Source organism: Coenobita brevimanus, chromosome 56, assembly GCF_032717465.1.
Source record: "Coenobita brevimanus isolate Jiangsu-jjx chromosome 56, ASM3271746v2, whole genome shotgun sequence".
NCBI classification, from domain to species: Eukaryota; Metazoa; Arthropoda; class Malacostraca; order Decapoda; family Coenobitidae; genus Coenobita; species Coenobita brevimanus.
Window position 1 is genome coordinate 11243682 of NC_137009.1, and position 72089 is coordinate 11315770.

The following is a 72089-nucleotide window of genomic DNA, read 5'->3' on the forward strand; positions in this document are numbered from 1 at the left end:
GTCACTCACAATCCCATTCACTCATATGCAGATGACTCAACACTACATAGTTCATTCACACTCAGACATCCATTCACAAAGTCTAATATCTCTACCTCTCAACTCAGTACAGCCATCTCCATAAATCAAGATCTATCTACAATCAGTGAATGGGGACAAAACAACCTTGTCTCTTTTAATGCTAGTAAAATTAAATATATACAGTTTACTAATAGACAGATATTGCCAGATTCGTACATTACTCGTACCTTCAGTGCTACTAATATTCCCATCTCCAAAAGTATTGAAATTCTTGGTCTCTCACTTAACAGTGCCCTCAGTTGGACCTCTCATGTCAGATCACTTGCAAAAACCGCCTCAAAGAAACTTGGATTATTGTACAGAGTCCGTAACTTCTTCGCCGATGAGCAGTTAGCTATAATTTATAAGAGTCATGTGTGCTCTCAGCTTGAATATTGCTCACCCTTGTGGAATGGTTGTGGAGAGGTTGCATTAAGACAACTAGACAAAATTCAGAATAAAGCTGTTAGAATCATTAACAACCGTGCCATTACATATAAACTACCTCCCCTGCAAGTAAGAAGGAATGTTGCCTCCCTTGCATTATTTTACAGATATTTTTTTGGCAAATGTTCGGACGAAGTTGCGTCCATGGTGCCACCTCTCCATGCCTTCCCTCGTGCTACACGGGCATCTGGTAGCGCTCATGACTGGAATGTCACTCAACCATATTGCAGAACTTCTGCCTATCAGAATTCTTTCATTCCCCGAACTGCATCTCTCTGGAACTCGCTTCCCCAGAGTTGTTTTCCTCCAAATTTCAACCCACAACTGTTCAAGTCTTACTGTTACAGATATTTTATGAACAGAGGACACCAGTAATCTGGTGTATGGATTATTTTTTTTTACCCATTTGTTTTTCCTTCCTCCGTTCTGTTATTTATAATATATATATATATATATATATATATATATATATATATATATATATATATATATATATATGTATACATTTGAACCTGTGCTGGACGGTACAGAGAGTTGTGGTTCCCAGGCTGCTGCTTCTGCCCAATAGAGTGGGACCCAAACCTGAGAGTAGCACCCCAGGCAGTTGCCCTATCAGTGGGTATATAATGGCGAGGCAGTAACAGTGTCAAGGTGCACTTGGAGGGTGTCCCTGTACCTGTCTTGGTAGGGTGCCCCAAGGCCACTACCACAGCCACTGGTAAGGCTGGTGGGCTAGGGGTCGCAGATCCATTGCCTGGACCTAGGACTGTGTTGTGGATGAGGCCTGTGGCATGTCTCTCCCGCTTTATTATTACCGACTATGACACAGTACGAGAATGAGTTTCAATGCAACCCTAAGGACATTAAATCACCCATGAGGATGAGCGTGGTTTCATGGAATGTAGGAAGTTTAAGGGGCAGAGCAGGGGAAGCGGTTGAGGCATTCAGTAGGAGGTGGGTTGATGTGGGATGTTTGTAGGAATTCCGGTGCAGGGGTGGATCAGCTGGAAAGATTGCTGGGAAGATTTGCTATTATAATCTGTTTTGGCGGGGGGGGGGAGGAGGCAGATGGATATGGGGGTGTGGGTGTGTTCGTTGCAGAGAAATGGTTGGAATATGTTATGAATGTTTGACAGTAAGCGATAGGATATTAGTAGTGAGAATTTTGTTTGGTGGAATGATGTATGCAATTATATCGGCATATGCTCACAAGCAGGCTTGGACAAAGTAGAGAAGGATAGATCTGGGGATGACTTGATATGTGTAGTAGGTGGTATGGGGGATGATGAGATAGTGGTTCTCGGAGGGAACTTAAATGGTCATGTAGGTGAAGCAGCTCAAGGATATGAGGGAGTACATGGGGGATCTGCATATGGTACAAGAAATGTGGAAGGGGAAAGGACACTCGAGTTTGGGGAGGCAATGAACATGATTGTGTGAAACACGCATTTTAGGAAAAGAGAGAATAGTATGATAACAAACGAGTCTGGAGGTAATAGTAGTCAGATTATTTCCTGGTCAGGAGGGTTTATAGGTTAGTGAGGGATGCTAAAGTTATAAGAAGCGAGGATTGTGCGTAGCAGCACAAATTATTGACATATAACATGGTACGTAAAGAGCGAGTGATGAAAAGGAGGACTTATGTACCTAGGAGGAAAATATGGAAGCTGGAAAACCAAGCAGTAAGAGATGCTTTCTATAGCAAGATGAAGAGAGTGGTGGCTGAACAGGAAGCTGTTGACAGAGGCGTTAATGAACAGTACAGAGCCCTCAAGGACAACCTCTTGAGAGTTACTGATGCAGTAATCTGTTGGATAAGATGCCCACCAAGACATAAAGTAATTTGGTGGTGGGATGTGGGTGTAGAAGATACAGTTACGGAGAAAAGAAGGCTTTTCCAGGAATGGAAGAATGGTGGTAACAAAAAGGAATACTTGGCTGCCAAGCATTGGGCTAGAAAAGAGGTATACAAGGCAAAGTCTGAGTCACAGATATTGTTACTTGATAACCTAAATCGTGTGGAAAGGAAGAATATGATACTTAAGGTGGCAGAGCAGGTGAAGAGGGAGAATTGGGATATTATAGGTAAGTAATGTGTGAAGTATGATGACGGAAAGCAGTTGTGAACAATGTAGATTTTACAGACACATGGAGAGAGCATTATAGCAAGTTGTTAAAAGAGGAGTTTGACTGGGACAGGGAAGGTTTGGTGCCAGCAGATCCAGTGTTTCGCCCTTGGTCTTTGATTGATGCTGCTACTGTGCCTGAGGCAATAGGCAGGATGCAGGTGGAGAAGGCAGTGGGTGTCCTTGGGTTGACTGCTGAAATGTTGAAGGCCTCTTGAGATATACGAGTCATGTTAGTCACTGACCTGATAAATATGATTATTATGAGTGTGTTGTCCCAGATGATTGGCTGAAGAGTGTAATTGTAAATGTGTACAAGGGGAAGAGTGATGCCCTGGAAAGAGGAAATTATAGAGATATAAAGCTTTTAGATCAGATAATGAAGGTAATGGAGAGAGTTCTAGAAGGTATGATTAGAACAAAAGTGAATATTGATAATATGCAGTTTGGGTTTGTCAAGCAGGGGGACTACTGATGCCATATTCATTGTTCGACAGCCTCAGGAAAAATAAGTAGGAAAGAAAAGGGAACTGTACTTTGTTTTTGTTGATTTGGGGAAGGCCTTAGACAGACTCCCTAGAGAGGTGGTGAAGTGGGCTATGAGAAAGCTTGGGATCGAGGGGTGGCTGGTTAGGATGGTTATGGCCATGTATGTAGGGGCTCGCACCCAGGCAAGAGTGAATGGAGATTTGAGTGATGAGTTTTCCGTGAATGTTGCTGTGCATAGGGGTCAGTTTTGAGTCTCTTGTTTTTTATCATGGTAAATGAAGCCCTCCCATGTGATTTCAGAAATGGACTCCTGTGGGTGATGTTGTAGCTGATGATTTGATGTTCATGGCAGAGAATGAAAGGGAGGGAAAGGAAAGATATAGGAAGTGGAGAGATGGTATGGGGCACAAGGGCTTACGAGTAAATGAAGATAAAAAAAGTGATGATATCTAGGGTTGGTGGTGGTACGGTCAAAGAAGAGGGAGAGTGGTCATGTGCAATCTATTACAAGGGCATGGGAAGTAATTCCACTTGTGCAGTGTTTGTGATAAGTGGGTGCATAACAGATGTATTGGTGTTTTGAAGTAGACTACTAGATAATGCTAATTTTATGTTTGCAGTGAGTCAGGGAGAGCAGGTGGAGATTGTCAGGCATGAACGGATTGAACTTGCTGGTGAGTCTCTTGAGTGTGTGGAAGAGTTTTGTTATTTGGGAGACATGTTATGTGCTGGAGGTGGGGCTGGAGCTAGCTCTGTGGCTAGGGTGAGGAGTGGTTGGAAGAAATTCAGGGAGCTGTTGCCTCTTCTGACATTGAGAGGGGTATTCCTATGTGTTGAGGGATCTTTGTATGCAGCATGTGTTAGGAGTGTAATGCTGTATAGAAGTGAGATCTGGGCAGTAAAAGAAGAGGATATTCGCAGGCTCAAGCATACAGAAATGACAGTGATTAGGTGAATGTGCAGTGCATCCCTGAGTGCAAGGCCTGGGGGCGCTAGGTTTATGATGGAAGAGTTGAGAAGTCGAATGGAACTTGAGTGTATTGGTGTTGCGATGAGGAGGGGTAGACTAAGGTGGTTTGGGCATAGGGAGAAGATGGGGGATGATAACTGGGTGCAGAAAATGAGATATTTGCGTGACAGCTGCTATTTGAACTGTAACCAGTTTTATAATATTTTCAACGTTTTTTTTTTTTTTTTTGGGGGGGGTGCATTGTTTCTTATTCACAGTACAATTGCACTTAGCATATCCCTGACCACAGAACCTAGACGAATGGTGCACAGCCTGACGAAGTCCTATTTCTTTGTCTGTACACACATCACAAAGGCAGTACAGCTGCTGGGTACAAATATCAAACTGACATCTATAGCGTCCCTTAGGTATTCTTGATTTCACTGCTATTCAATATATGTCGTTTTCATCACGGTCTATTATAACACCTATAATATTATAGGGATCAACTTTGCCTCAGTCAACCAGTGAAATGGACACTCTAATATTATCTCCGGGATTACCAGGGGCATGATCTATACGACTATGTTTCACGATGCGTTCAGTCTGGGTAAACTGACCAGCAGCTGCTCCTGCCCACTGAATTGCTAAGCTTCTTGTAGCAATTGAAGTTTTTATGGAGGATTCTGATCACAGAACATAAGAACATAAGAAGAGAGGATAACTTCAGTAGGCAGGTTGGCCCATGTTAGGCAGCTCCTAGAAGAGTAACTGAACTACTAGAATGAGATAAGGATAGCAAAGAAGAAGGCTCTCTCTCGCCCTCCAAACCCTCCAGCCGAAGCCGGCAGGAAAAAGTCAGAAAGAACACCATGCAGTAAACTGGCGTGGACATTTTATAGGAGAGTGTGAGAGGAGAATAGAGACTATCGTAGTGTAACCTGAAAAGGAAAAATTATGAATTAGTATTGGTTATAAGATTTTTTTTTTCTATACCCACCCCTTATTTGTCATATGCTTATCTAGCCTATGCTTGAAACTTTCAATGGAAGAGGCAGCAACTACTTTATTAAGTAGCTTATTCCATTCGTCTACTACTCTATTACCAAACTAATTTCTACCTATTTCCTTATTGACACGGAATTTTTCTAGTTTGAAACCATTACTTCTAGTTCTATCCTGTATGCTCACATTAAGTATCTTGCTGATATCTCCCTTATTTATACCCTTCATCCACTTAAACACCTCAGTTAAGTCTCCCCTTACGCTGCATCTCTCTAGCGAATGCAGACTTAGTCTTTTCAGTCTGTCTTCATATGACAGGTTCCGAACGTCATGTATCATTTTTGTCATTCTAGTAGGGACGCCAAAATTGTACTGTGTAGTCTAAATGCGGCCTTACTAATGCTAGATATAGTTGCTGTATTACTTTTGATGACCTATTGCTCACGCTTCTCAAAATAAATCCTAAAACCCTATTTGCTTTATTTCTCGCATTAATACACTGTTGCCTTGGTTTAAGGTCATTACTAACCATAACTCCTAGATCCCTCTCGCATTCCGATTTGCTAATTGCTTTGTTATCTAAGCCGTATTTAGTGTCTCCAATGGTCTTGCCTACGTTAAGTACTTTACATTTTTCAACGTTAAATTCCATTTGCCAAGTTTTAGACCATTTGGACAATGTATCGAGGTCTTTTTGTAAGTTATGGCAATAGTCAGTCAAGTTAATGCTATGCCTTATTTTTGTATTGTCGGCAAATTTGCTGATGCTGCTAGTGACTCCTAAGTCTAGATCATTTGTATATATAATAAATAATAAGGGACCGAGTACTGAACCCTGTGGTACACCGCTAGTTACTAATCCCCAATCCGACTTAGTTCCATTTATTAATACTCTCTGCTTTCGTCCTTTCAGCCAGGATTCTATCCATTTTAAGATATCACCGCCTATACCGAGTGCTCGAACCTTTCTAACTAACCTTTTGTGTGGAACCCTATTAAAAGCTTTACTGAAGTCCAGATAAATAACATCGTAAGCTTTATCGCTATCTACTGTCTCAGACCTCCGAGTAGAATGACAACAAGTTTGTGAGGCAGGATCATCCTTGCCTGAATCCGTGCTGACTTTTATTTATAAGATTAAATCTTTGTAAGTGTTCCCTGATCTAATTTGCCAAAATTGACTCTAATATTTTTCCTACTATTGACGTTAGATTTATCGGACGATAATTCAACGCAGCTGATTTATCACCCTTTTTAAAGATGGGCACTACATTTGCGGTCTTCCACGTCTCTGGAACTTCTCTTGAAATTAAAGAGTCATTAAATAATGTTAAAAGTGGCTGATATAATTCTTCTTTGATTTCTTTTATAATTCTTGCATATATACCGTCCGGACCTGGCAATTTTTGAGGTTTTAACTTAATAATTTCTTTCAATACGTCCTCCTCACTAATGGCTATTTTACTAAGAATATTTTCCGTATTCTCAACTTAAATATTTGCTGCTTGAGGGACCAGGTCTAGATTTTCCTTGGTGAATACTGATATGATATAATTATTTAGGATGGAGCACATTTCCTTATCTTCACTGGTAATATCACCTAATTCTGTTCTGAGTGGTCCTATCCTATCGTTTTCATACGGTACATTTAATAAAAACCCTTGGGGTTTTCTTTCGATTCACTAGCAATCTTAATTTTATAACTTCTCATTGCTTTTCGTATTTCCCGCTTTACCTATCTATTTAAAATTGCGTACCAATTACATAAGTGTTCCTCTCCACGTTTTGTTTTTCTGTATATTCCTTTCCTTTGTCCTATGAGAGATTTTAATCTGTTGTTTAACCATCTTGATTCTGAATTATTCGTTCTAAACGGTTTTGAAGGGATTTATCTATCTTGGCCTCTGTATATTATATTTACTAACTCGTTATATTTCTCACTGGTCGAACGTCTGCTTGGCACTGAACCTGTGTTAATCCTCGTCACCTGGACTACCCTCCTAACTATGACCTCACCCTCAACAGACACCTGGCGCACATTCCCACGTGTTTCCTGCCCCTCACCTATGACCTGGGGTTCCCCACTGACCTGGCACTCCCTAAAACAGCCATTCTCCCTACAGAATACCGTTCTTAAATAAGTTCTTAAGCCATCGAAAGCTCCTAGACAAAAATTAAGAATGAAGGAGGTATTTTCAGTGGAAGAGAGGCAGTCCAGAGAAAGGGATGGGGGATTGAGTTATCCCCGTACCCAGAAGATTGGGTCTATGAATGTGCGTGGATGTAGTACAATTGAGGCTAAAAGGGAGGAGATTGGGAGAATGTTTGTGAGAAGAAAGTTGGATGTGTTAGCTCTGAGTGAAACGAAGATGCAAGGGAAGGGTGAGTCTATGTTTGGAAGTGTGACTGGAAGATTGTCTGGTGTTGATAGAGGAAGGGCAAGAGAAGGTGTGGCCTTGTTATTGAGTCCGGAAGTACAGCAGTGTGTGATTGAATGGAAGGAGGTGTCATCGAGACTGATGTGGGTGAAAGCGAAATTTGAACAGTTGTGGTTGTTTGTGAGTGCATATGGGCCTGGTAGTGAAAGGGATGAAGAAGAGAGAGAGTCTTTCTGGATGATGTTGATGAGTGTCTGCAGAGTTTTGGAGCGAATATGAATGTGGTAATGATGGGAGATCTGAAAGCTAGAGTGGGAAATGTAGCAGTTGAAGGCGTAGTTGGTATGCATGGTGTGCCTGGAAGAAATGAAAATGGGGAACGAATGATAGGGATGTGTGTTGAGCGAGAGATGGTGATTGGAAATACGCTGTTTGTGAAGAAAGATAATTATAAGTATACATGGGTGAGACAGGAGGGTGGCAGGGTTGTTGATAGAGCTTTGATGGACTATGTGGTTGTGTCTAGGAATGTAATAGGAAGATTGTTGGATGTGAGAGTTCTGAGAGGGGAGTCTGGAGGAATGTCTGACCACTACCTGGTGGAGGGAAAGTCAAGAGTAGGTATGAGATGGGTGACAGCTAGGTGGGTTAGGTGTGGCAGGGAGGTTTTGAAAGTGAGTGAGTTGGATAAAACAGAGAAAATGATAGAGTATCAGGAGAAATTAAAAGATGAGTGGAACGCAATGAAAGATCAGGAAAATGGCAGTGTGGAGGAGGAATGGCAGTTTTTTTTTTTTTTTTTTTATGTGTCCGACTCTGGGCATAGGCTTCACAGCCTGCTATCAAGGCCCAGCAGTCCTCCTACATACCATACACCTCTACATGTCACCACTTCGGCGCTAACACCCACCGTCCATATTGAATACATGCTAGGGCTGTCTCATACAGGACTGGTGTGTTGGTATTAGCGGGGGTATTTTTACGACATGTCGGCGGGTCTTTGTTTAAGAGTGCTGTGGTGGGGCATGCAGAAGAGGTGTGTGGTGTGAGACGTTTGGGTGGTGGTGTAAGAAAAGGAAGTGAATGGTGGTGCGAGGAAGTAAGTATGGCAGTGGCAGAGATGAGAATTGCATTTGAAGTGTGGCTGCAGAGGAAGGATGAGGTGTCATATGAGAGGTATAAGGAAAAGAGGAATAGGGTGAGAAGAGCTGTGCGTGATGCTAAAGTGGCAGCAGATGAGAGGGGGGGTAGGCGGCTGACATAGAATTTTCAACAGAATAAGACGTTTTGGAAGGAGGTGAAAAGGGTGCGAAAGGGAGAGTCGGGGAAGGAAGAGCGAATAAAAGCAGAGGATGGAAGGATGGTAATTGAGATTGATTCAGTAAGGAAGAGATGGGCAGAGTATTTTGAAAGACTGTTAAATGTAGAGGAGGAAAGGGTGGCTGAAATTGTGGCAGATGGAAGGGTGCAAGGAATAAATGTGTTGGGAGAGTTGAATGATTCTTTGATCACGAAGGAGGAAGTGGAGAAGGCAGTAAAGGAGATGAAAACAGGGAAAGCTGCAGGTATGGATGGGTGTACTGTTGAATGCCTGAAAGGTGGTGGAGTGACTATTGTTGACTGGTTAGTAAGATTGTTGAATGTGTGCTTTGTGAAAGGTATGGTGCCAATTGACTGGGCAAGTGCTTGTGTGGTCCCATTATATAAAGGCAAGGGTGAAAAGTATGAATGTACTAGCTTTAGGGGTATAAGTCTGTTGAGTGTTGTAGGTAAGGTGTATGGTAGAGTGTTAATTATGAGAGTTAGAGAGAGTACAGAGGGAGTAATTGGTGATGAGTAGTGTGGCTTTAGGAGAGGGAGGGGATGCGTGGATCAGGTGTTTGCTGTGAGACAAGTGTGTGAAAAGTATTTAGCGAAAGGCAAGGATGTGTTTTGGGCATTCATGGATTTAGACAAAGCGTATGACAGAATTGATAGGGAGGCTTTGTGGACTGTTTTAAGATTGTATGGACTTGATGGTAGGTTACTAAAATGGGTGAAAAGTTTTTATCTAAATAGTAGAGCGTGTGTAAGAGTGGGAAATGCTGTGAGTGATTGGTTTCCCGTGAGAGTGGGGCTGCGACAGGGATGTGTGATGTCGCCTTGGTTGTTTGATATTTATATGGATGGTGTTGTAAGAGAGGTGAATGCAAGTGTTTTAGGTGGAGGTCTGAGTCTGGTGAATGTCGGTGGCGGAGAGTGGAATCTTAAGCAGCTGCTGTTTGCAGATGATATTGCACTGGTGGCTGATTCAGAGGAGAGACTGAGACAGTTGGTAGAGGAGTTTGGAAGGGTGTGTGAAAGGAGGAAATTGAAAGTAAATGAGAATAAGAGTAAAGTGATGAAGTGTACAAGGTTGGTAGATGGTAGGGGGATGAATATAGTTTTGAATGGTGAGTTGCTTGAGGAGGTGGAGTGTTTTAAATATTTAGGGTCGCATGTTGCTATGGATGGAAGAATAGATGCAGAAGTGAAGTTTAGAATAAATGAAGTAGGAAAGGTGCTGGGAGGAATGAAAAAAGTGTTTAGATGTCGTTCGCTTAGAATGGATGTAAAAAGAAGGCTGTATGAGGGTGTTGTGGTACTGACTGCGTTATATGAGGCTGAAACATGGAATATGGGTGTAGCAGAGAGGAAAAGTTTGAATATAATGGAGATGAGGTGTCTGAGGAGTACGCGTATGGATCGAGTGCGAAATAATGAAGTGCAAAGGAGAACTGGAGTTGTTCGGGACATGGCTGGTAGAGTTGACCAGAGGGTGTTGCGATGATTTGGGCATATGGAGAGAATGGATAATGAGCGATTGGTGAAAAAGATAACTAGATCTAATGTGAGAGGTGTAAGGCTGAGAGGGAGACCATGAATAGGGTAGATGGACAGTGTGAAGAGAGCACTGGATGCGAGAGGGATGTCTGTTGAGCAAGGAAGAGTGGCTGTGTGTGACAGAAATAAATGGAGAGAAATTGTGAATTAATAAATGATGACGCAACCCTGAGGGGATATTTTCCCGCGTTTGGTCTGATCAGCTAGTCAGGTCAGGTGCGAGTAAGGGGATGGGTCTATTATGATGTGGCAGGGGTAAACCAGCTCTGCTGTCGGGCCCTGCTGCGGATGTCACTGATTGCACTGCGCAGTTGACCCATGTGTGGTGTGGTGCGGTGAGGATCTCTCCCTTCTCCCCTTTGGGACTAAGATGCGAATGACTGTGTTTGAATGGATGAGTAAATGGGGAGTGTGTCGTCCTGTCTCGGCTACCTCCCTTTTCTTGGGGGAAACAGTCTAGGTATATAGATAGAATATAGATAGATAGATTTCTTCATGATCGCTATTACCAAGTCATCCACCAACCTCTATATCACTAATGACATTTTCTTTATTAGCTAAAACCAGATCTAGTACATTATTACTTCTGGTGGGCTCCCTGATATACTGATAAAGGAAATTATCCTGTACTACCTCTAGAAATTCCTCTGACTCTGCATCCCCTGTCTGATTTCTCCAATCAGTCCTTGGCAGATTAAGGTCCCCTAAAATTACTACTAAGCTGGACTGTCATGCTTTCCTAATTTCCTCCCAAAGGTAGTTACTATCTGCCCTACTTAATTTTTGAGATCCGTAAATTGCTCCTAAGAATAATTTCTCCCTGTTATTACTAATTTCAACCCAGACACTTTCTATGTCCCTATTTACTTTAATGTCTGCTTTATTGTAACAGTTTAACGAATCCTTTACATAAATAGCTACCCCGCCCCCCTTTCTTCCCAGACGGTTTGACACAAAAATATCATAGCCCTTTATCTGATATTCTGCTAAAAATTCTTGAGGTTTTGTATTCATCCAAGTTTCACTAATAATGGCAATGTTTATTTTCTTTGTACAAATTAAAGCCTTCAGTTCATCCATTTTTTTACGTAAACTGCGGCTGTTTGTGTAGTACATTTTCAGATTATTACGAGTAGTTATGCCTCTACCTTGGGATTTACTGTTTTTTATTTCATTACTAACTGGGAAACTCTTTACTAATATAACAATTGTTTGTACTATCACTTATTGCCCTTCTATCATCGTTTGTTCTGTCCTCTATCATCGTCTGTTCAATTTGAGGTGCCTGAGTGGATGTATCTACACTAATGGTTAACATTTTGTTCTTACTTTTGCAAGTCCTGATGCATCTATCCAAACATGGTAATAATGATTTCTGAGTGCAGTTGTTGTAACTTCCTGTACGTCTACTTCTCAACCTCGAAAATAACCCTCTAACTCCCTGTCTATCATTCCAGCTAAAACAGTAACTCACTGCCTGCTAAGATGAGTCCCATCCCAACTATACAAGGCACTTCGTCCATAAAACCGGTCCCAGCTGTCTATGAAAGGTATTGCATTATATTTGCAATACCTTTCAAGGCGGCAATTAAAACCTATTGCTCTGCTCAACCACTCCCTCCCAACTCGCCACCTGGGTAAAACACCGAGCACTACAGGGGTTCCTCTCCTCTCCCTAACCTTCTCTAACATCACCTTATACTTCTGCCACAGTACCTCACTCTTACGGCTATTATTATCATTGCCTCCTACACTGAGGCACACAGTGGGTTTGTCACCACTATCCTTCACGATATTTGAAATTTTCTCTATCACATTAGCCACCCTGGCCCCTGGAAGACACACATGTTTAGCGAGTGGAGTATACATGGCTTTGTTAAGATATTTCAACTGGGAGTCTCCAACAACGGCAAAATTTTTCTTACCTTTCTTGTTCTGATTTTACTTACCTGTACGGGAAGTTCTCTCACCGTCCTTCTCCTCTACTTCCCTCTCTGCCTTCCCTTCACTTTTGTCCCTTAGTGCGTCGAAGGCATTAGTGGTCTTAACTTCCGTTTGCTTCATAAGAGTGAACTGCGTTGCACCCTTGTGAACAAGTGTCCAACCTTCAGCCTTTTTCTCTTTCTCCTCCAACATCTCCTCCAACAATTCCCTCACTTGTGACTTCTCCTGCCTGAGAATTTGTACCTCCCGCTTCAGTTGGAGAAGTTCCTCCTTTAATTCAAGGTAGTCCTTTTCTATACCTGCAGTGGGGACACGACTCTCTGCCGAGGAAGCCATCAAGCACAAATTCACACAAGGTAGCACAGCACTATCTTGGGTCACTACGTGTCACTACAACACACTAGACAGGCAGGGTGAATCATTTGGATGGGCTGTCACATAATCTGGTAACTGGAGGCGTCGACTCACCCACACAAGAATCATGATGATCAGAATTCGAGGACGTAATATTTTGAGCTGAGTCCGAGGATGAAGCATCTGGGTAGGCAGAGCCTCGGATGAATCAACTGCGAGTAGATGAGCAGAATCCGAGAGTGAAGCATCTGGATAAGCATAGCCCTCGGGTGAATCACCTAGATGAGCAGAGTCTGAGGATGAAGCATCTGAATAAGCACAGCCCTCGGGTGAATCACCTAGATGAGCGGAGTCTGAGGATGAAGCATCTGGATAAGTAGAGTCCTTGGGTGAATCACCTAGATGAGCAGAGTCTGAGGATGAAGCACCTGCATAAGCAGAGCCCTCGGGTGAATCACCTAGATGAGCAGAGTCTGAGGATGAAGCATCTGAATAAGCACAGCCCTCGGGTGAATCACCTAGATGAGCAGAGTCCGAGGATGAAGCGTCTGGACAGGCAGATCCATCGGGTGAATCACCTGGATAAAGGGAGTCTGAGGGTGAAACACCTGGATAAAGGGAGTCTGAGGGTGAAACACCTGGATAGGCAGAGCCCTCGGGTGAATCACCTGGGTGAATAGAGTCCGAGGGTGAAGCATCTGAATAGGCAGAACCCTCAGGTGAATCAGCTAGATGAGCAGAGTCCGACGGTGAAGTGTAAGCTCCAAGTAAATCTGTTCAGTAACCATTCTTTCCTGAACTTTATTTGGGAGTGCAGTTGAATGCAGCCCTTCTCTGGCCTGAACACCAAAAAGTGCTTGTCAGTGCTTTGTGTGGGGATTGTTTCATCGCAGAATGATGACTGTTGTTCTCTTGAAACTGCACAAACTGAGAGCTCTGAGCCAGTCATTCAGTCATTCTCACCTGACCATGAAATTAGCATATCCTTTATATCACTATTCAGGTCTTAATATGATCCGTGACTTTGTGAATGCTTTTGTTTAGCATGAACCATTAACAAGTCTGGCCAAGAATGTTTGAATTCAGTAATGACTGGTGCTGTAAATCACATCTATTTTCAATGAAGAATTTGTGGTGTTTCAGCAAATTTGACCATCAATTGGAATGTTACATCAGCGGCCTTTTTGTTGATAAGGGACGAAATAGGTAATACTTTGGAAGAAGATCTTTGTACACCATTATCCACTTTTATTTTCCTTTGGCATAGAACTGCAAACAAACAATCAACTTGAGCTCTTGTAGCAAAGGCCTTTGACATTCAAGACACACACATTTGAACAATTCTACTGTATCTGTAGTAAAGTTTTCATATCTTGAAAAAGCTTTGACCATTTTGTGTCTACTGTCATGTCCTGTTGTGAACACGTTATATTGTGTCAAACATACAATGTGAAAAAAAAAATCGAATTGAAAGATTCTTGAGAACTGTCATTGCGTTTTTCATCCACTTATGAAAGTTACCACACTGTAAATTATCATAACGTCCAAGAATGCTGTACTGCAGATTCGACATATATTTGTTGAAACTACCACTTTGAGTTCCTTTATCAGAGTGGAGTACTCACTCTTAGTAATAATGGCTTTGAATCAATATTTTTCTTCAGCATTACGTTCTCATAAAAAAAAAAAAAAAAGTGCATCTGAAGAACCCGCCACTTCGAGTGAGTACACAATAACTTATAAAAATAATGTGAGTCACTACCGGACATAGGAATAAAGTATGCCTTGGAACAAGGCTAACAAACATTTGCAATGGCTACCTGTGCCTAGTAGCTACCTAGACGTCTGCACGTCACACACACACACACACACACACACACACACACACACACACACACACACACACACACACACACACACACACACACACACACACACACACAAACTAGCAACAGGCAGCATGCAGTCTACCAACAGGAGGATTCATTTCAGTCAAAATGGTAAGAAAATGGACCAGAAGTCTAGCCACTTTGTAGTTTTCAACAGATTTTTAAAGCAACTGAGTGAACCAGACAATTGACATATTGCTTGCAAATTTCTTCTAAAATTGTTAAGATTTAGGTTTTCACAGTAATATGTATGAGTAACTTATTTTTAGTACATCAAAGTATCAGTTCTTACACCTATCAACCTGACAAAATCTTCCACAGGAGTGCCCACTATTATACAGTATAATATTATCCAGCTCAATCCCGCATCATCCTTAAACATAACTGGGGTTTCATTCTCTCGGAATTTATCTTGGAAAAATCATATTACATCTCTTGTAGAATATGTTTCTAAGAGATTAGGTGTGCTATGCCGACTCCATACCTTATTTACCCCCGCACGGTTGTTGACTTTATACACAGGTTTTATTTGCCCCTGTGTAGAATACAACTCGCATGTGGGGAGGCTCCTCACATACAGCTCTTCTCAACAAGATGGAGTTAGAGGCTTTTTGTCTTATTAACTCCCCTCTTACTAGCTCCCTTCAACCTTTGTCTCTTCGCCGCACTGTTGCATCTTTATCTCTTTTCTATCGCTACTTCAATGGTCATTGCTCTTCTGAACTGTCTGCTTGCATCCCTCCACCTCGACGGCGGGTGTGTAACACCCGTCTAGCAACAAACTCTCATCCATTTTCTCTCCAACTCTCTAATGCAAGACTTACCATTACTCCCAGTCCTTCATTAATGCAACAGGTTAACTCTGGAAGTGTCTTCTTTCTGTATTTCCTGCTTCCTATGATCTCGAGTCTTTCAAACGAAGTGTGTTCATGCATCTTGAAATGAACGGATCTTGAAATTGGCTCTCTGTTGTATTGATTTTGTTTTTTTCTTGGAAGGAATGGTTTGTGGGCTCCTGGCCTTTGCTCTTCGTCCTTCCATAAAAGAAAAAAACTAGTAGGGGTACCCGGTATTGCTGGGCCAAAAAGGCGAACACTCTAATCCTTTTCTTCTAGTTCCATCTTTCTTCTAACTCCAGAAAGACCATGTACCTCATATGCTTTTGAAGAGGGATTATAAGAAGTCCAGGAACTTTCTGTCTCATCTTTTGCAGACTAATGCACAGTATTTGTGCGCACTTGTTTACTATTACTGATGACCTCAAATGACATCCGACCGGTGACCTCAAATGACCTCCGACGTCAGCCTCACATAGCTTTTTCCGAACTGGAGGTCATGTGAGTCTCCATGCCAAAAATTGGGCTGCTGGGTCCAGTCATTTGAACGTGTATCACCAGTGACCCATAATGACCTCCAACCAGTGACCTCAAATAACCTTGGAGGGCAACCTCATATAGCCTACCTCCGAACTTGAGGTCATGTGAGTAACCATGCCAAAAATGCAGCTACAAACACACACACACAGTGCTCCCAAGGTAGATGGAAGGCTGATGACAGGGAGAGCTGGAGCTCCCGTTTCATCAGCCCTCAGGACTAGTTCCTGACCATCCCCCTTTGCTGAACTTTTTCAGTGTCTCAATAACACAGAGTAGGCCAGCATGCTCTCCAATACAAGTTTCTCTAGCTATCAACACCAAACTACATGCACAGTACACACTACACTTCCTTTTCAGAATAAAAAAAGGAAAAATGGCACAATTAATTCTGGCCTCGGAGTCCCCAGGGGGGGACCATAAATTCCCCAATTATCCGCCCCTCTCCCAGTGACGACTCTGAGAGATGCCTGGAACCACTGTCTGACTCACTCCTTCTTCATTTCTGCAACATTCGCGGCCTTTCCTCTAACTTTCTGTCGAACATCACCTCTCCTCCTCTAAACCTCACCTTCTCTTCCTATCTGGGATTAAGCTGTCTGAGGCAACTGACAGCAAACCCTTTTCTGTTTCCTCCTACTTTCTCTATACTCATTTCAAAGCCAAAAGTGGCTGTTGTGTATATGTAGGCAATGATTTATCTTGCTCTCGTGTTCCTGAACATAATTCTTCTTTTTTTTTTTATAATGAATGGAGGAAGGAAAACAAAGGAAAAAAAAAAAAAGTCCATGTGCCTAAAGGCATCCTCCATTCATAAAATACTTATAACAATTGGATTTAAAATTGAGAGGATTAAATGTGTGTGGGAAGCAACTCCCAGGAAGTGAATTCCAGAGAGTAGTAGTTCTGGGGATAAATGAATTTTGATAAGCAGAGGTTCTGCATTGTGGGGAAGAGGGTGTGAGTTCATGGGCTCTCCCAGCTGCCCGAGTATTTCAGGAGAAAATGTGAAGGGGATGCACAATTGAAGCCAGTTAGTTAGAGCACTTACGGTAAAAATATCGATAAAATAGTGCTAAAGAAGCAACTTCTCTATGTACTGATAATGGAGGAAGGTCCTGCGTTATGGCAGGATTATTGATTAATCTAATGGCTTTATTTTGAATTTTGTCCAACTGCCTCAATGCAACCGCTCCACATCCACTCCACAGTGGTGAACAGTACTCGATCTGAGAACGCACATGACTTTTGTATATTGTGGCCATCTGCTCGTCAGTGAAGAACTCACAAACTCTGTACATAAGTTCCAGTTTTTTAGAAGCATTTTTAGCAAGGGATTTAACATACGCTGTCCAGCTTAGGTTGGGGTTTAGAGTAACACTTAGGATATCAATTGTAGTGGATATGGGAATACTGACATCATTTAAAATTATGTGAGAGTCTGAGGGATTCTTTATATTTAGTTTTCTGAGCATTAAATGAGACCAGATTATTTTTGTCCCCATTGATTAATTTTAGAAAGGTTCTGGTTCAGAGAAATTGCCGTGTTTATTTGCGAAATTATAATATCAAATTGTGTAAAGGAGATACTAAATGTGAAAGAACAATGAAGGGTTAAGTCATCAGCATAAGAGTGTATTGGGTTGTGCGTGACAGATAGGAGGTCATGTATGAGAAAGAGGGTTGGCGCCAAAACTGATCCCTGAGGTACGCCAGCATTTATGGAATGAAACTGATAATAAATTCCATCTACCATGACCCGTATTTTTCTACTATGAAGGTAAGAAGAAATTAGAGGAACCAGTGATGCAAGGCCATAGTGTGACATCTTGGACTCTGTCAAATGCTTTTGAAATATCAAGTGCTACTGTGTGTGTTTCCCCATGTTGGTCGATTGTTTTGTTAATCTGATGCATAAGAAGGCAAAGAATATTTACAGTTGAACGTTCCTGTCTAAATCCATACTGCCGATCATTGATCAATTTATTGATTTCTAGATGCTTTGACTATGTGTTTGTTAATTAGTGTCTCAAAAACTTTACCGAGAACGGAAGTTATTGCAATTGGTCTATAGTTTGATGGATCAGAAGTTGCCCCCTTTTTAGGAACAGTATGGATATTTGCTTCTTTCCAAGGGGCTGGAAAAATTGAGGTACGGATGCAGAGGCGGAAAAATTTTGCTTATACAGGAGCCAACACTGAGGAGCAATTTTTAAGTACTATTGAAGGAATTTCGTCAGGACCAGTGGCTTTGTCTGCTGATAGATTCTGTAATACAGCTTGTACGTGTCTGGTGTGAATCATGAAAGGAGGTATTTGAGGGGAATCAAAATCAAGTACAGGAATATTATGATTTTCTGAATTTAGGGTTGAGTTTGTTGAAAAAATGTCAACAAGGAGGTTGGCTTTTCCACGTGGGTCACTTACTAGATTTCCACTGGGGGACTGTAACGGTGGAATGGAAGAGGTGGTAGTGAAGTTAGTTTTGAGTGAATTATGGGTTGACCAGAATATTTTGTTATCATTTGGATTGTTTAGTAGTTTGTTAGCCTGTCTATGTAGAAAGTTTGATTTAGAAAGATTGATAATAGTTTTGGCATGGTTTCTGATATTTTTATAATAGTTAAAGGCTTCTTTGGTTTTGGTCCTTGTATAAGTGTTATACGCTATTGTTTTATGTTCTGTTACTCTAGCACAATTGTGGTCAAACCATTTAGGAGAATTACATCTTTTTCTGTAACTATGATGGGGATTGAATGTTTCCATGCCGACTTTAATGAAATCCTGCATGTGGCCCAATGTGGAATTTGCATCATGGGAGAAAAAGGAGGTCCAAGGTACATCCAGGAGAAAATTTTGAAGTCCCTTCCAGTCTGCCCTGTCGTAGCGCCATTTAGTCATCATGACAGGTTCAGAGCAGGAGGGTGTGGTAGGTGTGAAACTGGTGGCTTGAATCAGACAATGAACAGAGGATCCAAGGGGGGACTTCACTTCGCCATTATAATTATCTGAATTGGTTGTTAGAAACAAATCCAACAGGTGGGGATTTTGATCGGGGTTGTCTGGTACACGGTTGGGTTGACTGACTAACTGGGTGAGATTAAATGAGTCTGCAAATAGCTCACATTCAAGACCAGAGTCATCAGTTCTGGCTAAATAAGTGAGCCATTCAACATTATGGACATTAAAATCACCCAGAATAGTAATTTCTGATGCAGTATTAATGTTGAGGACACTTAGTTGTGAAGACAGAGTCAAATAAACTCGGCTATGAAGGGGCATTAGGGGAACGATAAACACAACAGAAATACTTAATTTTACCAAAAGAATTTAATTTGTATATGGAATAGTCGAAAAAAGGACAATTAAATTTAGTAATCTTCTCCAGGGCAATTTCTGATTTAGCAAGGCAACATACTCCTCCTTTGGGTCTGAAATTTTGAATCAAGATATAACCAGGAAAATCAAATCTAGCTAAATCAGAGGTGGAGCTAACTTGTGTCTGTCAAAAATAGCAGATCAGGGAATTCAAACTGGAGGAAATTTTGAACAGAGTTGATGTTGGAGTGAAGTCCCCTAATATTGCAAAAGAAAATTTTACTGCACTGACGGGCAGATTTAGGGCACTGCAACACTGGAGGTGGCACAGTCGCTTGATGACGACCGGGAGGGCCCTGTGCAAACGACCCAGCCCTGCCGGTGGTGGTCACCCGAGAAACCACCGCACTGCTTCCCAGTATAGCAGCAGCTATGGTTATTTTTATGGGGGAGAGAACAGGGATGTGTTGCGGAATGGGTATGATATGTAATGACAAGATCGGTGTTTTTTGTAGAGAGGATTTGCTGATTTAAGGTAATGTAATATATATAATGTGGATGTGTGTGTTGCGTAAAGAGGGCAGCCTGATGCCCTCCGGTGTGTGAGGCAGAAAGATGTGTAACCAGCTACCAAGGCCTAGGAGAGAAAATGGAATCCAGGCTATTCCTTGTCTCCTGGAACCTTGGCGGTAGTACTTCCCTGGACGGGGCTGCCTACCCCTACTACTTTCTGACTTCTACTTTCTTGTCATTCTCTAACTAAATATATTTGCGTTGTTTACTTATCTCCTAATTCTACTGACTATGAAAAATTCTTCCACTACCTTACTTCTACAATGGAACACATTTTATCCATTTCTTCTTTCTCTGAGATCTCCATTTTAGGAGATTTCAGTGTTCACCACCACCTCTGGCTCTCCCCTCCTTTCACTGATCCACCTGGTGAAGAAGCCTAGATCTTTTCTATCCTTAATGACCTAGAGCAGCTTTACAGCATCCTACCCGTATCCTTGACTGCCTTGGAGAGAGCTCCAACACACTTGACCTCTTTCTTATTCCAAACAGATTTCAACATTCCAACAGCTCGCCAAGCCTGTCTAATCCTCTCCTCAATTTCATTGTTTAATGATCCATTAGATGATACAATCGTTCCCACATATTTAAAGTTTTATACATTCTTCACCACATTATTCTCCATTACACAATCGATTTCGTTTTCCACGTTCATATTAATAATTTCAGTCTTTCCACAATTTATTACCAATCCCACTTTTTCTCCTTCCTCCACCAGACAATCAAGCACCCTCTGCATCTCGTAAATACTTCCACAAATCAGTACAATATCATCAGCATAGTCCAAATTCATCAGCTTCTTATTTTCTTTCCAGTTAATTCCTGCACCTGTTCTCCTTACAACCTTTTTCATAACATAATCCATAACCAAAACAAACAGCAATGGCGAAAGAACTCCTCTTTGAATCACTCCTGACCTAACTTGAAATGGATCACTCAAAGAACCACCCACCATTACCTTACAAAATGCACCTTCACGCAGGCTTCTAATAATATTTACAAACTTTTATATATATATATATATATATATATATATATATATATATATATATATATATATATATATATATATATATACTGTATACACACACACACACACACACACACACACACACACACTCCTGCATCACCCACTACCGTAAGTTAAGTAGTCATCCCAGGGATTCATATTTCTGGTGTAGTAGGAGACATTTTTGTCACACTTCTTATGTGACTGATATTGTATTATTACACCTGTGTATTGTGTTTTATGCTGACATTATTTGCATCAGTAACAAGGGGGTAATAAGGCAACATCTCGCTTAGAAAGAGACGCTACTAAGCCCTCAAAGGCAATGAGAATACGGTAAAGCAACAAAGAAGTGGTTCAATTTTCAGAAAAATCAGAGGTCAAGGTCACTTGAGAAGCTCGGAGTTGTACCTGTGTTAGTGATCGTTAACAAAATAAATCATCTTCACTTCATAATATCCTGCTCCAGACGTTAACCCATCAATTATGGGGACGTATTACGTGATTATCGGCGTAACTGCCAGGCCATTTTGTTGAGCATAAGAGAGACTAGGAATTGGTGGACTTGGATGAAGCCTTAGTTTAGCACCAGAATATAGTGGCTGCCATTAAGAAGTATTGAGGGAAGGGGGTAGGTGTTAAGTGTTGACTGATTCTGCCACTGAGATTTTTTTTTTTTTAATGCAAGGAAGAAGGAACCAAAGGCCAGAAGCCTGCAAACCGTCCTTTCCAAGAAAAAAAAAATAAGAGACCCAAATTCAAGATCCATTCATTTCGAGATGCCTGGACACACTGCATTTGAAAGACTGGAGATCATTGGAAGTAGGAAATACAGATAGAGGGGGGACAGTTCCGGAGTTGACCTGTTGCATAAATTAAGGTCTGGGAGTAACGGTTAACTCGTGCATTAGAGAGTTGTACGGAAAGGGGATAAGAGTTTGTTGTTAGACGGGTGCTACGTGCCAGTCGTATAGGTGGAGGAATGGAAGCAGACAGTTCAGAGGAGCAGTGACAATAGAAGTAGCGATAGAAAAGAGATAAGGATGCAACAGTACGGTGAAGAGACAGAGGTTGAAGGGAGCCAGTAGGAGGAGGAGAGTTAATGAGACGAAAAGCCTATGTCTCAACCCTATTGAGAAAAGCTGTATATGAGGAGCCTCCCCACACATGAGAGTTGTACTCCACATAGGGGCGAATAAAACCCGTGTATAAAGACAACAACTGTGCTGGGGTAAAGAAGGTATGGAGTCGGCTTATTACACCAAATCTCTTGGAAACAAATTTTACAAGAGATGTGATATGATCTTTCCAAAATAAGTCCCAAATGAATGAAACCTCAAGCATGTCCAAGGATGATGCAGGATTAAGGTGAACATTATCAAACATTAGTGGATACTCCTGTGGCCGTGAATAAGGAACTCCATATTAACCTCAGGTCACGACTGACGTTATCTTAAGCTGACAGAAACTCACAGTAGTCATAGGGTTAGTGCAGGGTGGTTCATGTATGGCGCTCCTATTCCACTTAACTGGGCGATTTCTTGTATGTTGCGGGAATAATTCAGTCAGCATCATCGTGGCAATCCTGCATTTTTCATTCATTCGAATGTCAGTGCCACACCCACGCCCACACCATCAGACCAAGGCGCCCTTGGAACATGTAAGACACCGGCAAGTGAGTTTGTAGTGGAGCGAAAAATAAGGACCACGCTGTATTAGTACATCTTCTTATAGCTTACTCTTTTACCTTCCACACCATTAGATTCAGCTAAAAAAAAAAAAAAAAAAAAAAAAAAAAAACATGGTACTGAAGCCATTGCTGGAGACTGTATCACACCCCTCCAGTTCAACCGTTATAACCTAATCTGAGTAAAATCACCCGGTGATGGTAAGACAAAATGAAAATGACGAGCTCGGGTTTATCAAGTGGATGGCTGTTCTGATCCTGATTTTGTCATAGCCAGGCGATTGAACTCAACTTAGGGAAGATCTCACCCCCCCCCCCCTCTTTCTCTCCTCACTATATATTACGTATATGTTCCATCTCTATTCATACATGAAGGAGATCCAAGTCAGCCAAAACTCTTGTACAATCTTTCATCAGTTACCATAAGCTTCGTGATGATTTTCCGTTTTTCTGTTGAATGTAGGTCATGAAATATTTGTCAGAAATGGGACACTGCTTTTATTATCTTGGCATTGAAACTAAAACCACGTAAGAATGATTATGAAACTTAAGAAAATGCCACCTGAATGAAGAGGTAAATCAATAATTACCACGGAGAGATAAAAAAGTTTTTGTTGCTCTGTTATTTATTTAATTATTCATTTATTTATTTATCTATAGTTCCCACTGTAGGTAATGAAAATATCTCCAACATTTTCTTGTTTCGAGAATTGTACCAAATCCCTCCAGTAAAGAAAAAACTCAAACCTGAATCTAATCGCTTAAAGAGAGAGAGAGAGAGAGAGAGAGAGAGAGAGAGAGAGAGAGAGAGAGAGAGAGAGAGAGAGAGAGAGAGAAGAAATGCGATAAAAAGTTAATTTTATTGAAGGCATTATACATTAAATATTTTCAGGCCGATGAGGTGTGCGGGGCCAACAGCAGCTCCAGAAACAACAGCAACATCCCGCAGCCGTGGCCGAGGAAGAACAAGAAGAAAGCTCCCTGCAGGTGATTCAAGGTGAACACAACCTGTACAAGAAGAGAAGAGACACTATGTAAAGAGAATAAAATACTAAGAAATTAAAATATGCACGATTGTTTTAGGCATCAGTTCACAGCTACACAATACTCCGAGCCACTGACTCAACAGCAGAGCCAGTCACTTTCAGATATCATGTAAGAGATAGAGAAAATTGCTGCAATATTTACGAATACACATGAACATACTGTATGGCGTAGATCACCACTGTGTAAACAGCACGATAAATACCATGCCAATTAGTTCCGATGTTAAGAGAGGATGTGGATCTAATGCCATCTTGGCTGGCGCAAAGTATAATATATATATATATATATATATATATATATATATATATATATATATATATATATATATATATATATATATATATATATATATATATATATATATATATATAGTTTTACTCACACATTTGTCTGCTAGGAAATATTCTCATTTGAGTAAAATTGTCTGGAAGTAAGCAGAAAAATATGATGATAACAGTTTACGGCGCAGTAGGATTAATCATCAATCTCTCTCTCTCTCTCTCTCTCTCTCTCTCTCTCACACACATCTAAACCTTACAAGCCTGGTGTCCTTCTCAACGGCTGTGTCCTCCTGCTCCTGTGATGACTTCTGGTCCTGGTATTCCTTCACATAAACATCGTGTAGGTCATGTAGCCACTTGTTGCTTAAGCCAGCCTCCACACACCGCCATATCACCGCGTTGAAGTTCTTCAGATAAGATGCACCCTGAACCAAAAAGCAAAATAACCCGAAGGATGTAAACCAATGCTCGGGTTCTGTGAGCTTTTACAGAGTTAAAAATGTGTATATCATAAAGTCACCTGGATCAATAATGCACACCTAAGATTTTGAATGATAACTCACATACCACCTCTATCTGCCTCGCTTTCTTCCAGCTGCTATCAAAACCACCTCTCAGTCTTAACTAGCTTCAACCAAGAAACGATCCGATGTCATGACACTAAAATATCATAACACACTACATAATAGTTAGTGACATATATGCTGTTAATAATTATGTAATATAGAGATTTGAGGAAAGTAGTGCCTATATTCGAGAAAGCTGAAGGAAACAGCAGTGGAGATTCTAGCTAGGGAATTTCGCACACAGCACAGTATGACTTAATGGAAAACTCACACCACACACCTAATGGAAATCACCACACGTGCTCACACAGATGACCCAAGCAGTCATATACAGGGGAATTTAAAGACAGGACAGAAGGGGTTAGGACGCGATAGAAAAGAGAAGAGGCATGGTGGAAAAGGCAGGAGTAGAAGGCATGACGTTAGCTAGCATAAACCAGTCTCACTTTAGTGCTCCCTTTTGTGAATAAAACTGCAATCAAACCCGACTCATCGTCATCTTTCTCCTGCCATCCACGACACGACCAACTTGAAAATTCCCTCCTCTTACAACTCCTACAATCTAACATTTTTGGAAACGCCTCGGCTACGGCTACGAGATATCTCGCTAGCTATTATGTAGTGTGTTATGATATTTCAGTGTACTGACACAAGTATCCCTCCTGCCTTCCCCTAAAAGGCATTTACATCAAGCAACCTTTCCCTTACTCATCCTTCAGCCAACACACACTTCATCACGAAAAGCAATAATAACTCATATTAATACACAAGAAAATTAATAGTTCACAGGCGTTAGACAATAAGAATGCATAAGAAACAAGAAGGATCACACAAAAAGGACAGCATCCGTGCCCACCAATGTGAGAAAGGGTAAAACATTTGACTTTGCCTGCAACTTTATCTTTGAGTGATTGCTCTCAAAGTCAAATTAATTCATTCTTACCGGCACATGATCATTAAACCTGTGATGAAATTTGCCACAAAGCAGTTCTACACTGGCTGAGTTGACCTTGCCCTGTGACCTTGACATTTGACCTTTCCCTGTGGCCTTGACCCTTTGACAACTTGTTCTCATAATGGAAGATCTGTTCCCTTGCCTTTCCCCGAAACCTTCCACAAAGTTTGGTTTTAGTTAACCTTGCCAGTTACCATCGACCTTTGACCTACTGTTCTCAAAGCAATAAAACAACTCCTCTCCTGATCCTTAACCCATTCACCAAGTTCAGTCGAAATGAGATCAACATTCTTGTAGTTATTTTGTTCACACTAGGGCAAAGAGATCAAAATGTGATCTTGCCTTTCAACCTTAGTCTTTGACTGATTCTAATAAAAATAGAATTCTTTCACTCTTCCCTTACCCTCAGTACTTCCCCCACGTTTGGACTAAATTCAATTAAAACTGGCTGCGCCTCATGAAACTTTGACTTTTCCCTATGACCTTGACCTTTGACCCATTATCTGACCCTGAAAAGTTTCTCCACGTTTTTTGTAAATCAGGTAAAAGCTCTTGGAGTTCTTTTCTTCACACACACACACACACACACACACACACACACACACACACACACACACACACACACACACACACACACACACACACACACACACACACACACACACACACACACACACACCAATCAAAATATAACACTCATACGTGCTTTGGGAGCACAGATGTTAACCAAACATAGCGCAGGGTTGCTGCAGCTTCTGTCTAATGGAGGAGGGGGGGTTACTAAATGTTACGCCCATTGTTTATCGGCTCATAGTTGCGAAACTCATAGGTCCCTACCTTAGGGTTCCCTCCTTATTGAAGATTTGGAAATTAACCAAACCGTCACCTCCGGGTGACAGGCTGTAAATGGTTAATGAAAGAGAAAAATTGTATAAACGATACCATATACCTGGTTCTTTACAGGACTCACCTATCACTGTTATTCATAATAACTTCACTGACTATCTGACCAGTCAAGGGCTGGCATAACATTATCATGTTTTCAAAACTAGTTGCCTTTTCACTCATCATCGTACTTGTCATTATATGATAGAAATCCAGCAACAGACTCCTCTCTATGTGTTATACAGTATGTTAGTTCCATACTTATAGCACTGTAGAGTTTATGTACTATAACTGTGCATTTCATCTCAGGTTTGAAAGCATTTTGTTTCATCAGAGAAAACGATTGGACATTAGCTGGAAAAGAATGCTAAAAAAGACTATTTCTTCTACTGTCACTTACTTTTGACAAATACCACACGGATCCGGTTGGAAAGAACTCCTCCTTGGCCACATATAGATCTGTCTTTCTCCTGGGGTTGCTGTTGTGCATCAGCATCTGAATCACGAGGAAGCTGCGGTAGCTTATATAAGAGTATGTGCCATCCACCACCATGTGCATGCTGTTTTCATCGCTGTGGAATTGCATGTCCCTCCACAGCCTTTGGTAAAGTGGGATGTGGGATGTGGAGAAGAGGTGGTGTAGTGATCCCTGATTGCACGAATAGTAGATGAAATTAGAACTCTGAGTAAAATTAAGTAGCCTTTATCAGATTCACTGCGAGGTGTCAATTAATACATTGCTGAATACAATGATATGATATAGACAAGAATAAATGATAATAAGATGGTGTAGGTTAGATGCTGTTGTTACTGTAGCCCCAGACTGTAGGCTGAAACTGCCCCTCTTCATCATCGCGACTTCTGCCTTTCATATGATATACAAGGAATTAAGGGATGTCTCATTGATTGGACAACTTCACCATCCGGCTATGACGATGCCACAACGTGATGGCGTCCTTTTCCTGCACAAGGGTTGGTAGAATTGGAGATTCCATGAATCTGCACGATGTATTAAAAGAAAAAACAGTATAATATTAGTCAGTTAAAAGGTGTTCTCGTCGTTGTACAGTAGCATGACACATCCCTGTCCACCCTTTGATACACTGGGATGCGGGACGTGGAGAGTTGGTGTTCTGAGCCGTAATGGGAAGAAAGGTGGAATATGTTCAGAAGTTTTCATCATTCTTAGAGAACATGACCCTGTAAAGTGGATTTTACCCACCCCTTCTTGGAATGAGTAAAATCATCTTTATACGGGCTCCCCTAATGGTTCTTCAGAACACAGTGTATTTGACTCCATATCCACACAGTTGAGTAATCTTAACGTTACCCTTAGCACCGAAATTACCATGAGTTTAACGTACATAATGTAGAATGTTTATCGCATTCTGCCAGGACTGACGACACTGGTCTAGAGTGCAAAGGATTGTGGTCCAAGGATCCAAGTGGTGACAGTACTTCTATCCTGTATTGATCTGGATTATTTGTCAGGAATAGATCCAAGAGACGGGCGTTACAGTTATCACATTCTGCCGGGACTGATGATACTGGTCTAGAGTGCGAAGGCTTTATGGAGATTGTGGTCGGAGGATCCAAGTGGTGACAGTACTTTTATCCTGTATTGATCTGGATTATTTGTCAGGAACAGATCCAAGAGATGGGCGTTATGGTCAAGATTATCAGGTATTCTGGATGGTTGCTTTACCAACTGTGTGAAATTAAATTATTCTGCAAACATCTCCCACATTAATGACTTTAATACTATCTCGTATGGATTTATTCATACCAAGTCAACAGTTTACCAAAAGATCAAACTCTCAAAAACGGTTAAATAGAAATTTTGCCAGAGCAATGGCCTAAATGTCATTAGTATACTTATAACTACGGTATTACTTAAAATAAAAAAAACATCTGAATCACTCTGTCAATTTAACAATGTTAGAAACATGCAAAGGCTGTAATAAATCTTGCTAAATCAAACTTTCTTCAAAACCAAGCATCATAACTACTGAACAGGCCTAATGACAATAGAATATTCTGGTCAACTCAGTTCTTTCAATAAAATCTTTAACAAGTCATCACCCATTCCCCCAGATGGTAACACTACAAAATATGACCCGCATGGTAAAGCAGATATCCTAGATAGTACATTTGCCAGAAATTCTACCGAAGAGGAAGTCAGGCAGAACGTCCCAGTACTAGAACTTGACTCTCCCGAAACTGTTCCACTTAAAATACAGACTAGATATGTAAAATCCATCCTAATCAATTTACCAACCAACAAAGCTCCAGGCCCAGATCGAATTCCTCCAATTGTTTTGAAAAAGTGCTCCTCAGAACTTGCCTCTGTTGTAGCTAAATTATTCAGACTATGCATACGTACTTCTTCTTTCCCTAATTCATGGAAAGAAGCCAATGTTCACCCAGTTCCAAAGATAGGAAGTTCCTCTTACCTCTTTGACTACAGACCAATAGCTATCACATCTTTGGGTAAAATATTTGAAATTGTAAGTAATAAGTGATAGACAGTATGGTTTTTGGCACGAAAGATCCACGATTGATATACCCAATCTTCTAACTCATAGCATCCATCAGTCAGTTGACCAACATGGAGAAACTCATTCAGTAGCCCTTGATATTTCCAAAGCTTTCGACAGAGTGTGGCACTGTTCCCTGATATCCAAACTCCCTTGTTATGGACTGACGTCTTTTGTTTCACTGCTTTCCTCATATCTCAGCAACAGAAAAATAAGTGTAAACGTAGATGATGTACATTCCAATTTCTACTCAATTAACGCCAGGAGCCTCTGTGGTACAGTGGTAAAGTGTGCATTTTCGTACACTGAAGAATGCCTCGCCAGGGTAATAAACTCTGGGAGCGTTCTTCCGACCACGTACTGCTTTGGCGGACATAAGAGGTGCTGTAGTTGAACCAGTGTCTCATACTATAAAGTATGCTTGCACCCAGTCGGCTTCTGTGGGCCGATTACACTTGGTTTGCAGACTACATACATATCCAAGGCCACTCCAACACTACAATTACACTTACAAGCACTCCTCACCCTTCATAAAATCTCTACCAGACAGCCTAAGCCACTTGGTAGAGATACATAGGCTGTATCGTCCCCACTTTGGTTGGGATAGGCCGGTCCTGCAGTGGACACTCAAACAGATGATGATGATGAATGCCGATGTGCCACAAGGATCAGTTCTGGCACCAACCCTGTTTCTAGTTCACATTAATGATCATTTATCTGTCATCCGCAATCTCATCCATTCATGTGCAGATGACTCAACACTTCATAGATCATTCATACTCAAAAACCCATTTACAATATTTACCATCTCTAACTCTCAAGCCAGTGGAACAATCTCCATAAATCAAGACTTAACTAAGATTGGTGAATGGGGAAAAAATAACCTTGCATCATTTAATGTTTGTAAAATCAAATATATACAATTTACTAATAGGCAGATATCGCCAGATTCGTATATTACCCTCAATTCTACTAATATTCCCATCTCCAAAACTATTGAAATTCTCAGTGTTTCACTTAACAGTACCCTCAGCTGGACCTCTCATGTCAGATCACTTGCTAAAACCGCCTCAAAGAAACGTGGATTATTGTTGTACAGAGTCCGTAACTTCTTCACTGAAGAGCAGTTAGCTATAATTTATGAGAGTCATTTGTACTCGGCTAGAATATTACTTACCCCTGTGGAATGGATGTGGAGAGGTTGCACTGTCAGGACTCTAAAATATCTTAATATACAATAGCTAGCAACATACATATAGAGTCTAGAGGTTAGGTCAATGTCAAACCTAGGGGCCAAAAGGAAATGACGTTAGCATCTCTCCAGAATGCCTCTCACCAGCACAATAGCTCACAAACAGAGCCTCATGACCATACACACACACAGGCTTCTAGAACATTTCAGCAACAGTATATCACACGTGACACGGACCCTGCTAAACGAGAATGTAGGAATCAGAGCTCAGAAAGGGACTGGCCATAGAACCGGCAGGTAGTGGAGAAAGCGAATAAGAAGAGGGGTCCAACTAGACTTAGTTAGTATATTAAGTCCCTTGTAATACATACACTGCTCAACTTAGACTTTCTCTGAAGATAATAAATCAAGATTAACTCCCTGTTTTCATCTTTAATTCCTCCTGCTCTTCGGTTACCAAAATAACTTTAACCAAAACTCAAGACTCACCTATTACAAGATTAAAGAGTTACATATATATAAATGGTGGATACGAAGTTCCAACATTAAATGGTGGCAGTATCGATCGACTCTACATCTACGAGACATCATTTCTACAAAAGCAGGCGAACCTGTAACCAAGGTCAGCTCCAGTTCTACAGCTGATTCTACATTACTACAATTCTATCATCAAGCAAGCGAGTATACAATAAGAAGAACGAGTCTACGAGCATACAGTAGCAACGACGAGTTACGAGTGAGGATCAACAAGCTCTACGATTAACTACAAATAACAAGTCTACAAGACAACTCTATAATCTTCTTCATGCAACTTCAAGGAGCAGCAAGAAGAATAAAAAAACAAAACAAGTAAATGAAAAGCAAGAACAAAGCAACAAGCACTAGATCCCCAACGTTCTCTCCCCTACCTCCACCAACATCACCACGCTGACGCAAGGAGTGCGAGAAGGTCAAAACGACGAAGCAAATACCAAGCCCATATTCACAACTCATCTTACTCATCTTCACTCAAGTTACTCGTCGCTACTCATTTACTCTCCACAGCTACCAGTGTGGGAAGTCGACGTCACGATACGTATTTGCTGAGACGACGCCATGCCTATCAATGTGTGTCTGACACCCCACAACACGTCAATCAACCCATGAAGGACAACGCTATCACCACGTGCAACACCACTCACATCTTTTCCACCACGGTACAAATTAGTGAGTTACAAAGTTACTTCATTTATACAGTACACAGTGATAGACAAAAAACTTCTGCACAAACATATAAAACGTGCTGTAAAATTACAACTTATATACCTACTTCAATTATCTCCATAATTCAATCACTAAATACTTGCACCAACAATAAATATTCTACACTGTATATATTCATTCATTTACTATAGCATTAATTTACTACCAACGAGTGTTACCATTTATACCTACATAAAATAAGTGTTTCATACATACAACTATACATTATAACATCCACAAAGTAATACGGAAAATATACTATCACAGTTTCTCAGTGAGCAATTAAAAGAACTGTATTAAACATTTATTAATTAAAGTTACCTAGTGGAAACAGACAAATTAAGTTACAAGGAAAACTAGAAAAAAAAAAAATGGCCAACACAAATGACGTTAGCAAGAATGAACATCATCTTCCACACAATCGTGAAGACAAAGATTTCCACACAGTGCTGACACATATATTGCCCACGATAGGTACAAGTGAACAACAAGTCAGTGTATATAGTTAATACTGTATATAGTGTATATATATTTTTTTTATATAAAATAACAAAATATGGGGCTATATAATATCATTTTCAGTAATATCTGTGCAATATAAACTAAACCTTAAAAAAGGGTCCCAGCAATTATGCAACCTTGGACAACACCGAAAAAGTGTAGTTAAACGAAGAAAAACGAACTATAGAAAATTAATACATCCAAAAAAAAAGAAAAAGAAAAGAAATACAGTAAGATCACATAACAAACAAACGAAAATAAGCGTAAGTGTTACTACAAATGCCAAAATACAACATAAACTCCTTCTATAAGTGAAACAAAAAGCAAATTAGTGTTCTCCACGAGCCAGTGGCATGGCGCATCATCACTACCATCGACCGCAGCATGACCGGACTCGATGTCAGGACTGCAATTATTACAATTATGTAACGACAAACGATTGCGTTATGTTACACTTGCTACAATTATGTAACTACAGTATTATGTAACAATTCATACAATGTTACAGTTATGCATTACCACAATGTCACTACAGTATTATGTAACAATTCATACAATGTTACAGTTATATATTACCACAATATTACTACAATATTATGTATCAATTCATACAATGTTACAGTTATGCATTACACAATGTTACCACAACAATATGTAACAATTCATACAATGTTACAAGTATGCATTACCACAATGTTACTACAATATTATGTAACAATTCAAAAAATGTTACAATTATGTATCAATACCACTGTGTTACTACAATATTGTGTAACAATTCATACAATGTTACAATTATATATTACTACAATGTTACTACAGTATTATGTAACAATTCACACAATGTTACTACAATTCTGTATTACCAGAATCATCACACAAGTTAGGTGAAATATTAGACATTACTAAAGGGATAACTCCACATGTAATGTAATGGCCTAGCAGTATTACCATTGCACAATTATATGCGTATGCCTGTTATACATACACATCTTACAAAATGTCATACAATAACCAATCAGACTATACTGCATTTATTCAATTATGTATACAACTTGTTTAAAATGTAATCTTACTGGATCATTGCAATATTACAATGAATATTATATCTATACAATATTATAATCAATATTATGTATTAAGAGTGAAGAAGAAGAATATTATGTATTAACAGATTAGCATAAGTCAATGCTGATTGCTGTTGGAGGACCGCCAGCTGCGTGACCGAGAGATGTCAGGACTCTAAAATTTCTTAATACACAATAGCTAGCAACATACATATATAGTCTAGAGGTTAGGTCAATGTCAAACCTAGGGGCCAAAAGGAAATGACATTAGCACCTCTCCAGAATGCCTCTCACTAGCACAATAGCCCACAAACAGCACTTCATGACCATACACACACATACACACACACAAGCTTCTAGAACATTTCAGCAACAGTATAGCACACGTGACACGGCCCCTGCTAAACGAGAATGTAGGAATCAGAGCTCAGAAAGGGACTGGCCATAGAAATGGCAGGTAGTGGAGAGAGCGAATAAGAAGAGGGGTCCAAGTAGACTTAGTATATTAAGTCCCTTGTAATACATACACTGCTCAACTTAGACTTTCTCTAAAGATAATAAATCAAGATAAACTCCCTGTATTCATCTTTATCTCCTCATGCTCTTCAATTACCAAAATAACTTTAACCAAAACCCAAGACTCACCTATTACAAGATTAACGAGTTACATATATATAAATGGTGGATATGAAGTTCCACAAGCACTAAACAACTAGACAAAATTCAGAACACAGCTGTTGGAATTATTAATAACCCTGCTATTATAAATAAACTACCTCCCTTACAAGTAAGCAGGAATGTTGCCTCCCTTGCATTATTTTACAGATATTTTTATGTCAAATGCTCAGACAAAGATGCGTCCATTGTGCCACCTCTCCATGCCTTCCTTCGTGCTACACAGGCATCTGGTAGCACTCATGACTGGAATATCACACTGCCATATTGCAGAACTTTTGCCTATCAGAATTCTTTTATTCCCGGAACTGTATCTCTCTGGAACTAGCTTCCCCCTAGCTGTTTCCTCCCAAACTTTAACCTACAGCTGTTCAAGTCCTACTGTTACAGACTATGAATGGAAGATGCCAGTAATCTGGTGTATGGATTATTTTTTGTATTCATTTGTTTTTCCTTCCTTTATTCTGTTATTTTAAAATAAGAAAGTTAGGATTTGTGTTGCCTTGAGAGAATTAAGAAAGCAAATGTGTTTCTTTTACTTTTTGAGTGCTCTGTACTAACTCTCTCTCTCTCTCTCTCACACACACACACACACACACACACACACACACACACACACGCATGCACTCTGCCCTGAGACCCCTGCCTTCAATGAAACTTGGCATGAGTGACTTTTTCTCCTGTGTTTTTTTTTTTTTTTTTTTTTTAATGTGTCCGACTTCTGGACATAGGCTTCACAGCCTGCTCTCAAGGCCCAGTAGTCCTCCTACATACCATACACCTCTACATGTCACCACTTCGGCGCTAACACCCACCGTCCTTATTGAATACATGCTAGGGCTGTCTCATACAGGACTGGTGTATTGGTATTAGCGGGGGTACTTTTATGACATGTCGGCGGGTTATCTGGTAGATCAGGAAAGTCTGCTTTTATGAAATTCAAATCCTTAAACTGTTCCCCGCCCCAGCCGGGATTCGAACCTGGGTCCATCAGGACTGCAGGCCGCCTCTCTACCGATTCAGCCACCGCCTCTAAAAACTCACGTTTGTGCCAAATTATATGAACTGAACACCTGCTTGTATATTATGATACATATATAATTACTGAAACAAGGTACAATAATAAATCATTTCAAAGCTCTTCATCCTGTACCTCAGATTAATAGAATTCTCGTTCCATTTATCGAATACGTACCTTAACTTCACTCACACCATACTTCAGGTTGGAGCCAAGAAGCTGCTGGAGTGTGTCTACCGGTGGGGGAATGAAGGGGACTGCTAAATTGCTGGTGAGGGAGGTCTTGTAATGGGTCGTCACCAAGAAGACATACAGGAGCCAGACCCCAAGAAACAACTGGAGAGAGGTGGCAGTTGCTACACTTCTTTCATAATGATGCTATTAATATTGTTAAGAAGCTGGATTGCTAGTCAGATTGTGTTGGAGAATTTCCGATGTTTCTCCTACGTTGACCTAAGTAAGTGTCGGAGTTGTCAGTTAGCCTGTTGTTTGTGAGCGTAGTTAGTTTGTAAGCTGTACATTAATTTTTGTGCTCTGTTTCTCTATAATGTTTTATTTATGTGATTCTTAAATACTGTACTTTTATCTCAGGTTCTATGCTGAAGAATTTAGACTGTTAAGTAGTGTAAGAGAACTCTGGTATGTTTTGGATGTCTCCAAGTTGGTAACTGTTGCCGGTCAAGAGTGTAATCGAAGTTTCGAGAGTACAGCAAACTTATGGAGCAGTTTCAGTCAGTTTTCAGTTCAGTTTGAGTGTAGTTCAGTGTCAGTGCAGTTAATGAAGCTTGTATATCTTCGGTGTTTGTGAAAACAGCGAAGTGAAGTTGGCAAAGCATTAAATGTAATTATTTGGAAAATAAAGACAGTGAACTTAAGAAGCCAGTTTTTATTTACAATGCCTCAGCTGGTCGTGTTGCACAATGAAAGACTGCCTCTAGGATGAACAGCTCACTGGGCAACGTCCTTCCTATACTGATTTACTGCTGTTGGAGCCTGTAGCAGTGTGGGCAGGGACGTAACAGTGATGTCAGGAGTGTGGATTTTTAGAAAGTGCAGCAGTAAGTCTACCCTTTGAAGTGGTACTTGCCCGGGCCACTGAAGCCACTCCCAGGTTCTCAGGCCCGGGTGGGGCCAGGAGGGTTTGCGGTGGTTTGGCCCCCATGCTGTCCTCCTCATCTGCTTCGACAGCCTCTGGGGGACAGACCCACGACGAAGACGCCACCTCTCCAGGCCCAACATGTCCATATCCCACACCAAGCCCTCTTCCTCCCATCATCCTCAGACATAACCTTTTGCTCCCGAACCTCGACCCCACAACATTCTGGAGAGTGGTCAAAACCCTTGGACCTGATCACCTCCCAATCGTCATCACTACCAAAACCAGAATCACCCGAGCTGGCCAAAGACACATACACTAATTATAAGAGAGCCAACTGGGAGACCTTCACAACCGAAACAAAAGAACATTTCGAATCATTAAACAGTACACCCATCACAGACATCAACACCATTATGCACACTTTCAATACAGTTATACAAAACACAAACAAAAGACACATCCCCAGAGGGAACAGAAAGAGACACAACCCCAACTTCACACCAGAAATTCAAGGCCTCATCAGTCAAGGGGACACTACGACACTCCACAACACCCCATACACAAGACACTGAACAACAAATACAAGAACTCAACACTCAAATAAACAATAAAATATCAGAACAACAAACACCAAGCTGGAATAATTATCTCCAAATACTTGACCACAAAACAAACACCAGCAAACTCTACAAAACACTAAACAGCATCACACTCTCCAAAAGCAACACTACAAAATAACATGGTGCCCTCACAACAACAGACACCATACCTTCAAACAAACAACAAGCAAACACTCTCATCAATCACTTTTCACGTGTCAGCCATCTAAACCCCCATCGCGACGACCGACATACCATCCGACATAAGAAACAGTTCCCCAGACCCAGACTTCGCACCTTTCACTTACAACCAGACGACATACATCATTAGCAACGTTAAGAACTCATCTGCCTGTTGACCAGACAACATAAGCAACATTCACCTTAAACAGCTTGGACCACAAGGCATACAATCACTCGCCAATATATCAAACTACAGCTACTCACACAAAATATTACCCAACATCTGGAAAAATGGCATTATCATCACTATCCCCAAACCCAACAAAGACCCCACGTTATCTTCCTCACACCACCCCATCAAACTCCTCTGCACCCCCTCTAAAGTTACTGAACAGCTGGTACTATAACTAGTTACACCTTACACCCCCCTAACCCCATCACAATATGGCTTTAGGCCACTACACTCCACAAACACTCTTCTTACAGACCTTACACAGAGAGTTTTTGATGGCATGAATTCAGCTAGGCCACACACAGAACACTCGTAGTCACACTAGACATTAGCAAAGCTTTTGATGCCATCCCCTGCCACAACCTCACAAACAAAATATTCAACACAAACATGCACAATAACACAAAAAGATGGCTGGCAAACTACTTAGCAGGCAGATGTGCACATGTAACATTTCCCTGTCAGTCTTCTAACATCAGAAACTTCACAAATGGCGTCCCCCAAGGATCTGTTTTGTCCCCTACATTCTTTAACTATACATGCACGACATACCCACACCCCACACACCACAGATACACATAGCTTCCTATGCAAATGATATAACACTTACGTGTACGCACCAAAATGCAAACACAGCTGCACACATTATCCAAACTTACGTCAGCACACTACACGAATGGTTCACCACAAACAGGCTCAAAATAGCCCCAGCCATATCTACAGTGACCCTTCTCACAAACTGGACAGCAGAACACAGTCACATTCCACACCTCACCATATCACTCCACTACCACACACAGACACACCCAATATCCTTGGTGTAATATACAATACATCAATGTCATTTAAACAACACATTACAAAGAAACTTTCAGTGAGCCCTGCTTGGACTCCTAACCTCACTAAAACACACTACGACAGTCTACAGACCATACAGAACAAGGCCCTAAAAATAATTACAGACTGCACAGCTACTACGCCCACAGACCACCAACATCAAGAAACCAAAGTCCTCAAAGACAAGGATCACCTAGACATGAGAGGTACAGAAATTCTCGCTGCTGCCTCCACAAACCCACAACATCCACTACACTACATAGCAGCACATACGTTCCTTCCAAGAAAAAAACAAAAACAATACAAAAGAGAACCAAATTCAAGATCCGTTCTTTTCGAGATGCCTGGACACACTGCGTTTGAAAGACTGGAGATCATAGGAAATAGGAAATACAGACAGAGGGAGAGAGTTCCAGAGTTGGCCTGTTGCATAAATGAACTGTGAATAACAATTAACTCTTGCATTAGAGAGTTGGACAGAAAAGGGATGAGAGTTTGTTGCTAGACGGGTGTTCCACGCCCTTCATAGAGGTGGAGGGATGCAAGCAGACAGTTCAGAGGAGCAGTGACAATTGAAGTAGCGATAGAAAAGAGATAAAGATGCAACAGTACGGTGAAGAGACAGAGGTTGAAGTAAGCCAGTAAGAGGAGGAGGGTTAATGAGACAAAAAGTCTTTGACTCCACCCTATTGAGAAAAGCTGTATGTAGAGAGCCTCCCCACACACAAGAGTTGTACTCCACACATGGGCGAATAAAACCCGTGTATAAAGTCAACAACTGTGCAGGAGTAAAGAAGGTACAGAGTCGGCTTAGCTTAGTTGAGAGTATAACTTTGGTGTGTGTGTGTGTGTGTGTGTGTGTGTGTGTGTGTGTGTGTGTGTGTGTGTGTGTGTGTGTGTGTGTGTGATCATATCCTGAGTAATGGCAAATGCAAAATAAAAGCATTCGATAATGAAAAGGTAATGAGACTTATCCTCACCCTGCCTGCTGAAAGCCAGATGTATCCACTGAGGGACTGACTGAGGAAGGAAGCCAGGATATGCATGAAGGCCTGGGAATCCAGGAGGCGGGGGAAGATAGTGGCTTGAATGTGGCAGAAGATATGGTAGAGCAGAACCCCACCACACACAGACACCACCACACACACCCACACCTTCACTGAAAGGGAAGTGTTGAGAGAAGCTGGTGCATATAACGTAACCAGAAATAACGATAATGTACGGTAAAGAAACTTTAAATTGAACACTATCACACAATAATCACCACATCCAGCCACATCTTCAGTGCAAGGAAAGTTTAATTGGTTGTACTGTGTAAATGATGAAGACTAAGGTGGTTTGAACGCAGCAGAAAACTGATAGACCAGAACCTCATTGCAGACTGACACTGCCCCACACACTCATACGTTCATTCTAATGGTAGTTTAATAAGTTAATATGCAATAAAGAACTGAAATACATATATAAATTGCTGGAAAAAACTTCATCCCTCGTACACATCATCCCCCACATTCAAACATCCACTGCACTTCAAGCACATCGAGTTAAATCTGCAGGAAAGGAAGTACCTGAAATTACTTCATGTAAAGGTACTATTATAATGTGGCACAGGAAGAGATTCTGGAACATATTCTGCTTGTACAGGAAATATTTGAATGCAACGCAGTGGCCACTACGGATGTTTGTTGCATTACCTCATCTCCACGAGGAATATCTGTGCGGGTTGTTTTGTATGCACAACACCAGACCATTCTTCTTCAAACATATACTTATTAAATCCATCCATCTTCGTGTTTTTCATGGTACTCAAGCGTGATAGATCAAGACAAAGATGGCTGGATAGGATATGTCAGGGTTTGACCAAAAGATAAGGTGGTTGAAGGTTTTGCAGCCACGTACTGTCTTCATGGGAGCAGGCTGGTGAACCATCCTTAATTTTCTAGAACCGGAAAATAGTGGCCTACCCTCAGGCTCCTACACCTTGAAAAAGAATAATAAGATGAACCTGGCTCTTACCGTTTGTATTGCGCACTAATATGATGAACCTGGCTCTTACCGTTTGTATTGCGCACTTTGACTAATGTTGAAAATGTATATGTTCATCAGTATTGAAACTGTGCGCAACTGCTTCAAGCTTTGTGTTTATTATTTTTTATTTTTTTTGTCAAAACTTCACCAACTTCACTCACGCTAGAATATTGTGATTCACTTTGGGAACGCCTACTTCGATTCACTTTGATAATAAAGGAATTTTTTTACTTTGACTCACTTTAGAAGTATGAAAGAATGTCCCACTTTGACTCACGCTGGAATTTCCTTGTGTGATATCAAGTGGGTGTTTCCAACACTGGCCTAAAGTTCCACGTCCTACACTCACGCTAGCACTTCCTACACCGATTTCAGTTGGGATTACATTCAAGAACTTAAATGTTGTACACTGTCTTAGGCTGGGCTTTTTTTTACGTTAAACTTTCCTGCATTGACTTACGTTGCAAATCTGACACTGCCTTACACTGGAATTTCCTGTATTGACTTCCATTATAAAACCTTACTGATGCACTGAAAAAGTCCTCCTGTGACTTACACAGGAATTACATAGCCTGATGTATTCTGTCATTGGGTTGAAATGGCCTACTCTGACTCACTTTGGAATTTGGATTTGGCCTGATTTTGAGGTTGAACTGCTTACTTTGACTCACATGACTGACAAGGAGAGCATCACAGTATTGTGAGACTTCCTGCTGAGTCTTAAGGATGGAGGGGGACAGATGATGAATTAACTGGCGAGGTAGTGAATTCCAGAAGGAATATGAGTCGGAGCACAACCCACCATATTAATTATGTTAGAACACCCTATTTTAACTCACGCTGGAAAGGAGTTATGAGCTTCTGCCAGGGTGCACTCAGGGGACTCTTGGCTGTGATGAAGCTGAGGGCGTCCATGATGTACATCTTGGTAGTATCCAGTGAATTGGCTCGCTCCTGGGTCAGGGCTAGGCCTAAGGAGAAGTTTGCTCGCCCGAACTCAACATCACCCAGTATCCCAGTCCAGTGGCCCTGGGAATGGATGAAAACAGGTATAGAACGATGGGATCTATATATATATTTTTCTTCTTTGACCTGTCCTAAAACTCCCATATGTTTTTTTCAAGTGCTGATTTGTAACAACAGATTAATACTGAAATATGGCGTTAGTCTCGAAGAACTGCAGTGTAAAAGCGTAGTATTGGCTTTCAGAAACTAAGCTACATGAAGACGCCGACACATGACGAAAATCTGTGCCATGTTAAGTCGAAAGAAGTAAGGTGAATTCGCTAGTATCATGCCATGCATAATAAATAGTTGGTTTTCAACATCATCCATGACGCAATCCAGTGGTACTTCTTGGTGAGAGACAAGACGGAACCGGGAACTATGGCCACATCCTTAAAACTTAATCAGTGAAAGGCAAAGCAAGCTTTGAAAATGAGAGATGAGACACGACAGGTTCCTGGTGAACTGTGTCGCTTCTGAATAATGGCCAGGCTAAAAGAAGTGACTTTGATGAGAGATACATTTTGCAGACCAGTGAAATGAGAGAAGAGTCCATACGGACTGAATGATGGGATTCACTGACGAAGTTTGCACCTACTTCATGGCTTCAAATTCATCATCACCTATAACATTGATCCATTGGCCCCGAAAATGAAGGAAGAGTGGTTTATGACGTGTGGCCATATCCCTAAAACTTCAATCGAGAAAAGGACAAGCCTTTAGCATTTTGTAATAATTCCCAAGTGATTGATGAAGACAGAACATCACCAATAACCCAGATAGGATCCAATGAATTTTCTTGTCCCTGTACCATGACCAGACATAAAGAGAAGGTGGCTCATCCAAAATCAACATCATCAATGATTATTCAACCGGTCTCGAGATTATGAAAGACAAGTTCAGAACAATGGGCTTTTCTCTTTCCATGGCTAACCCCTCTGGTGCTAATCAGGTCGATCAATCCTTTTGCAAGACTATCAAGATCTCGAACGTGATCGATAGAGGGGCTTCAGGGAAAACTGGGGACAACGTGCTCCACCCCGATTGTGACGTATATCCCTTCCAACCAATCAGAACTAAGTGCTGAATAGGCAGGAAGGAGAATCCAGGCCTGTACCCACTGGGGAGGGGCTCTCCCATGGCCCTCTCTCGTCCCCCCTCTTCCCCTCTACCTTTGTTGCTTCTTCCCCTCCCTCGCCTCTGACCGCCTCCTGCTCCCTCCCTCCCCCTCCCCCACCATCCTCCATCACGCAGCCAAGGTTTCCCCCCCTTTTCCCCACTTCCTGTCTCCATGGGGAGGGTTATATCTCCCCTACCCACTGTCCATACCTCTGTACTCCCTCTAAGCCTGTCCTCATTGTCTGGTGACTGTCTTCCACCTCTATACCCCGTACCACCCTCCAGGCCTCTCCCCTCCCACCCCCCACCCCCTGTAGTACACCGTATGCTTACAACTCAACCCCCCCCCCTCCCGCCTAGAGAATTATACGTCATTGTTACTGTTCATGTCGCATGTTTTCATTCATTACACATCTATGAGGGAAGGGGACGGGGGGAGGGAAGGTGGAGAGGGGAGAAGTGTTGGGGGAAGGTAGTTGGGAGTGAGTGAAGAACACCAACCTAATTACTTCACATGCTAATGTTCGAAAAAAAAAAAATTGAGGTGGAAAATTCTGAAGGGGGGAAGGGAGGGAGGGGGGAAGAGAGGCGGGGGTGATAGGAGTGGGTGAAGAAGGTCATGGGAGGGGAGGAATGAGGTGGGAGCGCATAGAAAACGGGAGTCGTACCACCTAGAAGAGTAACTTTTTCAGATTTGATGGACAATAGCTCATGAACCAGTTGGTCTAAAATGCTCTGGTTTTGGCATAAGGTGTGTTAATTCAAGCTCTAAAACATTTTTTACGTCTGCAAAAGTCGAAAAAATGGTTCCATGTATAGATTTTCATGCCGGTTTGGTCGACCTAATTGCGTACCCTAGGGGCTAAGCAAGATATTTGATTTATCCAAACTCAACATCATCCATCTTCTCAGTCCAGTAGGTTTTTTGGACGAGTAACAGAAGAAAACAATAGGATCCACTGAATATGCTTGTTTTCGCTTCATGACCAAAGTACAAGGAAGGATTGGCATATCCTAAATAAATATCAGCCGTAATGTAACACCAAAAAATTTAGTCACCAGTGTAATGCAAGGATGTTTTTGATACCACAAGTGTAACGAAAGAAATTTTAGTCATCAATAAATGACACCAGTGTAATGAAGGGAATAACAGACACCACCTCTAATGCCACCAGTGTATGCTGACAATTTTAGAGATTATGGAGAATGGGGTAGCGTGATCTTATTTGGAGGGTTTTAGAGACTAAGAGAAATAGGGTCGCGTGATCTTATTTGAGAATTTATGGTAAGTGTGGTAGCGTGATCTTATTTGAGAGGGCGTGAGTAGTTAAATATTAGCACACCTTGCGGGCCACTCAATCTCGTCTGTACAACTCCTTATAGGATAGCAAAACTCGACCTCGAAGTAATTTAACCTAAGATTTACTCAGCATTAAGAACTGTGACAGATTACTCTTCAAAATGTGAATGAACCCAAATGAAATAATGAGGATCTACATCACTAGAAATATGAAACTTTACAAGCTATATTAATATTGAATGAATAATGATATACAGAGATATATTAACCCCGTGGTCACAGCTGGACTCTCGGGAAGATTCAAAGAAAACTGATACATATGAATATAGTAATCCCGTGGTCACAGCAGGACACTCAGGAAGATGCAAAGAATACTGATAACCACCAAGATATTCTCTTAAGTTTAAACTCGTATACTTATGAATCATATACAGTAAAATTACAGTAATTATATGAAATGATATATAGCTGACATATTCATTACTTAGGCTACATGAACTAGGGAAAAAGGAGTGGGGGGATTGTGTGAGGTGTTTTGGCAGTGGCTTGAACAGATGATTTCTGGATTGATGGAGAGAAGCGGCAGTCACATTAATCAGTACAAGAGGGATCACAGGAAAATATTACTAATTTAACTCATGAACGTATATGATACTCACATTACATGACGGAGAAATGGGGGGGGAGGGATGAGAGTTCGACACTAACCTGCAATGATGGAGAGAAGCAACGGTCTGGCAGTTGGCACTGCACCCTGCTTTTTTATAAGCATCAACACAGTGTTCAGGAATCGGCTAAATCGGCTAAAACTTTAACTGATTACTTCGTAATATTTCGTTTCTACTAGATCTCCAAAGAATACAAGATATACTTTTGGACTCAACATACGTAGATAAATGACTTACGATGTTTAAAATTTTTGTAATAAGCATACAGGAACTTTAATCATAATGAAGCCAAATCAATTAGGAATTTAAACAGTTTTATTACCCGAGTCGGTTCATTGCCTATGTGACTGCAAACACAACTCAATAACATGAATTTCGTGCTTCAAAAATGACTATCTTCAATAATCGTACTACAGACACTCTAAATTCACTACTGCATAGTTCAAAAGGGGAACACTATTAACTCCGACAGGTAAATCTCTTGATCAGAATACGAAGAAAGACATTTGCGATTATTAATCTCTACTAAAATTTCGCAGTTATGCATCTTTGTTGGGGAAAAGCTAGTCCATATGTATAACAATTAATCATATTTGCACCAATACTTGCCTTAGTACTATCAATAACAGAATCATGCTTACATTATGAATATCAATTAAGATTAAACTTAAAAATAAGATTTAACAGCTAAATGAACTGTACAGACTACATTTATAACATTAACTAAGATTACATGTACAGTACTAGCTTTTACTAACTTATGCTAATACTGTACTTATAATTATGGCACTACACAGGTCTTTCCTCTGAAACAAAAATTTTTAACATTGGAAGTCAACCATTCAATTCATTCTTCTACATTTCCTAGGGACGTGTGTGCAGAAGGGACGGACTTACCAAATTAGACTGTGACCTCTCTATGAACAAAGATTTCCCTGACTCTTTTTCCAGTAAGTGGCACCTGTCGGTCGACAAGTAAAAACGTGTACCACAGGGGGTCACTTCTCTGTCACGGTAAACTCTCAAAACCCAGTGGAGAGATGTGCCCCAGCCAACCTCCTGCCTGGGTAGCAACATGGTCGTCTCACCTGGACTAACCCATGCTCTCGCTGCCAGGATCGTCCCAGGGGCGCTTCCCATTCACACAACATACGGACCAATTGCATTCACACTCTCATCCATTCATTCTTACGCTTCCAGCTCTCCACCTGGCAATTGACGAGTGCCTGTCAGGTCCTGAAGTCACTGTTTCACCCTAGACTATGTTGACCATAACTTGAGTGGGTAGGTGCACACTGCAGCTCAAATTAAGGCAACCTTCCCACTGAACTGGGCTGTGCCAAATAACCCAGACTCCTATGAACACTCTAAACTATCTATCTATCTATTGCCAGATGCCTCAATCCTGTTCGGGGTGGCCACAAACAAATCGCCTCCACGTCGCCCTGTCCCCTGCCATTTCACTGCCCTGCTCCCAACTCACACCCCTCTCTCTCATATACCTCTCCACCCCATCCCTCCATGTCATCCTCGGCCTTCCCCTCCCTCTTCCCCCTCCACCTTACTCACATACACTCTCTTCGTCAGTCTTTCACCCTCCATCCTCTCCACATGGCCAAACTCTAAACACAAGATAAAATTCTCTGAACTTTGTCACAGTCAATGGTCAGCCCGCCCGACCCGCACACATCTCCCTAACCATCTCTTAACTTAATACTGCAATAACCAGCTTTGACACTCAACATTCTTTAATAAGTCTCCGGGGAGGGCGTCTGTCACGGGGCGGTAATTGTTCATCAATCAGATCAGGTTCAAAGGCCTCTTCCAGGGATTCTAAGAGCCACTCTTCACCTCCATAATAGGGCTTCACTTGTCCTGCAGCTCTTTGTACCCTCTTCCCTGTGAACACTTTTTCTACCATGTACCCACTTCCATCCATCAACACTTCCAATACACGGTACGGATCATCCCATTTCACATTAAGTTTTCGACACATACCAGGTGCCACGATTTCCTTCTTAATCCACACAAGGGTTCCAACTCCAACCATTTGATTTTTCCGCCTTCGGTTTGCCATGTCTCTATACCGACACATCATCTTCCGGTGTGTTTCTTCAGTGAGATCATGGGCGACTGCCATCTTGTCTTCCTCATCGTTGACAAAAGGTAAGGGTGTACCAACCAGCCTAGGTGGATGGCGAGAGAAGAAGGCCAAGTAGGGTTGCTGTCCCGTGGATGTATGAACTGCCTGATTCATGGCGATCTGACATGGCTGGAGCAGTTGGGGCTAACGAAGAGAGTGACCCTGACATAGGGCGGAGAAGACTGACTTCAAGGTCCAATGCATCCACTCGGTGACGCCATTCCCTTGGGGATGATAGGGGGTAGTGTAGTAGAGGGTTATTTGGTGTCGCTCGCAGAATCACTGAAAGTCTCTGCTGGTGAACTCACCTCCGTTGTCCACGACAATACTGTGAGGTGTGCCATAGACTGCCACTTACTGCCCAAGTTTGCCTATGATGTGTCTGGATTGTTTTGTTTTGAGGGGGAAGAACCTAACGAATCGGCTATAATGGTCCACTACTGTAAGAACATAACGGTAACCCTGGACTCCAGCAACCATATCAGTAAGATCTATCCCTATCCTCTCCAGCGGTTTATTCACTGGAGGCAATCCCTTGCACTGTTGCTGCAATCCAGTGTCCCCTTTGAATCTCTGACAAGTTACACATTTTTTGACATATTCACACACATCAGCATTAAGATTTTGCCAGTAATACAGTTCTTCTGCCTTCTTGATAGTTTTCTTTTGTCCTAGATGGCCAGTTAACTCATGTGCCTGTTGAAGGGCCTGTATAACTAAGGCACGAGGGACTATGAGGCTGTCATGAAGACTACTGTCTGCCTTCCCCCGCACAAAATATACCACTTCGTCTATTCAGGCAAACTGACCTAAGCTGGTTTTGGGTAGTCTTTTGGCGGGAACTCTACCACCTTCGAGATACTGCGCTAGTTCTCCCAAGTTCTTCTTTTTGACGGGTCTTCGTTTGTTCTCGATCTAACCTGAGCCAGGTGGCTTCAGGTGGACGGACAACTACTTGAACTGGGCGTGACAACTGATCTGCTACAAAATTGTTCTTACCCTTGAGATACTGGATGTCATAGTAATATTCTCGCATCTCTAGGATCCATCGATTCATTCAAGGCAATTTAGTCTTCCGCTTGGATATACTAGTGAGAAGTTGATGATGAGTAACTACGGGAAAACGGGTACTCCACAGATAATGATGGAAGTTACAGCACGCAAGGACTACAGCTAGGGCCTCTTTATCCGTCGCTGAATATTGAGTCTCAAAGGGGTTCAACTTTTTAGAGAAATATCCAATCGGTTTGTTGGTACCATCTGATTGAATCTGGCTCAGGACTCCACCAACATGAGTGTTACTAGCATCTGTAGTGAGAATGAATGGTTGTTCTACCTGAGCTCTAAGACAGGGGCATTCATGAGGGAAGACTTTAGATGTTCAAAGGATTTCTGGTATTCGTCCGTCCAGATAAATGTTACTCGAGATTTAGTTAAGTTGGTGAGGAGTGTAGCAACTTTTGCAAACGATGGAACTTGTTTTCTGTAAAACTCGCACATTCCTAGAAATCGCCTTACTTCCTTTACAGTGGTGGGAGGTTTCATCTTTGCGACCACTTCAACACTCTTCGGATCAGGTTTGCTTCCTTCGGCCGAAATCTGATGACCTAGGAATGTGACTTCTTTAAGGCCGAATTTGCATTTACTGAGATTTAATTTCACTCCATTTTCAATAAGTAACTGGAAGAGCTGTCTCAGGCGGTCTAGTAATGTTGGGAAGTCTTGAGCCCAAAGGATCAAATCGTCTAAGTAATTTCTGACCCACTCTTTCTGTAAGAGGGGTGCTAGTACTGAAGCCATCCGCCTGGAAAAGATCGCAGGGGAGCAAATAAGTCCGAATGGGAGTCATCGAAATCAGTATAGAGTGACCCCGTCACCGAAGGTAGTGAGGTCACGACTTTCCTCATCTAAAAGAATTTGGAAACACGCCTCCTGCATATCAAGAGTAACATAATATTGATGTCTGGCCGCTTTTTAATCTTGTTCATCCAATCGTGGGAGGGGGTAAATGTTTGTCGCGAGGTGTTGATTCACATGACGATAATCGAGGCACATACATTTGCTACCATCCGATTATTTACGAGTACAATAGGTGACAGCCAGGCTGTGGTAGATCGTTCTATGATTTCTCTGTCCTCCATATCTTTTAGCATATCCGCAATGATCTGCTTCGCTTGTTCAGGATAGCAGTACATGAGTCCATGACTGGGTTGAGAATCAGCTACTTTGATATGAGCAGGAGGGCCACTGATGAGTCCTACCTCACTTTTGTCGAGAAGAAGAGAGGGTCGTGTTTAAGGATTAACTGAGATAACTCTTCCTGCTGGGCATTAGTGAGATGTTGCCAGTTTAGTTCTCCAATCAATTCTTTCAACCTCTGAACATGTGTCCTACTTTGTCTGACTTGATCATTTTCTGGGAGGAGGTCATTGTGAATTTTAGTGGCATTAACCCTACCAGGAGGTGGATTATCAATTCTCTCATACGATCCAATAATCGTGCACTTAAGAAATACCATCTTCTTCTTAGTCCCATTAGTGAGAGGCAAGTACAAGGTGGTGCAAAGCTTGGTTGACATTTGCCATTTATTCCAACACAAAAGACACTTTTAGTCTCGTAAGTGTTCAAAGTGTCTGCCCACACCATTGACACATTCCTTGAGTTTGTCACCCACACTTCGACACACAGTAATGCACAGGTCTAGGTTGGTGTTGATTTCCTGGCAGGCCTCTGTAATGTCAACCTACTTTTGCACCACCCTGTAGACTGAATTCTCAGAACTGATTCTGACCAAAAATGGGTGACTGTTATGACTGACCTAGGTTGAGGATAAACGATAAGGTTAGTGCCTGGGTCTTCTTTTACAGGGATGGGCATAAAATTAAACTGATATGGATCTACTTTCATGGTGGTAAGAAGATTGATTTGTGAGAAGTGTTGTGATGGGTTGAAGGGTTCGACTGGGTCAGCCTTCACTCTTTCAACTTTGTTCCTTTGTCGGTGAATACGATTCACAACATAAGGGTTGCCTCGCCATACCATGACTCTCCTTACTCCGTCCCACATGAGAGAAGCTTGACCTAGTACATTGCAACCTAGGAGCAGAACCGTATTAATATAAGAATTTGGCACTACCAGGAACCATTGTTTATGGATCTTCTCATCTCCAACTCCGATTTCTGCCCGCAACTTTCCCAAAATTCGCGAAGGGGCGCCTGTGACTCCATGCAAACGAGGCGGATTTTGCCGTGTATTTACTTCTCCCCCAGTTCGCTTGAGAGCTGCTTCCTTAATTAGAGTATAGCTACTCCCAGTGTCAACTATAGCTTCTACTATCTCTCCATTAATCATGACACTGATGGTGGGGGATGTATGACCACTGGTTAGTCATAACTTCTGGGGTGGATTTTGTGCATCATTCGATTTAGTCATTTTGTTTTGGCTGTTTATAGTTACGTCCAGGACACTTACGGTCTCCACGACAACATCCGTGTCTGTGACAGTCAAAACAATGTCCGGGAGGAGGTTTCCGCCAAAACTCTCAGAGACTATGTGATGAAGCTAAACAGTGGGCACAATATTTACCACTAGATGTTCTGGAGTTGCTAGGTTGCCCTTTACTCACTTGCGCTAGGCTAGATGTGAGCTCGTGGACCTGGGATTTTAATTTTTCCACTTCGTCATTTGGCCTGACTGGATTCGAGTGATCTGTCTGGTTCACTTAAGTGGACGGCAACGGCCAATTCTCGAGTTTCCTTTCCTTGACGCTATTCTCGGCAGGCACTGCATTGATGCGAGAGATCTGACTCACTTCCAACAACTGACGTTCATACTCAACTCTATCTAGAAGCTTCTTTAATGGGTACTCATCATCTAGGAATCCCTCGAGTTTTTCTCGTGATGGGAGAAGTAAGCCATACCACAACTTCAGTTTTATTGCTTTGTCGTGGTTAGGGAACTTTTCGTTAGGGAATTTATGTTCTATTGTCGCATGTTGGCATATGAAATGATGCGTGAAAGCCTGGGGTGACTTTATCCAATCATAACACATTGAGTCTAATTTCTGCCAAGCCCGATCAATACTGACTTCGATGGCAAACTCAGTTCGAAGAAATTCCTTAAGTGCTAGCCATGAAACTACTCGATGATTTGTCTGGTTGTTATGAATAAAAATGGCAAGTTCAGGGCTCACTCTATCCATTGCAATCTGCATGCGCATCACATCAGAATCACATTGCTCAGCTCATTCAAAAAACATTTCCAGATGTGCTGCTGCATCGATACCCGGTAACTAATGGAATTCTAGAACTGGAATATCACGACGCTTTGTGAGGTTCCCTTTTATTCTCATTGTTCGATAAGGGTTAGAAGATGGATAATAGGAAGGATTCGTGGGGGACAGTTGAGTTTCTAACTCGTCTAATTTATTCACTAACCAAAATCTAGATGAAGGTTTCTTCTCCTCCTCTTTAATTTAAAATTTCATACTATCTTGCCAGTTTATGGTGTTAAGAGAGAGGGGTTTACTCTTATTTCTACACTGTCTCACTCTGTTCTCCTTGACATGTGACCCTTAATTCCATTAGCAACTTATCTTCCACTTTACTCCTCCTTTCACTAGACCAAACCACAAAATACATAAGTCGCACTTCCATCTCGATTTTCATTCTATTATCGGTGAAGCATAATTTTGCTCATCCTCCAGATTTTAAAGATCATTAATTCTGGAAATATCGCGAGATTAACCTGCCCCGTCCCGACCGATTTTCCGCCACTGACTCCCCCCAATCCCGACCAATTTTGGATTTTTTTTTTTTTTTGGCTCAAACCTCCGCTTTTGGTGAGAAACATCGAAAATTCATAAAGAAATCGCTCACCTGAGGTATAAAATACTTGATAGAGCTAGCAGTACTCCTTACCTGACTGGGATTTCTATCAGGCTGGCTCCAAAGAAAACGAGTTCTATGGGAGGGTAACTATTCCACACTACTCATAAACGGTATATATTTATTTATTTGGTACGAATATATATGTAGTATGAGAGTATATTGGTTTTCACACAGTAATATAGGCAATATGAGAATTGTTTCACTCACTAACACATCAGCATACCTGACCTTTTTTGGCGACATTACCTGATTATCATTTCTAACTGTTTCTTCCTCTAAAGCTTCGTAACCTTTGTCCTCCACATTGTCATCGAATGGGGAATCACTCTGGCCATGAATGTCTTTATTGGCCAGGTCACTGATAACAGGTGAATTGCCGAGACAATGGCGTGCCGGGGGGGGGGGAAGGTCATGCGGGATAAGACATTGTCCCTGCCTGGCATCTTGTAGAGGAAGGTGTCCCGTGTATATGTACCAAAAATCACACGCGGAAATTGAAAATTGTGCAAATTATGTACCTTGTAATTGTGCAACGTACTGCTACATCGATGGGACTAGCTGTGAGAAAACGTTGCAAGGTACCCATACGTCGATGGGACGCCTCGGGTTAAGTGGGCCTCCAGTGTACTGTTATTGAGGGATTCTATTCACAACAATATCTTATCCCACAACAATATCTCATCCAACCACATTAGCCACCAGTGTAACACCAAAATATTTAGTCACCAGTGTAATGCAAGGAATTTTTTGATAGCACCAGTGTAATGCAAGAATTTTTAGTCATCAGTAAATGACACCAGTGTAATGAAGGGAATAATAGAAACCACCACTAATGCCACCAGTGCATGCTGACAATTTTAGAGATTATGGAGAATGGGGTAGTGTGATCTTATTTGGAGGGTTTTAGAGATTGAGAGAAATAGGGTCATGTGATCTTATTTGAGAATTTATGGAGTGTGGTAGTGTGATCTTATTTGAGAGGGCGTGAGTACTGAGATATTAGCACACATTGCAGGCTCAGTCTCATCTGTACCACTCCTTAAAGGATAGAGAACTCGAACTCAAAGTAACTTAACCTAAGATTTACTAAGCATTAAGAACTGTGACAGATTACTCTTCAAATTGTGAATAAACCCACACAAAATGATAATGAGGATCTACATCACTAGAAATATGAAACTTTACAAGATAAATTAATATTGAAAGAATATTGATACACAGAGATATATTAACCCTGTGGTCAGAGTTGGACTGTCGGGAAGATTCAAAGAAAACTGATACACATGAATATAGTAATCCAGTGGTCACAATTGGACACTCAGGAAGATTCAAAGAATACTGATAACCACCAAGATATTCTCTTAAGTTTAAATTCGTATGCTCATGAATCATATACAGTAAAGTTACAGTAATTATATGAAGAGATCAAATGGACCAGCCGATATATTCATTACTTAGGCTACATGAACTAGAGAAAAAGGGGGGGGTGATTGTGTGAGGCGTTTTGCCAGTGGCTTGAACGGACGATTTCTGCAATGATGGAGAGAAGTGGCAGTCTCATTAATCAGTACAAGAGGGATCAGGAGAAAATATGCGTGATTTAAGTCATGAATGTATATGATGACTTATATTACACGAGAGAAAAGGAGGGGGAGGGATGAGAGTTCGACACTAACCTGCAATGATGGAGAGAAGCGGCTGTTTGGCGGTTGGCGCTGCACCCTGCCTTTTTATAAGCATCAACACAGTGTTCAGGAATCGACTAAAACTTTAACTATTACTTTGTAATATTTTGTTTCTACTTGATCTCCAAAGAACACGAGATACACGGTTGCATTAACATACCTAGATAAATGACTTACGATGTTTAAAATTTTGTAATAATCACACAGGAACTTCAATCATAACGAAGCCAAATCAATTAGGAAATCGAACAGTTTTATTATCCGTGTCGGCTCATTGCCTACGTGACTGTAAACACGACTCAGTAACATGAATTTCGCGCATCACAAATGACTATCTTCAATAATCTTATTCCAGACATTCTCAATTCACCACTGCATAATTCAAAAGGGGAACATAATTAACTTTGGCAGGAAAATCCCTAGATCAGAATACGAAGAAAGACATTCGCGATTACTAATCTCTACTAAAATTTCGCGATTATATGTCTTTGTTGGGGAAGAGCTGGTCCATATGTATAGCAATTGATCATATTCACACAAATACTTGACTTAGTACTATCAATAACAGAATCATGCTCACATTATGAATATCAATTAAGACTGAACTTAAATATAAGATTTAATGGCTAACTGAACTGTACAGACTATAATTATAATATTACCTAAGATTACTGCTAGGCAGCATGTTCTGTGTCCCGACTTTTTGGGTCCAGTCATGGTGCAACTATGGGTCCTTAATTCCTGACAGGGTCAACATTAGCATGGATGGGAAACACAAACACCACGAGTGAACAAATACACCAATATATTAAGAGAAACAATTACACACACAATATTCTATGACTAGAGTCGAAATTACACAATGCCTTACACTGATATTGGTCTGAATCACTGTCCATCTAGTTCAGGATCTTTGTCTCACATCTGGGTTATTTCCTCACAGCATCACAGGCAATATTTCGCCAATATAGATAATAGATCAACACGGAGAGGTTTAAATACAACACAACCCAGTATACCCACAGGGACAGCTCTTAAGCCTAGATGATCGCGTGACATAGACGTGTCCTAGCTAATACATCATCTCTGCGTGACATGTACAGCAGTCCCTAGCTACTTTTAGCTTCTATATACGCGTCACACAGGTCGAGAATATACCATAGGTCACACTGGGGGGAAGTTTGGGGGCGAGGGGCTTACTGAGAATAGGGAGAGATTCTCTCTGTGGGGCCGGGCCTGGGGCAGGGAGGAGAGGAGGGGGAGGATTCAGTACTGAGATATTGCTGTGTTACGTGAATGATACGGGCTCGTCTGTCCTGCCCGAAGGGGGGGAGGGTCTCAACCCGGGGAGGGGGTTATACACTCCGCACATGATTCACAGGGGCTCGACTCGTCAGCAAGAGAGGGGGAACACTGACAGGGGTGTCTGTGCCACATATGGGGATAGGGGAGAGGAACACAGGAGAACGGTTCTCTGGTAGTTCACTGAAAAAGAGGGGGGGTTCCCAACACTGGGGAGGTATATAATCCGAGACCTGTCACTCACAGTTCTGATGGAGAGGAGACCATGGCCCACGGGGGAAAGGGCCTATGCAGGGAGCTCCAGGTGGCGGCCAGGTGTGGGAGGCGGGCCGTCCAGGGAGCTGTGCAGAACAGTGGGGCCCATGGAGTTGCCACTAGTCCAGGAATAATGGGGCGGCATCCAGGGCAGCTTTCTCGCCGCATCAGCCCTGCAGGAGGCAGGGCTATCGGGACTGGGCCCGAAGAGGGCCAGAAGTCGGGCTGTACGCTGTTGGCCCTCAGCTGTCTTTGGGGTCTGGGAGAGGGCCTGGTGGAGGCCTGGTCCAAGGGTCGGCCGGGAGGAGGGTGGCGCCGAGGTAGGGCGGCCCGTACCTCGGTCCGGGGGAGCCATCGGGGGAGAATTCCAGCCGCTTGCATTGGGGGAGGCCCTTCGGACTCGGCGAGCACCTGGGGAGGCCCGCTGGCTCCAGGGACAATGGCCTCTGCTGCAGGGGGAGGCTGACAGGTTAGGGCTGCGGCCTCTGGTCCTGGCAGAACCTGTCAGTGTCTTCGGTGGCCCTGGCTGCAGGGACTGGATTCCGGGCCTCGGGGGCGCCTTGTCTGGTCCAGACTCAGGTGGGGAGCCTGTAAGGGGAGAGACTCCAGCCTTCCAAGGAAAGAGCTAGAAAGAGTGGCACCTTGCTCTAACACTGGAGCGGTGGGGTGAGCCAGAGGTGACTCCTTCCGTCAGGCAGCCCCGTTGGGCACTGCCTGTGCTCCTACGTGCGTCAGGGGTGCGGGGACACTCCTATCGTAGAGCTAGGGCCTCCTGCCCTGGAGACGTTGGGAGGAAGAGGTTGAACGTATACGCTCGGCTTTTGCCACAACTCCAACGAAGCGTGCCCTCCTTTTGTCGGGTTGGGGTTACCTGTCCTGGGGACATCAGGAGGAAGAGGTTGGACGTACTCTCTCAGCTTTCACCACATCTCCAATGGAGCGTGCCCTCCTTCCATGTGGGAAGGTCTTGTGCCTGTAATGTCGGGAGGAAGAGGTCGGACATACTCTCTCGGCTTTCGCCACAGCTCTGACGGAACGTGCCCTCCTTCAGTCTAGGCAAGGGAATAGCAACCCTAGAGGCTCCTCCTGAGTCTTCAGTTAGGTGTGGAGCCGATCCAGAAGACTCGGCGTCCGAGGGTGTGCCTGGGAACTTGTCAAAGCAAGCCCCACCCCGATTCTGGCGAGCATTCCCTCTGCTGGAGAGTAGTGTACTTTTTCCGTACACTGCCGGGTGGTCTGGCTGCGCGGAAGAGGGACGCCGGGTCGCGAGGGAGATACGCCGTTGTTGCCTGGACATCCGCACAGGTAATTCAGTCCCTCCGTTGTCTTCTTGTGGGGTGTATTTCACCCTCTCACTCTCTCCTCCTGGGGTGGTGGTGTCGGGCTCATCCCACTGCTCTGGTATTTCAGTTACACTTACAATACTGGCTTAAACTAACTTATGCTAATACTTAAAATTATGGTGCTTCAATAATGTTCAGGGAAGATAATGTCTGGTGCAACTAATGTTTGTCTGGGACAACTAATACTTGATGCAGTTAATATTTCCTGCAAATGTTATGAATTAATTTTGCAAGTAATTTCTGTTGCAGTTGGATTTTGATGCAATTAATGCTTGTTTGTTGCCGTTAATGTTTGATGGAGCTAAAGTGTGTTTGGTGCAGCTAAAGTATAATGCAGTTGTTGTGATATTTAGTAAACAGTTAACCGATTATGAGGGTAGGCGTTTGAGTTAATATTCATCACGGTATGCATGGAGGTTAACTATGTAGGACAAATTAATAAATAACCAGAAACTGTACAAGCAAGCCTCATTTCCTGCTTCAGTATGTCCTGTACAATTCCATGAAACACACCTGTCTTTATTGACATCATGTGCACTAAATATGAAGAAAAACAGGATTTGCCAGAATATTTAGTTTAACTGATGTCTGAAAACACACACACACACACACACACACACACACACCGCTCGCTGGTGCAGTGGTAACGTTCTCGCTTGCCAACTGGTGGACGGGAGTTCGCGCCTCGCTCAGATTGCGAAAAGTTTCACTGACGAAGTGGGTGGTTACTGTCCCCCTTGAGCAAGGGGACGGGTGTGTGCGTGTTTGAAGGTCACAGCCTTGCCCTTAGATCGGACTATGTGAGCTCTCAGCTCCGTTCCGGGAGGGTAAAAGCTGACGATCACGACCATCAAGTGATCCTGACCGACACGGTGAATTACACACACTAAAGAGACAACACACAAGAGGCAACAGACAAGTAGAACGTCAATCACTGAGCTCCGCTCTGGGGATACCTAAGTTGTATCTATTTATGGGTCAAGCTCGTTTAGGCAAATTCAAGTGATGATCCAACATAGTAAGACAAGTAGCAGCAAAAAAGTGTATCCTAAAGTAAGTTAACATATAAAAATCGGTGTCCAGGAATGTGTTGAGTTTCCTTACGTCAGCTAGGCAACACCAAGACGAGCAGACGTCAGAGTGATGCAACAATTGTAAGTTGTGAGTATCTTGTCTTTAAGATAGCTTCATATTTTTGAAAGATGCCTTTAGAAGGTGCTAATAGAAGACACAAAGGTAAAAAACAGGATGAAGACTTCTACCCAGGAATGGTAGGAAAGGAAACTTATGGTAAGTTAGTTGGAAAAGTAAGTAGACTAGAGAGAACTTTTCAAATGGAAATTAATGAAATCCAGAATAAGCTATGCAAACAGAAGGGAAACATATGAAGAATTATTAAAGGAAATAACATAAAAGCCACAACAATAGATGAGCTATCAGCCGAGGTAAATTCACTTAGAGCGAAGGCTAGTGAAATGGGATGTACAGTTTGCAACCATGATAAAATCATGGATGATTTCAGAAATGATATGGAGAAAATCAGGAAAGCAAGCAGTCTGATGGACCAAATTACTAATATTGAAGCGAAAATAACACAGGTAAATGAAATGATGAGAAATTGCAAAGATGAGGTACGAACTATGCATGATGAAATGATGAAAGTAAAGAATTATTTAGATACAAATGTATGAGAAAAAAGCGTAAGAAAGGAAGTGAAAGAAATAATTAAAAACAACCCAAAACTAGTCAGGGAAGCTGTAGAGATTAACAAATCTGTTGTAATCAGTGGCATAGGTGAAGAGGAAATAAAAAACAAAATCTCAGAGGACAAAAAGATGGATAGTATAATGAACGTATTGGACCAAATATCACAGGATATCTGTGATAAAGATTTCAGAAGAACATGAAAGTCTAGGAGAATATGGGTAGTCAAGGCCCCTGACAATAACCTTCCAGAGTACAAACACTATAAGAGGTAATATTAAAAAATTCCAACAAACTCATGGAAAAAGAGGAATCTGAAAAAGAATGGATAAAAAGATGCCTAACTCAAGAGGAATTGGGAATACTAAAAGAGAAGGGGGAGAAGGCAGGGAACGAGGGAAGCTGAGGGGAAGAGTCCTTTTTTTTTTTTTTACAAAGTAATTGGACTGCAGGCATGAAAGTGGTTCATAACCAACAGGGAATAAAAAGGAGGAAGGTAGTAGATTCAGGTTATGGCAAGTATGTAAACTAGATGAATAGGTTGATGTACTCAAATGCAGATGGAATGGTGTCTAAATTATTGGAGATAGAAGACTATACCAAAGAAAAGGAACCACATACTATTTGCCTAACTGAAAGAAAATTAACCCCAAAGACATCAAACGACACCCTAGACTTAGAGGAATACAATATATGGAGATGAGACAAATTTAAGAAAGGGAGGAGGAATTATAATCTTAGCAAAAAATATCTACAAATCAGAGAAATAAAACTAGAAATATCCTCACAAGTATAACCAATTGCATTGGAAATTTACACATCTGAAAGGAGATTCATTCATTCATTCATTGCCAGACGCCATGTATCCCAAACGGGGTGGCCAACGGCTTAGAGTTAATTGTTTTACAGGGAGGATTACATCATTCATTCATTCATTGCCAGACGCCATGTATCCCAGACGGGGTGGCCAAGGGCTTAGAGTTAATTGTTTTACAGGGAGGGGCACTAATCCTCCACCAACCCCACTTGACGTAGGGATGCCAACAGCATCTGGCGTTCCCAGGCGGTCACCCATCCAAGTACTAACCAGACCCAACGTTGCTTGGCCATACCACGTTGAGTACACCGCTTCCCGTTCGATCAGCGAAGTTAAGCAACGTTGGGAGGATTACAATTGTGGTAAATTTATACATGCCACACAAAACTAACACTTGGAATAGAGGCAAATATGAAGACCTGGCAGAAAGTACAATTCAGAGTTTAAGAACATTACTACATAGAATGGAAGAGAAATTTGAAAGAATTATACTAACTGGAAACTTCAATACAAATAGAAATAGGAATACTCTGGATGTAAAAACCATGAAAGCTGTTGGGATCAAAAGCTCCTGGATCTTGTGCAGTTTTCCTAACACAGCATGTAATGGAAAACACAAGAAAAAGAGGACTTCATGATCTATCAGTACTGGATCTTATATTTACTAAGGAAGAAAATGAAATTGACAATATAATGTATCACCCTTTTTTCAGCAAAAGCAACCATGCAGTATTAAATTGTAACTTCAGGACTGCATATGACATTACCAGTAATGAGAGTTACAAAAAGAGTCTAAACTACAAAAAGGGCAACTATCATGACCTGAAGATGTACTTCTTAGAAACAGATAGGGAAAAAAAAGCTCAGACGACAAGATATAAACATTATATGTATGGTAAATTCTGTGATCTTTATGAAATAGTCCAAAATTGCGTACCTCATCACAAAGCAAGAGAAATGAAAATAAAGGAATGGTTTAATACAGAATGTAAAAAAATCAAAAGAAAAACGAGAGTTGCTGTGGGATAGATACAGAAGACACAGTAGTGAGAGGGCATATAACAACTATAAACAGGCAAGAAATGATTATACTAAGATAAGGAGAGAGTCTCAGAGACAATTTGAAGAAGACATTGTAAATACAAGTAGTGATCAGCCTAAGCTTTTTTACAGCTACATCCGAAGCAAAACCGAAGTTAAAGATAAAATACAGTCCATTACGGACGAGGGGATCATCTGTACACAAGAGCAAGATATTTCTGAAGCAGCAAATAAAACTTCCAATCAGTTTTTACAAAAGAAAATAATTTTGAATGAGATGATATGGAACATGCATGCCCACACGTATTACCAGATACACAAATATCAAAAAAAGAAATACAGGAAGAGTTAAGTACATTAGACAAAGGAAAAGCAAATGGTCCTGAAAAAATTTCAGGTTGAATGCTACATTAATGTGCAGAAGAGTTAAGCAGACCATTGTATTTAACATTCAAGGAATCCTTAGGTCAAGGTAAACTACCTGATATTTGGAAGAAAGGAAACATTGTTCCCTATTCAAGAAGGGGAACAGACAAAATCTACTCATCTACCGACCAGTATCACTGACCAGTGTTGTAAGATACTATAAAAACTGATAAGAAAAGACCACAGTATGATAACAGAGAGGCAATTCGGTTTTAGAAAGGGAAAATCATGTGTTACTACTCTATTAAGCTATTATGATAGAGTTACAGAAACATTACAAAAAAGAGAGGGATGGGTGGACATATCTATTTTATTTCAAGAAAGCATTTGACAAAGTACTGCACCAAATACTTTTATGGAAACTGTACCATCAACGAGGTAACCAAGGCAATCTGTACTGATGGATGCAGGATTTTCTCAGAAAAAGGGAAATGAGAACAGTATTAAGGGGAAATTACTCAACATGGAGGGAACTAATTAGCGGAGTTCCACAGGGCTCAGTGCTGGCACCAATGTTTTTAGTACTGTATATATAAATGACATAGACAGTAACATTGGAAATGGAAATTATCTAAATATGTTTGCGGAAGATGCAAAAATACAAAGGAAAATTACTAACACAGATTCTTGGAAAAATATGCAAGAGGAATTAAATAAGTTTCATGAATGGAGCAATAAATGGCAATTGGTATTTAATGTGGACAAGTGTCATGTAATTAAATTTGGTAAAAGTGAGAAAATTCCAGACTGGGATTAAAAGTTAGGAAGATCAACCCTACACATACGAGAAAGGGAGAAGGACCTAGGAGTGATTATCAATAACAGACTATATCCAGCTGACCACACCAGTGAGAAGGTACGTAACATGTATACATTACTTCCTAATGTGAGAACAGCATTCACATATATAAGTGAAGACATGCTGAGAAAGATAATATCATTCATCACACCAACCCTGGAGTATGCATCAGTAGTCTAGAATCCTCATCTCAAGAAATACATAAATAAGATTGAAAAAGTACAAAGGGCAGCTACACGATGGGTACCAAGCATAAGGGATCTAAGCTACGAAGAAAGACTAGAAAATCTGAATCTACCAACATTACAGGAGAGAAGGAAAAGATGAGACATGAGTATGCCATACAAATGCATCTCAGGGAAGGAGAAAATAGACATTAATGAATATTAACCTATGGGGAAGCGTCAGCAAGAGGACACTGCAAAAAAGTATATAATAAGAGAGGCGATAACGACGTAAAGAAATTCAGTTTCCCAAATAGGGCAATTGATCAGTGGAATGCATTACCGAATGAAATCGTGTGTGCCAAAACTATTCACAAATTTAAGGATATGTATGATAAAAATGGTTTAATACACGGGACAGTAGGAGCCTGACTCATTCCTATAAAGATACAGTTAGGTAAGAACAATTAGGTAAGGAAAGAACACACACACACACACACACACACACACACACACACACGAGGTTACTGAGAAAACGGTGGTACGATACCTAACACATTTCGAAATGTTGTCCGCTTCCTCAAAGGTGTAATGAATATAGAAATGCTTTGTGCTAACTAGGTTACCAAAATACCTTCTAAACTGCCAACCTCTCTTCGCATGGTGCAATGTATGGTACTGTACATTTACTGTAGGCTGGCGAATTTTCGATGATTCTAATATGCCCATTTCACTTCTGTGTGTATTATTATTTTCATGCATAGGAATGCAGTATTTGTTTTTTTCATCCATTTATCTAGTTAATGCCAGACGCCGAATCCCGTAAGAAGTGGCCAAAAACGACTTGCCTCCATGTCATCTTGAATTCCGTCATCATTCAGTCCTTTCTTCAATCCCCCCCCCCCCCCCGAGTCCTATATCTATCCATCCCATCCCGCCACCTCATCTTCGGTCTCCCATTCCCTTCTCATATTCACTCTCAAACACCCTACATTCTCTCTACATGACCAAACCATCTCAAGGTACATCTAATATTTTCCAAGACATCCACATCTACACCACAGTGCTCCACCAATTCCTTATTGTTTCTCTGTCGCGGCGTATATCTCCATTTGCTACTTTAAGATAACTAATTTCCACTCCTGTCACTTTTGACTTATGTTCTTTCATACGGTAATCATTTATTCAAACACTACAACGTAGGATGAAAGATAACTTGTCCATGTGAGCTGCCCTTGTTTTGACAATATTTTTCTTAACTGCATCACTGAACATGACTACATGCTGTTTGTGGCGTACCTCCCTCTTCAAAAACTACATATAATGTGTACACAAAGGGCCTATCATGTGGGAGAGAAAATGTAAAAGTACTGAGGATTAAAACCAAAGCTACAGAAATTATTATATAAAAATCAATCAATATTACTTTTTTTTTTGTCATTAGGCCACCATAATAATGCAGCAAGTCAACATTAAAAGTACAGACAACAGTTTAACCTACTGGTGAAGCGATGCTGATCCAAATGTGGTAAAAATGTTGGAATATTAAAGTTAACAGAAAATTGAGTCCTTTAAACATTGAAATTTAATGAGACCAAAGTTTTCACGTTAAAACAGTAATCGGAAAAAGATTAATGAAGAAGAATCATGGGCAGAGAGAGAGAGAGAGAGAGAGAGAGAGAGAGAGAGAGAGAGAGAGACTGACTTCCCAATACTCACATCATCTCTGAGAACACCCCATAAACCATCAGCGGGCATGACGATGTCGTAGGTGAAGTTCAGTTTATAAGCCATTGCATCCAGAGTGTTAATATCAATGGATGGTTTAGGAATAACCACCCTGGATCCTTCAACGACCTCAAAGTCCACAACTGGCCTAAATTGCAAAGCAGAGACTATAAGTTTGGTTCCGTGGAAATTAGCCATCTGGTCTGGGAATATGTCATTGGTATTTGCAAGGCCTGTGTCATTGGACCATTTGTTTACATTGAGAATTTTGGGGGAGCCTGAAGGGTGCAAGAGCTGGCGGATTAATACACGCCAGTAGGTACTGTTTTGATTCGTCTGTGGGATGATGGCTACCATATTTTGCTCCTTCCCCAGGAGTTGATCCAGGAGGAAGCGTTCAGCCTCAACGGTGTCTTTGGCGTAGACGAGAAAGTATTGTGTTAGCTTGGAGGAAGAGTCTGTTAGTAAAGCCAGCAGTTGGGAGTTGGGTGGTTCTGGCATCATGTACGTTATGCAGGAATATGGAGTCACTCTTGCTGTATATTTCTTTATGTATTTCAGTGTTTCATGATTTTGGTGAGAAATTTTCTGACTGAGGATAATTTTCAGATCTGTTTCTTTCTGGTCCATAACCATGTTATCTGTTGAATATTTTGCAAAACGGTTGACTTGTCGGGAAATTAATTTATTTTCTGGATATGTGTTTGTTCCATTATTTGACCAAGAGTTTGATTTATTACCTTCTTCAGGCAATATCACAACTCTGAGACACTTTGGGGTGTAATGTTCAGTAAGAAGGTTCATTACAGTTGATGCCTGGATGGCTTCCATATTTCCAAATGTAACCACCTCCGCAGCCATAGTATCAGAGAGACCTTGCTTCCCTGCTGTTGATGTGACTATAAGGAGACCAATCATTAATGCAGCTGCCAAATGAGTCGGTGATCCCATGACAGTATGAAAGCTGAAAAGTGCAGAAAATTTTAGCTATACAGTGGTAATGAACGTAAAGGTTAGGTATGCCATGCACTAACGTCTATCTGATGGTAAGATCTAACGGTAAATGAAATTATATAACACACTGTTCTTAATAAACTTTTATTGCCATGATTATATCACAAACAGTAAACGAAAACCATTTTCTAAATTGACATATTTGTTAGCCATATTTTCTTACAAAATTATCTGAAGTAAATCCCCAGCAAGGAGATTTATGTACACCACATTTTTACTAGTTGAGCCTCAGGGTTGTATGTTGCCTACTTACCACACCAAATTGAAATGTTATATGGTAAGGTTATGATTACAAATAAAATGTTTTTACATCCACTAGTCAGACTGCTACTGTCACTCATGAATAGTGTATACAATTTGTAAACAACAATTTAATGTTAACTGACCATATTCATAACAATTAGTTGACTTTTGTTCGTAACCTTAACTTACTGTTAAAAAAAAAAAAAAAAAAAAAGTCAAACCCTTGTTTATATTCAACCCTTTCACCAATTTTGGACCATCTCAAATCCAAATTATTTTAGTTATTTTGTTAACACACAGACAAATGGCTTGGACTTTGATCAAGCCCTGTGATTTTGGCATTGCTTGTTCTTAAAATTGAATGCCATGTTTCTTGCCCTATTGTCGACCTTCCAACTAGAGTTGATGTAAAGTGGTTAAAAACTACTCAAGTTGGCCTTGCTAGGTGGAAGTGACTTAACCCATCAAATATTTTAGTTACTTGAACTATTAAATTAAAATGTGTACATGTTACCATTCTGCAACAGCAATGACTCAGAGTAACAGTATTTTCATTGACCACATAAAGATAATCTGATAATTCAGGACCTGCAATTTAACATTTTGAACTGAAACACCCCCCTCTCTCAGAGGTATATGAGAGAGGGGTGTGTTGGGAGCGGGGCAGTGAAATGGCGGGGGACAGGGCGACGTGGAGGCGATTTGTTTGTGGCCACCCCGAACGGGATTGAGGCGTCTGGCAATAGACAGATAGATAGACAGAACTGAAACAGTAGGTAGACAATAAAAGATGCACTCAAGAATGATGAAATCAGTTCTTTTACTTCACTTCTAAGCACACACTTCCATTCCTTTTTCAGATAGCATTGTAACAGAGGACATAAATGACAATTTTCCCATGAAAAAGCATTTGATAAGAAGCTAATTACCGTCTGAATACTTTACTGTATATAATGTACAGAAGACCTGTCTGGTCAAGAAGATGGCTGGCATTCTCTGTAACCAGATAATGGTTATATCATAGCCGGTACTTAGAGTCAGTGAGCAGAGCTTATCTCGCCTCCGGAATAGTTTAGAACAGTAAATTATTAACGGATGCCCACAATATGCAAGGAATGAAAAAAAAATAGCACAAGCTCAACACATCCAAACAAACAATCTAAGCATGGCAAAAAAAAGTCATCCCCCTTTAGTAATACGGCATTTTTATTTAATTCCTCATATCACCTGAATATTTCTTTGATGTAGTGGACGCCTTTGACAGAGATATATATTCAGTGTGGGTTGTATTTTTTTCTTTGAATATGGTCATTCAGGATAGTATGTTTGACATATTATTTTGCTTCTGACAATAGGTTGACAGATTTATTTTTCCCCCTAATAATTGCGTCTCTTTCCCAAGCTGCATCTACAGTATTCTCGATTCAAAGGAATACAGTACCTTACCACGACATAAAATAACCGGTAAACAAGATAATTTAACACAAAAACTCACAAAAAAAAAAAAAGCTAAACATTTAAACAAGATAATGTAACAGACTACTCATCTTATTAAAAAATAAATTATGAAAACAGTAAGGTATATATTTCCATATCCATTCTAAAACTCACTACTATGCAGTGATTAAATTAGTCTGTTGAATATCCCAGAACATTATATGGAAATTATTCATCACAGCTAGTTTTTTTGTTTTATGCGTAGACTTAATCCAGTTCAAGTTACTTAACATTATTATAAAAATATTGCCGAGGAAGAACACATTAAATCCCATGTTATTTAAGAATACGATAGAAATAAATGAACTATACATATCATGTAGTTATATGAGGTTTGTATTGGTTTCTATTGGAGTCCGGGAATTTGATAGGCAGATAAAAGCAATATATAATTAAAATATAATTATTTCTATGAAGAGGGGGTGGGAAGAGTCTCTCTCTCTCTCTCTCTCTCTCTCTCTCTCTCTCTCTCTCTCTCTCTCTCTCTCTTTCGTGCATATGAAATGAATGAAGGATGCAAGGAAGGAACAAAGAAGTATCATCCAGCCATAATTGACTATATGGCATTAAGGTAGAAGGGTGCGAAGGGAAATAAATTCAATGCAAGATGTGATGAGCAGAAAGAAAGGTGATAATACTGGAGAGAGAAACAGAGGGAGAGTCAATTATGAATGCAGTAGCCAATGGTGGCCCCAGTAGTGAGAAGAGAAAGGGAAAAGCTGAGAGACGGCGTTTCCCTGAGGGAAATAGACACGATCAAGCGAAGAAGAGCAAGGATAGTCTCCCAGCTGTGACTGGGGTGGATCAAGTTTGCAAGGAAAAACTGAGGGTTTAATACTGTAATGTTTAGTCATATTGGGAAGGGACGGGGACAAACACCTTGGGGCATATAACCTCATTCAGCCTCTGACTCCACCCACTAGGGTCAGTTTGTGCAACCCTCCAGGCAGCAACTCTTCCTCCTCTAAGTACCTCTCGACATGAATGGTCAACCTGCTCCAGCCATGAGTTCTGCGACCTTCCCCTTGATCTTCACCAGAAGGAAACTCTCTCAGAGTTCAACGTGTGTGCAGGGTGAGCCTCAGGAAAACGGGCCACGTGCCCATATAACTGGAGTTTGCACTGAATTATGTGGACAGTAGGCCTCGACTGAGTCTCAGGAGTAGTTGTTCATTATATACCCGATCCTACCAGCGAAATCCCATGGTCCTTCAATGACCCTAAACACTAAAGAAGTCAATTCCCCAGTTCAGGTTAGTTTTTAATGTCCACGTCCCACAGCCATAGAATAATACAGGGAATAACGTTGCTTTGAAGATGCAAAGTTTCGTCCCTCTACACAAATATAACGGGACAAACAAATACCAGAGTTGAGCGAATTGATAACCCCATAGGCCAAATTGATCCAATGTGAAATCTCATCGTCTGACCTACCGTTGTTCTTACCACACTACCAAGATAAGGGAATCTTTCCAAAACCTCCACATTCCCACCACATGCTTGGACAGACTAAACTGCCTAATACTTTTTTTTTTAATAACAGAACAGAGGAAGGAAAAACAAATGAACAAAAAAAAATCCATACACCAGATTACTGGTGTCCTTTGTTCATAAAATATCTAACAGTTAGACCTGAACAGCTGTAGGTTGAAGTTTGGACGGAAACAACTCTGGGGAAGCGAGTTCCAAAGAGATGCAGTATGGGGAATGAAAGAATTCTGATACAGAAGTTCTGCCATATGGCTGAGTGACATTCCAGTCATGGGCGCTACCAGATGCCCATGTAGCACTAGGGAAAGCATGGAGAGGTGGCACCATGGACGCAACTTCGTCTGAGCATTTGCCATAAAAATATCTGTAAAATAATGCAAGGGAGGCAACATTCCTTCTTACTTGTAGGGGAGGTAGTTTATTTGTAATGGCAGGGTTGTTAATAATTCTAATAGCTTTGTTCTGAATTTTGTCTAGTTGTTTTAATTCAACCTCTCCACATCCATTCCACAAGGGTGAGCAATATTCAAGCCAAGAGTGCACATGACTCTTATAAATTATAGCTAACTGCTCGTCAGTGAAGAAGTTACGGACTCTGTACATTAAACCAAGTTCCTTTGAGGCAGTTTTAGCACGTGATCTAACATGAGAGGTCCAGCTGAGGGCGTTGTTAAATGAAACGCCGAGAATTTCAATACTTTTGGAGATGGGAATATCAGTAGTATTGAAGGTAATATACGAATCTGGCAATATCTATTAGTAAATTGTATATATTTAGTTTTACTAGCATTAAATGAGACAAGGTTGTTTTGTCCCCATTCACTGATCGTAGATAGGTGTACTGTCAGTGAATGAGGACCTTGGTTTTGGCCTAAGAGACTTTAATTTAAATGATTCTGCATTCTCGTAAAATACACTGAGGGCACTCAGACGTATCTCCAGCAACTTTACTAGGATAACTCCATCATCAGCAAAGTCAAGATCAGTAACTCTGAAATTGCCAACTGATACTCCACAGTGACTGATTCACAGCTCAGCATAGTACCCAGCCCATGCATGTGTTGAAAAGTATGGGAGCAAGATCACATAACTGTCTTACTCCAATACTTACTGAGAAGAAGTCGGATGTTCTTCCTCCACACTTGACAAAAGTGTTTGAATTCAGCCAGCCATCAATTATATTACCCCTGCGGGGATCCCACGAGTCACATGAGAACCCTTAATGCCTCCCAATATACCACGTGAAATGCCATCTTGAGATCTACATAAACTACAAGTAGGCCTTGATGATACTAAGGGCGGTGTGCCATGAAAACTCGAGGAGCTTGAATGCTGTCAACTGCAGACTTCTTTGGCATGAATCCAAATTGCTCAGGCCTCGGAAACTTTAGTAAACGGTCCCAGATACACATCAGGAGAACGTAAGTAAGACCCATGCCATGTACACTGACGACTGTAATTCCACGCTAGTTACTACAATAACTTTGGCCTCCTTTCCCTTCCTAAATAGAGGTAACCAAACACATTAGGCAGTCAGAAGGAACAATAGTTGTCTGACAAATGGCTTCTATGACTGCATACAATGCCCTGATTATGGTTTCACCCCCAGTTTTAATCAGTTCTGCCAGGATGTCATGAACACCATCTGCACTACCACATTTCAACCTATCCACTACCTTCATGCCTTTTTCCTGAGAAGGCATGGTATCATCAATTGGTGGGAGGGCGGTCAATGATTGTACACAACCCAGTGCAAGATCTTCACTGGGAGGTGCAGCCAATATATGAGTATTCAGTCCGACCAGCACAACAGTTACTCACCCTCAACGCTAGCCATTCATTTGCTGTCCAGAGTTAACCTGAGGGGCAGATCTGGAATGGAGCTTCTTCAGAGCTCAGTAAGCAGGTTGAAGGTCATTCACGTGAAAACGGCTTTACGCCTACTTAGCGATTTCTCTGACATGCTTCTCCTTGTCTCTTCTCGACAAAATTTGTACCCGTTGAGACAGAAGTCTGTGCTGCCCCCAATGGTCTGGTTGATGGTCGTGTACAAGGTACATAAAGTAATAAAATGGTCACTTGTAATCATCGGAATATCATTATTTTTTCTCTCAGATTCAATATTTATGAAGGAAAATATAGTCAGTCAAAGTTGGAGATTATCGTACCTCGTGTGAAACATGCACCCTCGCTGTGATGTCACAACCCTTATTGGAGCCACAGCTGACTGCCACTCACAACAATGTCTGGGAATCACACTCCAGTAAAGGAAAGACTTCTGTGATATTCAGCTATTATTATCATGCTGGGTATGTAAGACTTAGTGTCATAGCTCTCTTAACCCGTCGTGTGCCAGTGCCGTTTTAAAACAGTCTGACATAATGCCATGGCCAGTGCCAGTGCCGTTTTAAAAAGATCTAAAATAAAAAACTTCACTGTGACTGCATTTTTCAAGATTCGCCGGTAAAAAATGGCAGGCATGTAAGGTAACTGTTTCTCTACCATCCCCCAGGCTGTCAAGGCCATACACTCACTCGCTTCCCCCCTCACGCTTGTTCTGCCTCACTCTGTCTGTGTGCCTCACCCAGTGCTGTACATAGTGAAGGCATTTTGTAAATATTTTGATGTAAGTTGTAAATATTTTCTTGTAAGTGTAAGGACTATATAGTGAAGTCAAGTTGTAAATACCTTCTTGTAAGTGCCAGGACTGTGCGTAATGAAGTCAGGTTGTACCTATCTTCAAGTAAGTGTAAGATAATGCATTCACAGTGAGAAAGTTCACACAAATTGTGATAGATGCTGAAGTCATAAGTGATCAGAAATGTGTACTGAACATTGCTATATCTTCCCAGCATAAATACCTGAGTATACCTTACATAGAAAATGGCTTTCTCTCACGTATGTGGTGAGCATGAGAGAGCGGCTATACCTGTACACGAGTATGCAGGACTAAATAAAACTCATTTTCGAGCATTTTAATGGTGAAATTCGTTGTTTCCACATCAAAATCTATTATTTTAGCCAAAAAAAAAAAAGGTCAAAAAATGGCCAGCACTGGGGTGACCCAGAGGGTTCAAAATAGCTGGCACGCAGCTGGTTAAAGATGATGTATGCTATGTTTGTGCTCTGATGAAGAGTTTTGTTCGTTTTAGGCTGTGGCCACACTGAACACAAGGAGCAGGGAGACTTAACGGGGAGGGATGAGGGAACACAATAACACACAATAAATCCAATGTGGGTGGCCACACTGAATGAGTGGGGAGGTTTGTCACACAGCCAACCCTCCACGCTCGTCGCTACGCAATGCAGTATGTTCCAAACTGTTGTGCACTGCCTAGCGACATCCCCACTCCCCAGGCATTTGCCTCATCATTTGCTTGTGCTGGTACTGCGTGCTAGGGAGATTGGGTTCTGGTAAATGTATCTACTGAACATCTTTATAGTCGTGTACCACAGGAGAGTTGTGTGGGATCCAAATGGTCCACTCCACAATAATACCGGAGGTTTGAAGAAACACTGGGAAGATATCTGTGAATAACTGCATACAGATGGTAAATTTAATCGAGCATTATTTTGTACTAGGATTGCTAAAGTAACGTTTGTTTCAACGTTGTTATAAAATTTACCAAAGACTATTACTGTCTAAAATTAATACTAGTATTTAATGCTCAGTTCCCTTTGTTACACTGTAGGCCTAAAACTAATAAACATAAATGTATACACCATATATATATATATATATATATATGTGATGAACATCGACAACTTTATTATTTATCTATACATAAATCTATGAAATATAATTCAGTAGATAGTGAATTGCCCAGCGGATATTTCACTATAGGCATGCTTCTGACTATATCTGTCGCCCGCAAGGTTGCTGCTTCCTATTTGGACATGCATCACGTTGATACACACTTCGCCGCTCATTGCTTAATGCTACCTCCCCGCTCGTCGCATTCGGTATGGCCATAGCCTAAGAGAGACTAGAAGTGATGGCGGACCTTGGGACAACTAGGTACCTGTTGGACAACTCAGTAGCACAAAGATTAGATTTGATGAAGTCGTATTGAAGTGATTTATGAACAGAATCAGTATAAGTATTGCTAGGTCCTGACTCCATAGGCAAACAGTCCTCAATTTGGGCAGTATTACGTAGGGAAGATGCCACAAAGACCGAAATATTTCAATGTTTTTTTTCTCCTAGATAGGCCTGACCGTGGAGAGACCTCTGTGGAGTATTTGGTTATCTCATATCTTGGTCTTATGTACTGGTGATGTTTGAACATTTTTTAAGTAACAGCCGGTCTGATCTGGAGAACAGATTTTCACATCGTTACCAATGGCTTAAGCCAAAGTTAGAGTTGGTTTTGCTTGGCAGGTGACTGTTAGGTTAAACTGTATATGTTAGGCTATTACAATTATTTTCACCATATAGGTTCATACACACCGAATTATCTGAAATCCTGTCAAAAATTTGTGGTTAATTTTATTATTAACATAACTTCAGGATTCAGAGCAAAAATTTGCTAAAGTTAGTTGGTGTTTCACCTCTTGATTGACAACTCGTCTTGACAGACTTCTGTTTTGTGTAAATGTTGATTTACAATGCAAATGCATTTAACTGTGCTTTAAATCAATACCCATGCAGAATGTTAGTCTGTCAATGCATGTTGACGATCTGAAGGGTAAATATCCGCTCACTTTGGCGGATTTTTTTATTAATAATCATAATAAACATAAATTTCTGACTGGATTTCAGATAATTAGGTGTACAAGTACCTATGTGGTGATAAAAATTATGTTTTCCATTTTAAAGTGCCGATTCGGTAAATGGAGGCCGATTTGATATTCCCTTGCACCGCTTTGCAACAGAGTTGCTGGTTGTGACAGGGTACTCTCGACGCACTTGTCGCCACCACAGCTTCCTGGTTTTCATCTCTTGGAACAGTGATGAATCTGTTTACTGGTGTGATTCTGCTTGTGTTCTTGCACAGTGGACCAAAGCACTAATGATGGTTATTTGCTGACTTGGCCATGACGAACCAAAGCTTGGCTAATCACAGAATCACAATCACACAACTAAGCTGGGGATTACAGTCTTCTCTCCCAGCTTGACAAGTTTATGACGTCATGGCCACTCGAGGCTTGTGCTTTTTGTGCAACTTTGAAGGCTTATATCTCCAAGTTTTTACTTTGGTTTCTCAGATTTACTATATCATATGATAATTCAACAAATTTCTCACCCAAATAAATTGTTTACTTAAAAAAAAAAAAATCGACCGTCAATCAGGCCATTCACAGCCAATCTTGCAGCATGATTCTTCTCAGTTGTGGCCATTGTCCTCAGTGAGACAAAACCCCTCCTTGATCTCAGACGATCTCCAACATACTCATCAGCTACCACCAGGAGAGCAGGTTTAAAAGGAACCCATTGTTCAACAGGGTTCTCTACAATATTGAACACTTCAGATCGATTTGCGACTACAACTGCATACTCAGAAGCACATTATTCATCCTTGAGTTTCTCAAGATAAAACTGATTTGTAAAGCACCTTGAGCTTCTCTCAGTTTTGATTTGTGGCCCTAGAGGGGCAACAACATGTCTGTTATCAGTAACAAAGAACTTAGCAGTCCTAAAGACTCTGCAGTTTTGAAGGATCCTCGAACTAACAAGAATGTGGTTAGTCTTCTTCAATCCCTTCAGTACTGGAACACCAAGTCCAGTGGTGAAAATATGGCCACTGGGACTCGGATGCAACAATTTTAAATTTATGGACTTTGCAAAATCCAAAAGGCAAGAACTATTGGAATTCCCGGTTCCAAAGCCATGGGGACCTATGTTTACAGATTTCTCAAAGCCGTCCCTGTCAGTGCCAGTAACTGCATTGAAGCTGACCAGTAAGAAGACTGTATCCCACAAAGGTTACTGTTCCACAACTGAGTCAAGTTTAGCAATGAACAGATTCTTCTCTTCAAGATCATTCATCACAGTTGGAACATACATGGCAATAAGTATCACGAAGCCCAAGGAGTGCTTCAACCTCAC